At 39.5% G+C, this 71,463-nt stretch overlaps 2 protein-coding genes and 1 long non-coding RNA gene across 3 annotated transcripts in view; 2 read left to right on the forward strand and 1 right to left on the reverse strand.

The window, feature by feature from the left end:
- Nucleotides 1–2,194: 2,194 nt before the first annotated feature.
- Nucleotides 2,195–37,036, forward strand: INTU (inturned planar cell polarity protein). The gene is made up of 16 exons (XM_041482292.1): nt 2,195–2,397; nt 6,293–6,879; nt 15,623–15,708; nt 20,978–21,172; nt 24,807–24,925; nt 25,223–25,312; nt 25,714–25,791; nt 26,610–26,799; nt 28,623–28,676; nt 29,814–29,876; nt 30,854–31,075; nt 31,870–32,301; nt 32,802–32,899; nt 33,516–33,705; nt 35,399–35,553; nt 36,289–37,036. Exons 1-16 carry the CDS (start codon nt 2,195–2,197, stop codon nt 36,398–36,400), a joined length of 2,874 nt encoding a protein of 957 aa, XP_041338226.1. The 3' UTR covers nt 36,401–37,036.
- Nucleotides 37,037–45,882: 8,846 nt separating this feature from the next.
- On the forward strand, nt 45,883–61,902 carry HSPA4L (heat shock protein family A (Hsp70) member 4 like). Its single transcript, XM_041482246.1, is given in 18 exon segments — nt 45,883–46,185; nt 46,784–46,924; nt 47,873–47,995; nt 49,338–49,437; nt 50,321–50,454; nt 51,074–51,318; nt 51,404–51,480; nt 52,627–52,778; nt 53,254–53,360; nt 53,724–53,857; nt 55,078–55,280; nt 57,308–57,409; nt 57,896–58,033; nt 58,382–58,507; nt 59,131–59,238; nt 60,148–60,267; nt 60,611–60,772; nt 61,210–61,902. Coding segments are annotated over 18 exon segments (2,670 nt in total). The 3' UTR covers nt 61,405–61,902.
- Nucleotides 61,903–66,245: 4,343 nt separating this feature from the next.
- Nucleotides 66,246–71,463, reverse strand: part of LOC121361499 — an 8,500-nt gene continuing 3,282 nt past the window's right edge. The window contains exons 2-3 of the long non-coding RNA XR_005956344.1: nt 68,249–68,318; nt 66,246–66,816 (exon numbers count right to left, since the gene is read on the reverse strand). This is a non-coding gene — a long non-coding RNA (uncharacterized LOC121361499). The remainder of the gene's footprint in view (nt 66,817–68,248; nt 68,319–71,463) is intronic.

The raw sequence follows: 71,463 nt of genomic DNA on the forward strand, positions 1-71,463 counted from the left end.
CTTGTAATGTATCATGTTTTATGTGCAGTGCATCATTTGTCTCTGTGCAGCTGTTGGTAAAGCCTTCCTGAAAATATTAAGTGATCTGAAATCAAGAAAGGAAAAAATGAAACATTAACAAGTCACTTATGGCCTTCTTACCTCATTATCACTAATGAAGAGCTGTAATTTGAAGCGTGGAACCAGTGTGTCCTATACCCTGTCGTCTTTTAACTTCAGTCTCCTTCTGAATACAGGCATGGATCAAGGCAGGCAGTTATTTGTAAAGCACAAAAGCTTCTGAAACAGGTTAAGCCAAAAAAAAAAAAAAAAAAAAAAAAAGTAACGAGAAGCCCTTGCTCAGGAAATAAATTTCCACACGTGGATTTAGTTCTTTGCAGGAACAGCTAATCAGAACAACCTTCAGGCTTTAATTATCCTTGAGCACCTAAGTGCTCATTACCCAGTTGTCCAGTGAGGGTGAGCAGTGCTATTGATGCCAGTGATACCCCCTGACCGATTTTTATCATCTGCATGTTAAAAACAGCAACTTGGCATAGAAGGCTCATGGATTCCTTAGTGAGGAGCATCAGCCCCAGCTCCTCGGATTAAGTGTTAAGTGTCTGCCAGAAGACAAATTATTTCAAGTTTCATCCTAATATTTATGCCCAAGAAATGAGAGGCTTTCCTCTCAAGAGGGATTGTGTGGGAAAATCTGTGTCTTCCCTAAAATAAGATCCTGCTGTGTGAGATATATCCTGCAATCTTTAATTGTTCCCACAGCAGCAGAAATTCCACATTCATTTCAGCAAAGTCTTTAGGTGGCTCCCAGCTACTCCTCTCAGAGGACCAAAGCCTTCCATCATCCTTCCATTCACAATATGCTTATTCCTATAAAATAGCAAGTGGTGTAAAACCACTGCCTCCTTGAGAGAGAGTCTGTATTTCTCACTTAGCGAGCAAACAACTGGAACCAATTAATCAGCTCTTGAACTCAGGGAAATTTAACTAACACAGCACCATCTGGCATTGACTATCACTTCTGTACAGAAACACTTCAGTGTGCTGCTCGGAGTATTAAAAGTGCTTGCAAATGTAAGCATAATTAGGGAGGGTGGGACAGTAGATCTCACCTTCTAAATGAAACCATAGTAGCACAAGCTTTTTTCTTTAGGAAATGTTTCTGTCTCCACCTCTGGATAGGTTTGTAGTCTTAATAACCACGCAACTGTAATTTATCTGTGAAATCAGGTCTTGTCCAGGGACTTCAGAATGGCCCTTCAGTACTTAATATAGGTATTTTTACTCCAGTTGAAGCCTTAATCACATGGATGTGAGTCCAAAATATTTCTGTCTGTTAATTCACTTGAAATCACGCTTACTAATATATGATTCCCTAAAGCAATTTCAAGTGCAGCAATTTCATACTAGGATTCTGTCACTCCTCTGTAGTGTTCCAGAGCTATAAAACCTCACTGTTGAAGCTGTGCAAATATCCCGCTGAGCAGAGATTAAATCCAGCACATGAAACATGTTCCAACAATTACTCTCCATCCCTTTCCCTACTCACCATGTGTGTCCTGATGGGTTTACTGACACAGCTACACAGAAAGTTGTCTGCAGGGCTGCCATAGGTCTTGTTTTTCATGGATCTGAATAATTTGAGTCCTGAAAACCGAGTAGGGGGTGGGGGGGGGGGGGGGGGGGTTGTGTGTCTCGACTGTGCATGATTTTACACATGTAGACTGCAGAGGCTATTTTAAGGTTCTTGTTTGGGTCTGTCACATCCTTGCTTCTCCTGAACCGCCCTGCTCTCCTGACAAACCTAAGGAGAGACAACCTTAATTTCTCACAGCTCTTTAAACTGATACAATAGCACATAAAATAAAGTACAGAGGGATCCCCTTGCTTACCAGGTGACTTTTTACCTCGTGTTTCGCCCTCCTGATCGGTGCTTGGTTACAGCGCTCTGAGCCTCACCCCAGGACTCCGGGGTTTCACTACCCCGTCTTTTATGGGACGGGTGCTGGCACCTTGGAATCAGGCAACTAAATAAAGTCTGGTTCTCCACGGTGCGTTCCTGTTGAGCCAGGGAAAGGCGTCCGAGGGCGGGGGGAGGCCGGGCACACGGGAATTCCCGTGGCCATGGAGGATTCGCCCCCGGCGCGGAGGGACGGCCCCTCACGGCGGGGCGCTCGCGCGTCCCTCCGTTTCCATGGCGAGCGGGGCGCCGGCCAATGGGAGGGCGCGGCGCGCGTCACGTGCCCCGCCCCGGCGCGCGGCTGTCATGGCGTCCGCGGCGGCCGTCGGGAGCGGCGCTGCCGAGGGGATGGAGGCGGCCGGCGGAGGAGGCGCCGAGCCCGCGGGCACTGGCAGCGAGAGCGGCTCCGGCGGCTCCTCGCTGGCTGCCAGCTCCGAGTAAGCGCGGGGCCGCGGGGGCTCGACCGGGGTCGTGACGGGAGGGCTCGACCGGGGTGCGCGGCGGGAGCGCCCCGGCGCTGCATGGCTGCGCTGGGCTGAGCTTGGCTTAGGTGAGCTGGGCTTAGCTCGCCTGAGCTGGGCTGGCTCTAGGAGCAGAGAGCCGTGCGAGGTTTCTGACAGTGTCTCCCCGCCGAACCCTGACGGTAGCACGGTGTGGGCTCAGGCGCGGGCGGTCCTTGCGCCGAGCTCTGCATCCCCGCTGGGCAGCGCCGGGCAAGGAGGGACTTGGCACACGCTCTAGAAAAAAAGGTGTAGTCTTTCATTTTAGTGTGCTAAGTCAGAAGGCAGTTCTGTATAATACGTATTTTAAAGTTACCAATGCAACCTCCGGGGTTTTAGTTTATTTATATTTTTTTTATTCGGTTAATAAAAAGTTAAACTTACAACTTTGACTTGGTTCCCTGTGTTAAAACAGCCGTGCTTTACACTTCGAATGTGTAAAGCACATTCTTCACACATCTTCAGGCTAAGTCAGAAGCTAGTTCTGTAATAATACATATTTTAAAGTTATAAATGCGACCTGCGGGGTTTTAGTTTATTTGTATGTTTTTTTAGTTGGGATGAAGTTAAACTTACAACAGCAGCTTGGTTGTTTACAGCTTACAGCATTGACTTGGTTCCCTGTGTTAAGACAGCTGTGCTTGACATTTCAAATGTGTATTTCAGGGTCTAATCAATAGCATTTCATTCAGTGTGTAAGTTTCATCAGGCTGTGCAGTGGAAGGGGAAAAAAAACGTTTAAGTGGGAAAAGTTAGAATTGTGTAGTTGATTTTGTAGTTGCCCTGTACCTCTGGCTCAGAGATAAAGCTGTTGTACATACGCCTACATTACTTTATTCCTATATTTATAATACAGAAGTCAACTGTAACACTTCAGCTTGAAGCCATGTTTTCTTTTAATATTTTGTGTGTTTGGGTTTTTTTCTTTTCTCAATTCTTTCATCTAAAATGCCTTTTTACTGTCATTCTTTATATATGTTTAGGGAATAAAGCTGTTACACAGATTTCAGCACATAACACGTCTACTACTTGCAATGATATGTATAGTACTTTTAATAATTTATCTTCATAACAATTTATCCAGCAGAACTTGGATCCTTTCTAATTTATCTTTCTTTCATAAATGGACAATTTCAATCAGCAGAGTTTTTCAGACATTTATCCCAAAGAGGAAATACCTGTGTGGGATGAGTGAAACTACTCTTAGAGAAATGCAGGCCTTCAGGATTTTTAACTCCCTTGACTGAAGCTTCCAGTCCTAGAGGCAAGTTGAGGTTGTTGTGTAAGCACTTGTTTTGACACAAGAGAAAACAGATCAACATTAGATTTATTATTTTTTCCCTTTTTCTTGCCTTGTTTGGTTTAAATTTATTGTGACACTACAGTATTAGGGGGAAAAACCTCTCATGCTAGGTGTAACTTCTTGTTTCAGATTTGCTTTTCCAGATGTCTCTGAGGATCTCTGTTGGGAAAGTGAGAGTTTTCTTACAGTACAGTTTCTTCTTGACTTCTCTGTGGAGTGGTTCTGTTTGGGTGAGCACAGAGTAAACACCAGACATGCCCACAGTTTTTTTTTTTTTTTTTTTTTTTTTTTTACCAATGGTCCGTATTGTTTTAATCAAAATAGAGAACAAAGCTGGAGAACATGAGTGTATGAACTCATGTCCAGGCTGAATTTTGACATCTACCCCAAAGAAGAAACAGCTTTTCCAAAGATCACAGTCTTTTTTAAAGAGGGAATAAAAATGCTATCATACATGACAGGAGTTCTTGCTAATGCAGATGAAATTTCTTTGTAAATTTCTAGTGTTTCCTTTTTTGTTTGGGTTTTTTTTGGCGGGGGTGGGAGCTCATTGGTTGATTTGGGGATTTGGGTTTTTTGTTTGTTTTGGTTGGGTTTTGTTGGAGGTTTTTTGTTTATTTGTTTTTGCTTAATTTTGCTTACACATGCCAGAAGGTGGGAGTACTCCTTAAAAAGCAAACCAAGGAAAAACTCTTCTCATGTTATTTCCTACCTACCACCTTCTGAGAGAAGTTGAATCACAAAGAGTGTGCCCTTGGCAGCCTTTAGGTTTTGTCAGCATTCTGATACTTTCTTGAATAAGAACTCAGGATTTTGAAAATCACAAACTTGGATTTATCCCTCAGGTATAGCCAAATCATCACAAGTGGTGGCTCTTCTTTTAAACTATCTGTTTGGGTAAAAAAGCTAATAAATCCAGAAGAGATAGGTGATGTTTCTTCTTGTCTGCAGGATCCATAGACTTTTCTCAATAACTGGGGCTCCAGAAAGACAGTAATGCCAATGTTTTCTGTGTTGTTAGTCCAGCCAGATCCTCTTGTTGAGCCCTTAAAGGTACTCTGGTGCAATGTCTGTATAATGTTCTCCATTCAGCTGAACTTTTATCATTTAGCTGTGTTTTCAGATTAATGCTCTATTTGAATATTTGCTACTAGCTTTAAACCAGATTTGCACTCTTTATTCAGTAAAAGTAGTTCTAGTGTGAAATGTGTGAATGTGTGTTGTCTTTAAACTACTATATTAATTATGATGTAAATCTACAGTCTCATTTTTATTTATATGATTTTTATGAAACAGAGAGACCTCTTTCTCATCTGCTTAGGAAGAATTAACTGGTCTTGTCTGTTCCTGAAAATCTTCCATGCAGAAAATTCCAGATAATTAAACCTATGAGTACTCTTCTTACTTTGGCCATCATGGATGCTTATCTATCTGCAGTAACACTCCATGGTTCTCCTCGAGGTTCGTTTGGCCTGTTGCCCCTCAGCAGGCAGTTTTTGGTTGTTTTTTTCTTTGTTTCCTCAGCCAAAAGAATATAATATCCTTCAGTCTCCTTCCCTTTAAATGTGTTTGTAGGCTATATAGCATTTGTCTCTTTGCTCTGGGTGTGTTCCATCTTTCTTAAAACCTAATATCCAAAACTGGACATGGCTGACACATCACCATTGCCAAATTAGGACAAAAATTTTTTTGCACTGTGCTGATGATGTTTCTGTTATATCCTAGAGCTGCTTTGCCTTTGCTTTGCAGAAGTGTCTTGCTCTTGACTTTGGGTGATCCACACCAGCTGCCAGATCTATTTCTGTAGCCGTGCTGCCTCTTTGCATTGTTAGTGTGTATTTTTGCAGATGCTATTTGGAACTTGGGTTTTAAAAACTGTTACCTAGATTTTATCTTAGATTGTTTCGGGGTTTATTTTAATGTTAAATCTAAGTGATTTTTAAAATGTTTATTTTCTCTTTCCAAAGGACTGGCAGTGCAATCTGTGTTCCCATAGCATTACAGAATATCCTGAGATAGAAGGAGCCCACAAGGATAAAAAACTCCATCTTCAGGCTCTGCACAGAAGAGCCTCACCTCAAAAATCATGCCATGATTATATTACAAATGCATAAGGGAAAAATAATGGGAGAGAACAAATAGAATGCAATTTTTTCTCTTAAGAGGAAGTCCCATTGTGCACATGAATGTAATTACTAATTAAGACTTGCATGTCAGAGAAATGTTTGTTTTCTGAAAAGAGAATACTGCTTTTTGCAATGGCTGTTTTCCTCTAAGGCATTTGAAGAAACTGGGGAGAGGGATGTCTTTCCTTGCCATATCCATCATTTATGTAAAACAAGCTCTAACCCTTGTGGCAGACTTAAAGCAGTTGAGCTGTCAATGTTCAGGAGGCAACTTTTTTTTTTTTTTCCCACTATTCGTTCCATCCTTGCACTCTCTCTGTCCCCTCCCTACTTAAAATAATCAGATCTCACTTGCACAGTGATCTTCCTTATGAGAACTCATTGATCATTCTTTTTTTTCCAGTGACCTTGAGCCTGAGTGGTTGGATAGTGTGCAGAAAAATGGAGAATTATTTTATTTAGAATTAAGTGAAAGTGAAGAAGAAGTTCTGCTTCAGAACAGCTGTCCAGAAATGCCAGCAGTGAATCATGTCAGGTTTCGGGAAAATGAAGCTGAAATCATTCAAGAGGGATCACGCAAGGAAAGAAAGTATGAACTGAAGAAATGGACCAAAATGCTAAAAAAGAAGAGTCTTTTACCAAAGAGTTATGGTAAGAAAGGCAGTGGAAGCTGCAATGAGCACCCATCTGGTCCTACTTCCATATTGAAGCACCGGTCTGCTCAGAAAATGGGTGTCACTGTTCAGCAAAAGTACAAAGATGTGTCTGTTTATGTAAATCCCAGAAAACTCTACAGTGCTGGGGAAGAAGAGCAGCAGAGGCTGCTGGAGGCCTTAGTAGGGATTGTCCATCAGTCTTCATGGAGCAGCAGAAGAGTGGAAAAACAAAGCAGGAAGGATAAAGCCACCAGAGGAGTCAGTGAAGAGAAGCTTGTGGTACATGGCTTGGTGCCAGGTAGTTCTGCAATGAAAACAGGTCAAATCCTGATTGGTAAGTAACTGAAGGAATAGCTAACTTCTGCACTCTTCCTTTAATATGAAGATTTATGGTGGTTTTTGCTTTTAGAGACAGCTGACTTGAATATTCTTGAGACATAAGCAATTACATCAGTTCTCGAGGGGTTAGTTTAAGTCAGTGTCATTGCATCTGATGGTTTGGTACCCGGTCAGTTTCACTGTGTTACTGATTTTTACAACATGTGGCATAACCTAAAAGGTGTTAATGCAGTAAGGAGATGACCATCCCTTAGTGTTCAGACACTGAGCAGCCTGGAGCAGGAAATACCCCATCACCTCCTTTGACTTAAGATTTTAGCTGAGGAGTTGCTCAGTAGGTAAGTGGGACTGGAGCAAACCTATAATGTGCCAGATACTGTATTTAGATTTTGTTCTTCTCCACAGCATCCCCCTTAGATAAAAGCTTTGCTTATATATGCTTTAAATGGATTTTGTATCATAAAAATGAGGGGGAAAATACTGAGTAAGTTACATTCTTACATTACAAACTTTCTCCACAGCCTTGTTTGGTTATTTTTCTGTTTAGCAAGTCCAACAGCAGCTTCCTCAGCAGTTGTGACTTTGGGAGGTTCCAAATCCATGGCAGGGCTTCAGTTTGGGGAGGCAGTGAGCCAGTACAGCCTTTATGGTGGTTTGGCAGCTCAGGCACTTCCATGAGCTGATGAAATAAGCTGGCAGGAAAGTAACCCAGAAGAGAAATTGGCTATTTGTATTTTGCTGGTGCAGTAAGTTAAACTTGGGTCACAGAAGATCTGACAGGCACCCAAATGTGAATGATGGAGGAGAATGAACTGCTGTCAGGGGTAATGAGGGAGCAGAAATACTCTCACTCCCAGCACTGAGGCCACTCAAAACTTGGAACTCACAGGACATCAACCTCAGAGACAGTAAATGTGGGACAACCAAGCCATGTCTGTAAAGGGTGAAAGATTATGTAATTACCCTTGAAGCTGGTTGCTCACAGAGTAGGAGAGGAAAGATGTGATGTTGGTTAGAAGATCATTAAAAATCTTAATGCTATAAGTAGCACAAATCCCCCAAAGTCAGCATGAGTGCTTTTGAAATTCCAGTGTTGTGTGTGTAAAAAGGCACATCGTGCTTCAACTGCCTGATTGCTCCAGCACGAGTTTTTGGTAGAGATGCTAAAGAATACTCCAGAGGGAAAATTGGATCACTTTCAAATTTTACCAGCAAGAACTGATTAGTCAAGAAGTGGGGGATGTGGGGGAGGAAAGACTGAGTTTCAACTTGATCTGCTTAAGGGTGTTTAATCTAAGTAGTGTAAGAGTGGGTGTTTGTAACCTGTAAGTTAATTTTGGGACACAGATTTGTATATAACATTTTTGTGAGGGCAGGTGTGAAGTCTCAAGAATGTAGGCAAGTACCAGATCCAGGAGATCAAGCTGACCTAACAAGAGACAGTATTTCATCTGCTGCACTTAATGTTTCCCAGAGCTAGTGGGGATGAAAACTGTGGGGTTTCTTTTGTTTGTTTCAAATAGAAGAACATTTAACTTCATCTAAGAAGAGTCTTGCACTTTATTATGTCCCAGGCTATCATCAACCCTTGCCTTGTGTTTTTTGCACATTGGAAATGAAATAGTTCTAAGCATACTGGGGATATTCAGCTCTTAACTGGGAAAATGAGCTGTGTTCAGTGCCAACAGTGGAAAATGTATAATTTTCATATAAAAATACTTTCAAATTATATATCTATAGTGAAGCTGAGTACTCTGGAATTTTTATGTGGTGTCTAGAAATAGGGATGCTTTGCATAAATTGGATGCTCAGATTTCAGTCTTGTCTGCATAAAGAATATACAGTAAAAAAAATGCTGTTCTTGTCAAAAATCTGTCGGGTTTATTGCCTCTGTACTGCACATCACAGGATGGGATAGCTGTGGTGTACACCTAAAGCTGTGGTGTACACCTAAAGCCTGATTTAGAAGCAACTACAGTTCAATAGATAGCTCCTGAGATCATTAAAGGAGCTGAAGCTGCACAGAAAGTTCAAGAGCAGTAACAGCAGAACTTTGCCTTTCAGTTGTTCTTGATCAAAGTAGGTTTTAGGAGTCACGTGGAGAATTGTGGAAACAGCCAGTAAAGGATGTTTTTGTGCTCAGTCTGAAACTGAAGAATTAGCACAAAAGTGAGCAACTTCTTAGGCCATCACAGAGGAGGCATACCTGATCAGCAGAGCACAATGCCTGCTGGGGCTGCTCTGCTTATAACTTTGTTCATCTCCACTGACCTGTATGTGTATAAACATTAACCTGTTCTTGTTTAGCTTTATAATATTTCAGTGCTCCAGACCAGCTTGGCAGTAGTCTTTGTGAGGCAAATACAAATTATATTTTCCTTTAAAAATACATGCTTTAAAATGACATCTGGTTGTCTTCCTGGTCACCAGTTTGCAGCAATCATTTTGACTCGCAAAGTGGTTTATACTTCAGCATTTTTAGTAGAAGTAACTTCTTTTTCAATCCTTAATAATCACTTTCCTCAGGTGGCTTCCCCTATTTGTTTTGAAATGTGTATCCTTTATAGCTTTGAACACTTCAAACATCTGTTTATTATTTGCACAATACACTTTAATTTTTGGTTTTAAGATTGCATATGGAAGTCGTAAGTCTTGTTGCTGTACTTTTTTAACCAAGTGGAATGCAGGCACTGACCATATGAAAGTAAACACAACAGTTTTGCAAGTTAAAAAACCCTGCTGCTTTGTAACTCTAAGAAGATGGCACTGTATCCATGTGTTGTTTATCAGTTCATTTATCTTTTTTTTTACATTTAGCAGGCCAGCATCCATCTTAAATTTTCAAAACAAAAAAGCCCTCATTGATTTTTAAACTCGCTGCCACTTTCATTTTGGTTAAGATGAAATACTGTTGCTTCTATCTTGTGCTTTTTTAAGTGTCTTTTGTATTTTTGGCAAAACATTTTCCTTGCTTCAGTTAATTTGCAACATTATGCAGAGCTTGGTCTGCTGTGGAAAACTTTGAGCATATCTTCAAAGGGAAAAAACTTCTCAAAATACTCACATTTAGATCCTGACAAAAAAGGGTTGTGGCAGGTAATGCCATTATAATTTGGTTCCCACCCCTCTTCAAATTGAAACATGTTGGCTTCATGCCAGGGAAGAGTTCTTTTAAATGCTGATCATCATCATCTTTACCATAGTAAAAGTAAAAAATTAATTCCAATGACATTGAAAATACAGCAAAGCTCTTTTCATAACAAAGCATATTGTTGTTATCCTCTTTAAAAGTATCTTACTGCTCTCATAACCAAATAGCTCAGCATGAATCTTCCCACTTTATCAGTATGTACAATTGTCAAAAAAATGTGAAAAATCTCCACTGACAAGAAGTAATTGTGTTTGATAGTAAAGGTGGGCTATAATAATCCGGTTTTGAACATGTATGCAAAAGCTATAGTTGCTATTGCAAATTTAAATCGAAAGGTCTATATCCTTAGAGTCCTGTCAGAAAAAAAAGCCCTTTAAAGGACCAAAATACTGGGAGAGTCTGTGATTTTTATGTGGAATTACCATACATGGTGTATTTGTTGAAAAGACTCTCCAGAGTAGAGATGTTGGGCTCACAGGATGGAAACAGAGTTTGTGTCCGCTTTGCTGTGTTCTCACTGTGGCGTTTGCAATGTGGCTTTTATTCTTTTAATCTCCTCTTGAGGCACAGCAGCACTGGTTTGGATGAAAGCAGCCTGCTAACATATAAAACAAGTAATTGATCTGCCTTTCTTCAGTAGGAATGTATTCCATAGTTTGCCTTTTTAGGAAAGGCATATGGGAACTTTTCTAAGTGCTCCCACCAAGTCATTACCGAGAACGGAGAAAACTAAATATCAGGATTCCATGACAAAAGTGTCCTCCATCCTCTCCCATAGGAACAACTTGATTTTCATGATATCAAAAAAAACATGTGCCCTTCCCATCACGGTATGGAAGTGGTGCTCACTTGCCAGGCAGTGTCCCTGGGCTTAATCCAATGGGGATCTACTTTTAGAAATGGTGCTTGCAGGTTTGTCTCTAGGGAAGGGATGGTTAACAGATGTCATAGTCTTGTGCCACAAGTGGCAAAGACTAGGCAGCTCTGAAATAAACATTCTAGGGATATCAGCAGTGCCAAAACTTTCCTAAACTCTGTCCTTAAAGAGGCAGGAATAATTCCAGCAGCTGTGTGCAGACTGGGTGTTTGAGATCAAGACACACTGGTCTTAGGTGCTGCTGACTGGATGGGAGAAGTCTCTTCTGATGAGAACAAATGAAATAGAGAGAATTCAGTTTCATCACTCAAAGTTCAGCCCTGCTTAACATTGTGCAGAGATCATATATGGTTGTCTTACAGTTTCTTTGTGAACTGAGAATCTTTCCACATAAAGTGATAGCACTCAAAAGCTTGATCATTCATTATTAGGAGATTTAAGTAAAGCTTAATTAATTCCTTGAAAAGAGTCATAGACTCATAGAACAGTTTGGGTTGGAAAAGTCCCTAAAGGTCATCTAGTCCTTTCCCCACACCACACCCATCCAGCCTGGCCTTGAACACTTCCAGGGATGGGGCATCCACAGCTCTACTGGGCAACCAGTGCCAGGGCCTCAGCACCCTCACAAGAAAGAATTTCTTTCTACTATGTAGTCTAAACTACTTTCTTTCAGAAGGACTCTTTTTTTTTTTTCTAAAGATAAATTTGTTGACTTAAGGAATGATATCCTGCAGCTGCCTGAAGAAAATTCCTCTGTTGCAGTGGAACTGAGTGATACTTTGTTCTGGTGTTTCTCCCTGCATCTGCAATTCAGTGATGTTTTAGATTGGGACCAACTTAATCAATTTCAAAAGTTATTTATTTTGTATATATTCTATATACACTTTGATTTCATTTAACCTGAATTGTGTAAGTATTAGGTAAGTGAAATTAGATTAATACAATTGCATTAATTTTTTGACATAATGAATGTCTGAAGACCTGAATCAGTCTGTCTTTCTGTAAGTTTTTCACCCTTGCTAAAGGGCAAGAAACAATTTTCAAATAAAATGTAGATGTCAAGCTCTTACAAAGTACAGCTTGCATGTATTAACTCTTTCACTGCAGTTAATTATCACACGGAGTAGATCTTGTGGTCATGTCCTGCTTTAAGACTACTCTGGGTTTGTAATTTTACACAGCTCATACTTTGCCCAGTGATGTTATTTATTGTGTTACTTCATGGTCTTTATTCTTTGACTGCTGGTGTGTGTGGCAAAAAGAAAAGTAGCAAAAAATGCAAACACCCACCCCTCGCTGCCTCCACCCCCAATTCTGGAAAACCCACACTAATCAGTAAAGATTTTCTGTTGTGTATCAAGTTGCCCTTCTTTGATAGTGCTATGGCATTTTCTGGCAAAAGAAAGGCAGCCTTACAGGACTGCTTGGGCTGTGTGCTCTGGAAAGCTGTTCCATGTATGGTCCATGATTACATTTTTACCAATTGGATGGAATAAATATTTACTGCTGCAATTAAAGTTTTACATGTGTACATTAGGCGCTGAATAAATAAAACCCTTGGAGTATGTAACATGTAAATACTGATGGCTCTTCTCCTTTCAAAGTGTCTTTGTCTATTCCACCCTGGTGGTTCCAAAACATTCCCTCAAGTGGTGAGGTGTGGATGTCTTCACAAAGTGTGTGCAGCTCCTCTGAATAGCTCTGCAACAGAATTCCTCAAGTTCCAGTCAAACAAACAGAACACAAACAAACAATTTTTATTTAAGCAGATGAATTTAAGATGAGTACAAGTATGCTTTCTCTTGTAGCTGTGTTATAATGATCTGTAATACAGTGTTCTTAACAGAGAACATAGTAATCCTGTTTATAATTCTTGTTATATTAGAGTAGCCTGAGTGCTCTGCTTTTCATTACTAATTTTCATGTCCTGGGGCTCTGGCATGGACTTACTGAGTTCCTTTTAAATGCTGTTTAACTTTCAGCTTTTCTGACTTTGAATTACTGTTGTGTTGAAGATTTGACGGGCTAAAACTTAACTGTGCTGTGCATCAAGAAACACCGAGGTTAGGGAGAGAGCTATTTCTTGAAAAGAAAAACTTAAAACTGTTTTTTATGTAGAATAAAATGTAGCCTTTTCGTGGCTTTGCATTCAGAAGGAGTAGGAATGAATTTCCCTTTAATGTAAAAGAAGAATGAGCAGCTGATTACCTGGTGTATTAAAGGGGAATATTGCTTGCATTTTGGAGGTAATCAGTGTTTCCTTACTGATGGTTTAGAAGAATATTCTGTCTCTTGTTGGCCTTGATTTTGATCACTGCTGATTTTGAGTTATCAACCTTGTACCTGGGAAGAATCCCAGTTGCAATTTGAAGGTATTTAAAACCAAGGTAGAACACAGAAATCCTGGTAATTGTCAGTCTTCTTCTGAACTTGAGCGTTCCATGTCCTTGAATAGATTCTCAGGGAGTGAAGAGACCTTAGAGACTCAGGCTGTGCTTTTCCATAGTGTGCATGTCATTAGCACTGTGTCAGTTTGAGCTGAGCAAGTCTTCTCCCTGGAAAACTGAAATAGACACCAAATCTTACAGTGCTTCAGTGCTTTATTTCTGCACTTGATGACATCTTTGTTGCCAAGTCAAGGCTTAAAATATAACTATGCACTTTTACTTGCACTTTAGCTGCAAATCCATATCCTTTTTCTAATCCCTTTCCACTGCCTGAGTGATGAACACCATGTTAATAATCTTGGAGAGGATGTGGAGGTACTTTCTAGGGGAGTCTTTGTGCAGTTCAAGCAAAATGAAGCTTGGTTTTCAGTCTGCTTATTCAGAGGAGCTCTTTAGTTCACATTTAAGAATTGGGTCACTTTCAGTGTTAAGTAAGAAGCTAATTTCTTTATTTCCCTATCTACAGAAGATACAAGCTAGAAACTAACAGAGTTTTTCACAAGAGAAAGCAGAGACAACTGAAAGTGCCACCAAAGAAAATCTAGTAGAAAATAAGGCCTATTTTGTTACTCTAAAGTTGAATATTTGCCTCTGTGAAGGAACTAATGAACCATCAAATCCTGGTGCCATTAGCAGTCACTTGTTACAGTTCTTGTCATAAATCTATGTTGCCTCATCTTAGGTAGTTTGCTCTAAGTACCTTTATTGGAAAATTTTGTAGAAAGTCTCTGGTTAGGGTCTACAGAACCTTCTGATTTCCACTCTAGCTGCTTTCTCACTTAGACTCTGCTCACCTTGTCTTTAACTAAGAGATTCTTAATTTCCCATGGTTGCTGCAGTATTACTTCTGTCTATCTGATCTCATTTGATTTCTTTTTTTTTTTGTAGCAGTGGTGAATAGGACTGTCAGGAGTACTTTGTATGGGATCACTCACCTACATCCTAAGGAAAGGCCAAACAATGAATGGTCAAAACCCCCTTTATTTTTACTTTCCAATTTCTATTCTTTTTGACAGGTCTATGTAGTTTTATCTCTTGATGTTATTTTACTTTTATGTTTTCTAGTTTCCCAAGTTGGTTTTCTTTTCCACAGGTCTTATATCTCCCTTGCACACTCCATGCTTTAACATACATCTTTTTGAGGGGGATGAGGCATAGGTTATCAATTAATTACCACTGGCATACTTATTGAGGTTATTTTCCTTCACTTCATATAGAAATCCCAGTTTGATTTTTGTACTTTAGACTGTAATGTGAATTTTAAGCTTGTAAGCTACAATTCAGTTCTGTTTGCTTTTGTAGGTGGTACCTTTAATTTTTCAAACCTTTTTCTCTTGCAGTTAATGACTTTATCTTTGGGATGCTAAGGGGTTTTTTTTCCCCATTTCCAGTGATGGTAAGAGTGTAAGATGTAGAAAATACAAGAAGCCTTTAGGCAGGAAAAACTGACAGATAAAAACATGGAGAGGACCCACAGCAGGGGGCAAGAAACAGAAGAGGAAGGACTAAGTTGAGAAATTTGCTATGTTTTCTGGTCAGGTAACAAGAGTGATACAAGCCTGGATGGAGGGGTGAGGCTTGGAGAGTTGTTACACAGGAGGGCCATCAAGATGATCAGAGGGATGGAGCACTTCTCCTAAGGAAGGACTGAGAGAATTGGGATTGTTCAGCCTGGAGAAAAGAAGCTTCATGATTACCTAATTGTGGCCTTGAAGTACTTGAAGGGAGAGTACAGGAAGGATGGGGAGACACTTCGTAAAAGAACATGTAGTGACAGGACAAGGGGGAGTGTTTTTAAACTAACAGTAAATTCAGATTGAGCATGAGAAAACAAATTCTTGACTGTGAGGATGGTGGGACACTGGAAATGATTGCCCAGAGAAGCTCTGGGTGTCCCATCCTTGGAAGTGTTCTAGGCGAGGCTGGATGGGATTTGGAGCAACCTGGTCTAGTGGAACGTATCCCTGCCTGTGGCAAGTGGTTGGGACTGGATGGTCTCCAAGGTTCCTTCCAACCCAAACCACTCTATATTTCTATGATTTTTGTCAAATTATGTGAGTGTGGCCCTAAGGCCTGAGGACCACTGAGGTAACAGACTAAAAGTGGTAAATGTTGCATGTAACAAACATCTACTTAAATATAACAAATGGACATTTATGACAGCTTGAATGACATGTTAATATTTTTAGTAAGACACTGTTTTGCTCTGTATTGTGACGCAGTTGCAACTGAATTTCTCATTTCTTGTCTGTTCCACCTCCAGGAGATGTTCTTGTTGCTGTAAATGATGTCGATGTGAATTCTGAAAACATAGAGAGGGTTTTGTCTTGCATTCCAGGTCCTATGCAGGTACAGTATCCTCTGTAAAATCCTCTCTAAAAGTTAGTACTGCTTCTAGCCCTTTTTCCTGAGGAAACAAAATTTAGTTGGCCTTTTTCTTAATACTTACTCTGTTATCTTTTGAATGCATTGCTTGACTTCAGTCAGAATAGAATTTTCAGAGTTTAATTCTGATAAAAATCAGAATCAGAAAAATCCTATGAAAATAGGTAGGTGCTGATGTCCTGCTTAAAAATAAACATGTCAGCAGAATAGTAGTGGATTTTTTTTTGCCAATTACTGTATGTAAAATGGTAATACTTGCTCTGGAAAATACTTAAATAGAATAATTATATCTTCATCAATATAAATAAGACTCAGAAACCACAAGAGTAAAACCAAGCCTGAAATAACAAAAGGAGTGCTATTAAAAACATTTAAAAGCATTTAAATGGTGAAATTTGTACGGGTTTGATATTTAAATACAAAAATTAATTCTTGGGGTTCTAAGAGATGTTAGACTGAATACTTTCAAGATCTTTCAAAACTCAACAGTGATGAAACTGATAGAAGTTAGTAATAAAAATTGGTACAAAAAAAGCTCCAAAAAATCTGATGAATGATGTTTCTTTCCCCAAAACCTACTGCATATATCTTTTCTTCCACCTGAATAATTTTGGAGCTCTAATGAAGAATTAAGTAATGAAGACTTAGATAGCTGTTTCAGAGCTACGCCAGGAGAGCGTTACTTATCTAGGATGTTACTAGCATTAAAAGGGAATATTCTGAGTTAATCTGCTTAAATCTACTTCCTGATGGATAGGAAGGCAAGATAAAAGTTGAAACTTTTATGTGTATGAGGTATGAGCAGGAGCAGGTTAAAAATTGAAGTGTCTCTTGGTAGTTTTTCTTCAGGTTCAAGGTAATGATAATAATAGAAATATTTTACAGTCCAGAGATTTTTCCAAGTAGAAATTATATGTTTTCTTGAACACAAAGTTCCATATGCAAGTTCCTGTGGAAATGTATCTGCATGTAGTTGCAGTGAGATTGAGTACTGGGGATGTCAGTTCAGGAAGCTTTCCAAGATATCTGACAGCCTGAAGTTTGCCTGAGCTACTGGAGTTGTGATCTGGTACTGGCAAAGTTCCATGTGAGAAAAACCTTCTCTTGTCTGCCTTTGACCAAATACGGAGCTGCTGTAGCTGTTATTAAATACAGAATGATGAAAAAGACAGAGATGATCCAGTTTGTGTAATTGCACCCTCTCTAGATGAGGGTGTAGGTATTACTTGTTGCCAAAATGCAGTGCAGCCCTTGACAGAGCAGTTCTGGTGATGCAGTGTCAGTGTTTGCTCTGTCAGTAAATCTGTCAAGCAGGCAGCCATTACTTGAAATGTGTAACAGTTTGTCATGGTGGCTTTCCAAATCCTTTCATTAAAGTGCAATTATTCCTTTTCCACTGTGCAGTTTGAGTCAAGCCAGACAAGTGGTGGCTAGAATAGACCAGTGGAGATGTAAATATAGACTTCTGGGTTTTTTGCAAAGCAGTACGCTGCAGTCATGCTGCTGAAGGAACAGAGGGTTGTTGTAGCTGACATTTTGTAATACAAGCAAAACTGTTACTGTGTTCTCATTCATCTTACCTTGCAGAATATAAAAAAAAATATGCAGTTTGAAGCCTTTTTACTTACATACATTATTTCTTTAAGTGAAGCCCCTGTTCTTCTGGATTCATGTTAAAAATTGCTGGAATTAATTTCAAAAACTTCACTTCCTAGATTCAATTGCACAATGCGATATATCTCATTATTGTATTTCCAGAATTTTGTTTTTCTTACCTCAATTTAGGCAGCTAGATCTGGGCTTGTAAGGGCTAGTTTAGTGCATTTACTGAGCAGTAGAAGTCTAAATGCTACATTAGTCCTTTGTTTTACATTTCTGTAATGAAAATAGTTGCTGTTTCCTAGCACCACAAGACAGAGAAGACAGAATAGGAAGGACAAGATATGCTGAAGGAACATACTCTTCTTTACTCTGATACTCAGAAGTCGCAAAACCATTTTACTCAAAACTTTCTAAAAATATCCAGCCTGAGGCAGACATCTAGAATCAGAAATTTTGAGTTCCAGTTGGGCAGACCATAAGCACATGGCAAACAGATACTGAAAACAGGAAGCAGCAGGCAGTCTTTAAAAGGCCAGCAATGCCCCCAGCTCTGTCTGTGATGAAATCCATCTTCCAAGCCATGCAGCTTTCTTGCAGATGAAATCATGCCTTTCTGGGGCAGACCAGTGGTACAACAGCTACATTTTCTCTTTCTACGCTGAGAAATGTATAATGGTATTAAGAAGCAGATTAAATACAGAGTAACCTTCCAATCATTACTTTCCAGCTTCCAGCAGTTAATAATAAAGGACTTGTAAAATCAGTTAAGGATTTCTATGTTCTCCTTTGTTTCTTAAAATTCCTTTGACCTCCAGCATCCTGGAACAGTGATTTATGTGACTGATTTGTGTTATGTTAATTATCTGTGGCTTTCAAATTGCCATCTGACCAAGTGCATGTCATACCACCATGTTCCTGTGTTATGAGAAGAAGTTAATTGCTCATGGCTTACTCTGCCATGGCTGTGGAGAGCCCTGTAATGTTCCACTTTGTCACCTTCCCTAAGCAGAAAATGATGATCCATGTCCCTCACAGTTTGCTGTTCCTGCCACCTTCGGGCCATTTGATTAAATTCTTATTGAGAAATGTTCTAAGTATTGAGAATGTGGGCATGATACATAGAGTGGAATATTAATGCTTTTCTCATTCTTCATGTCATTTTCTGTTTTCTGTTGTGCATTGAACTGATTTTCTTCAGGAGAAATGGAATCAAAGCTGTGGAAGGTTTCACAGTCAGTACTTATAAAGGGGAATTGAGTAGTCATATTTGATCAGATCCTATGCACTGCTCAGGATGAAGATTCATTTCTTCTCCACAAAAAACAAACAAACAAACAAACACCACATATTTTTTAGGATATGTTCAAATGCAGGTTCTTGGTCCATTTCTGTTACAGTGATGTGGCAGGCAGCATGGATGACTCCAGACTGCAAGAAAGTTAAAGTTCTGTTCAGTCCAGTTTGTTTTGAGCTCTTCCCTGGAAGATCATATGGTTGTGTCTCTTAAGACAAGACAGACTAAGTTTGTTTGTTTTTGTTTTTTTTTTTTAATTGAGAGACTAAAAGATAGACTGCAGCAAGAATGACATCTGTGTGTCATTAGTGTAGAGACTGTAGCCTGAGTGACTCATGACTAAATGTCCAGAGACAAGATGCAGTAGAAGTTAAGAGAAATAACTACTGAGCCTTAAGGAAATCTGTAAGAAGTTAGACAGGGTATGAGGAAAATATTCTGAAATACATGCAGATGGCGTGACAGAGAAACAGAACCGAGTCTCAGAATGCTGGAGAAGAAAACAGACACTTCTGAAACTGTCAACTATCAAGTTACTGGCTCTTAGAAAGCAGCTGCTTCTCAGCAGGGTGTTCCTGCTCCTCGAGCCCTGTTCATGTGCAGTGCCAGGAGTCAAAACTGGACTGGTGAGGAGAAGGCGTTACTTAAGGATGAGTTACTGTCAGAAAAGAAAGAGGCAGTACAGGACAGGAGAGCAGGACTGACTGCAGTGCTGTACCAGGGAAGAGGAGGAGAAAAAGGCTGAGAGCAGCCCAAATAGGAGAGGGGAAAATCAGTGGAAAATGTTGGGAGAGGGAGTGAAGTGGAAGATGGCAACCAGTGACAAATGTAGCTCTGAGAGCTGACAATGGCACTTCTCTCTGAGCTAGTTTGACAGGCAGTGGGTGTTTTAAAGCATGATTATTTCTTGCTGGCACTCCTCTCTTGAAGTTTGTGTACACACATACACAATTACAAAAATGATCTGTCTTTAAATGTATAAATTACCTGCTTGGGCTTCTCAAAATTTATTGCAATTGAGAAAAGAAAAATGGGTTTTGTTGTATCAGTCCTCAGGCTAAACTGCCACTGATTTTAACAAAGAAGCAGGATTTGGTGTGATGTGTTATGTTCAGAACTTCCCAGGTTACAGTATTTCAAGGCAGACAAACAGTCTCGAGTAAAAACATGTGAAAGAGGAAACTAGGAGCATGCCTACTTAGTCCAAATATATCTTCAGTCACGTTGATAAACAATAAGGTCTCATCCAAGAACATAAATTATTTCTTCTCCTTGGAAGATTTTTATGCTCAGTCAGATATAGGTGTTTCTCACACCTCCTCCTTTCATACTTTGGATAATGTGTTCATTCATAAAAAACTTTAAAAATCACTTTCATCACTGCTGAGACAACTAACAAACATAATTTTTGTAAGTCAGGGCTTAAAGAAGTAGGTCTATACAGCAAATTTTGAAACATGTTTCCACGTCAAGTTTGGATTATATGTTGTTTATGTGTCCGGAAATACTCATTTATTCTAAAACTCCTGGCTTTAAACTTATTTGGGAAATAAGGGACAGTAACCATCATACAAGTTTTTTGCAAAATCAGCTTGATCATCTAAACTTTAAAGGTTTTGTTTAAGACAGGATGTTGTGTTTGTGTTCTGATCCTTTTTCTTCTGAAGACATAGCACAATAAGGGAGCTAAGAACTTTCTAGACTACTTGGTAGTTGTGTAAATTGTTAAATAAAGCAACAAAACTCTTATTTTCTGATTTTACAGTTAAAAAAAGGAAAGTTAACATACTGAAAATGAAAGAATTGCTACCATTGCAATTTAACAGACTTTTGCAGTCCAGTGTAAATTTAAATGGATTTCCATGTGCAAATATGTCAGTGCACTCAAAATGGCAAAGAAATGCTCAAGAAAGAGCCTTCAGAATATGTACTTAGGAAACTGCTGACATTTTGAAAGAAGTCAAATACTGTGTTTGTTTCAAAGGCACAGTAATGGGTTTTTGTGCTCAGACAAAGCCAGAGCAGTAAGTATATTTTTCCATTCTCAAAACCATAAGAATTAAGTATGAAAACATAGCAAACCACATGCTTACTCACACGGTTCACAGACCATGTAATAGCTGGCTTTGTCCTTTGTAATAGATGGTTATGTAATGCTGAATGTATGATTGGTTTTCTTGAAACAGCAGGAATTTTGTTTGCTTACATCTTCTTCAGTAAAGCTGAGGCTGAGAAAACCTAACCTCTTTAAGGGCTCAAACTCCATCTGTTTCATCTGATACTGGAAAGTAATTGTAAGTACAGCCTCATTCTCACAGTAATTAATTACCTTAATAGGTTAAACTGACATTTGAGACCTCAGTATTTGAGCCTGAAGGGACTTTTGAGCAAAGGAACAAACAGACACAGTCAAGTATGAACAACCTGGTTCGGCTCCTGTGGGGAGAGGACACTTTGGACCTTCAGCAGGATGTGCCTCACATTGTCATGTTCCTCACACTGAAACTGGACTCTGAGACATCCAAGGATGAGGTATGTGCCTGACTCAATCAGCCTGAGCTCAAAGGTAACCACTGACCACAGCAGCTGCTAGGACATTTGATGTAAAATGATAAATTAAAAATCCTCCTAATGGTTTGGAGTTGGGAATCATCCATAAAATACCCATTTTAGTAGAAATAAGGTGAAATTCCAGGAGGGAAGAACCAGCATCACTGCTGACAAACTTCTGACTGGCCTTAAACTCAGTTGAGAGCAGGTGAGGAGCAGCCAGGTGATGACTCCATACCCAAGGTGCATTCCCCAGTGCCAAGCTGTCTCTGGGATGCTGACTGGAGGTTTTTAATGCCAGGATCTGCCTAGTCAAAAAACTGTCCCTCTGCAGGAGCTATTGGCAGTCCACATCCATAATCTGTCTGGCTCCTCATGTTTTGAAATGCTAATGTGCCTTTTCTTAGAGGGCTCTGGCATGTCTGCTGTTAGCAGTCAGCTGCTGATTCTTGCTTGGGCAGCGTTTTTAGAGCACTGAAGTACTTTTCCTTTGTCCTCTAAAGCTTCCTTTCACTCTCTTCCTTATTGTGTTCTTCCGGAAAATGTTGCCAGTGCGCATGTAAGTTTGTGCAGTTGTTCAGGATGTAGCCATAGCTACAAATACTCCTCTCCACGCAGGGACACAGAGCTGAGCTTGGCCTCTTGCCCAGTCTGGAAATGACAAGTGGACAAAGTGGACTTCTTAGGAACAGATATTTGGGAAAAGACTCTTCTGCCTTTGTGTGAATTCTCAAATTGAGCATTCTGTCCCAGTGATCTTATATTATCTGTGCTGAGGAGAATCAAACAAAGCACAGGTTTTTCCAGTCCCCAGGGACTAAGATGGCAGGGCAGTGATGGAGTGGGGAGCAGAAAGAAAACATTTTGCTTTCTCTCCCTTGGAATTTATCCTTAGATTGAGATGCCTTTACTTTTTTTTTATGCTATTTTTCAGCTTCAAGTCTACATTCTGTTGGTGATGGGTAATAGAGAAGAAGTGTTACAGCTACACAAAATAGGGTTTAATTTTATTTTCTAGAGACAGGGCTGGGAAGGAGAGCCCTAGAAAATTATATGATACCATAATATGTACTAGTCCAAGACCAGTGTTTTCTTGACCACATACACCTTATGAAATATTAAAAAAAATCATTTCAGGACCTCTGGCTCCTCTCTTACACATGTAAATGCCTGATTGCAATTCTGCACTTCACAGTAAATTGAGTACTGGCTTCTTGCTCCATTGTTCCTTTACATTCTCCCAAGAAACTGATTAATCCTGAACACTGAGCAGAGGTAAAAGAGGGATTGTAACGCCCTTGTTGTCCCTTCACAACATGGAATAATTGTTTCCTGAGAAGTCTTGGCAATTATGTAGCCCCAAATATGCTGAGAGATGCTTTGCTAATATAATGAAGCTCTTTATAATGTTTCCTTGCAAAAGAATGCCTCCTTCTTTGAGGCATTTGTCTTTAATTTCATTTTTTGTACTTCAGCCAAGTTCTCTCCTGTAGATGTCCTGTCCCAGATTTAGTTTAAACAGTATTTTAAATGAAGCTATGGTACACTAAAGCCATCCTGCCCAACAGAAATATAGTGATCCTTTAAGAAGCTGCTTTGCCCATATCCAGGGGAGGCACAATATGCAGATCACATCCGTGTAAACTGTGGCAACTGGAACTTGTAAATAAGTATTCCACTTGTGAGCTTTTGGCACCTAAAATAGAATTAATGAGCTTTAAGACTTGTAAGCTCTGTCTGCTCAGCTATACAGGGAAGTAGTATTGGGAATCATTTGGGATGTGTGTATGCCTGTGGGGGGTGTCCCTATGGTAACAGTTTCTCAGTGAGTAAGGTCAATTCTGCCTTTTTTATATTTTAGTTTAAGGTGGGTATTACAATTATAGATTATTTGTAGCAGTGTGCAACACTCACATCTTCATCTTTGACCTGATTTTGGCAATAGCATGTCTTAAAAGGAACAATATTCCTGTTCCTTCTGCTGTTACTGGAAGACTCTGTCCAGGTTTGGGGGTTGGGTTGAGGGAGGATTTACACTTGAAGTAATGAGCTGATTGTGTTTATTAATTCCATTGTCATTGGCCTGTGACCTTTGGGCTTGCTTTGCAGACAGCTGATCTGGTGGCATGTGCTGGCCCTTGCTAAATCACTATATCCATACATGATAACAGTTCTGCCTGTTTGTTACAGTTGGCTTTTCTTTCCCTGGGAGTGTGTTCAGATCATTCTCAAACAAATTTTGTGTAAAGGCCCCAGTTCATAGTGAGGAGGGAGGAAAAAGGCTCTTTCTAGCCCTTTGCAGTGCTGCAATTAGAAAACAGCAGGGTTTCTCCAGTTGAGAGATTGATTGCAGAAAAAAAAAATATCCTTGTCACTAATGAGTATTTATAAATAGAGTTAATTAAATTGGATATAAATGAAGAGTTTGTCTGGTCCTTCTGTAATGAAATTTTGGATTCTTTTAGTCTTGATGAAGGAAAATTTTCTAATGGGTGTTGGCACTGGCTAAATGTGATTAGTGACATAAATTGGGAAGTTAATCATGCCTGTGTTTCATTTGTTTGTGTAGAAAGATAATTTACTATAATCTTTGCAGTGGAGAAGATGCAAAAAAAAAATAATGGCCCATCATGATTTGGCAGAAAGCAATAAATGAGAGGGAATCATGTTTGCTTATTACTATATTTTTATAGTTGCTGAAATAATACAAAATTTTTGAAAATGCTTGAATAAAATAATGATTTTTTTAATGGTTAGAAAAAGAAAGCTATCTCACAAATATTTATCTCTATAGAGCTTTAGTTTTAAATTATTTGTGTATCTGGTCAGATGTTTAATGAAATCTTAATGGTGTATTTTAAAATTTGAGCATATTCATCAGTTATGTTTTATGCTATCCATGTAAAGCAGCCAGGTAGGGTTATACAGAGACACTTGAGTTTTCATATTCTATGTTAGTTTTCAAGAGCTGTATGTCTGATGATGGTTTAAGTCAGAATTTAACATTGAAAGAACTGTATCAATACTTGCATCAGAGAATGACAGAATTGTTTGGTTGGAAGGGATGTTAAAGATCATCCAGTTCCAGCCCTACAGCCATGGGCAGGGACACCTTCCACTGGACCAGACTGTTCCCAGCCCCATCCAACCTGGCCTTGGACACTTCTAGGGATGAGGCATCCCCAGCTTCTCTGGGCAAGCTGTGTCAGGGCCTCAGCACCCTCACAGTAAAGAATTTCTTCCTCTCTCTTGGCATCAGGTGTGTTAAAAGTGTACTTAAAGCTGTAAGATGCAGTGGCCACACTGTTTTTCATTTTACGTTTCTCCATATAGTAATTAACCTAAATAAGTCATGCTCTTCTATAAAATACAGAATTTAAAACTGTACAAAAACTGTAGAAATATTCATATGCCTTTTAGAACTTTCCAGTATGCCCATGCAGCACACTACTTGTTTCAATGTCATATGAAAGGATATGATAAAAAATTTCATGTTTAAAAATAACCCCAACTGTTAGCACAAAAAAAAAAAAAAATCATTATCTTGTTTTCGTGGGGATTTTTTGGAGGGGTTTTGGTTTTGGTTTACTTAACTAACAGCTGACTTTCTTCACAGCAAGAAATTATTTATCAGTACCCCATATCTGAAGCATCCCAAAAACTGAAAAGTGTGAGAGGGATATTTCTCACACTGTCTGACATACTGGAAAGTGTTACTGGTACCGAGATTATCAGGTAAAAGTGTTTGAAATGTAATTACTGCTTTTATTGTTTTATATATACATGTACAGCAAACATGGCTCATGCATCAAGTTCTAGACAAACCAGAGCAACTCAACCTGTTTAGGCAGTAACTCTCTAACTACAACAGCATGCCTGAAGCTGGAGTGCTCAGCCTGGATGTAAATTGATTTGGGGGAGTTTTGTTGTAGTGGGTAGCAGTGACTAGGATTTTTAGTTCAGTGAAATGATTTTCAACTCCTTTATAACTTCATAGTGTTAACAGAAATACTTCTGGTTTTATTTTTCTAGTTCTTCCCTTTTCTTATGTGAAAAACTGGTCCAAGTTGTTTACTGGAAAGAATCTGACAAGTTGCTCGTAATTGGCCTTCCTGAAGAAAAGTGAGTTTCAAGGAAAAGTTTTGTTTTCCTTTAAATTTTGTGTCCTCAAATTTATTTTGTGCACTCTTCTAACAAAAAAAGGCAAGAAATGGCTAAAAATGTACTCTTTTTACTGTAACTAGTTTTTATGTCTGAGATTTCACTATTTTGATTGACTTTATTCACATCTTTTGTATATCCATTGTTGTAATTTCTTTTTAATTTCCTCTGAAGAGAATAAGATCCCAGAAATACCTGTAAGTTAGAAAAGAGTAATATCCTAAGATTTGGTAAACTCAAGTTTTTGCAGAGACTGCTGAATAACATCAGTAATATTACATATTTACACATTCTAGGAGGGCTGCTTAATCATCATAAAAATGTTATAACCATAGCTGTACATTTTAATTTTTATTTGTTAGTGTGCCACTTTCTCAGCTGAGGAACATGATTCAAAATGTTGTCAGGACCTTGACATTCATGTACAGTTCCTTGGACAGGTGAGTTCTTTCAGAAGTATTTTCTTTTCAGTCACTGATTTTTCATTGGTGCTCACTGAAAAAGACAAGTATTAGGATTAATTTTAATGTTTCCAGGGAATTTCTTGGTATGTTCCTTTACACTTGTGTAAAAACAGGAATTCTGTTGGTCTTGCCTTTTGGTTTCAGTCTTAACAGTGGTAAGACACTGCTTAAGCAGGCTTTGTCACTTCAGAAAGTTTTGTCCTTGATCAGGTTAAATCATTCCCATAATCCAGGTCACTGTGGATGTCAGCAGCACTCTGCAAATGTTACCCTCTGTGTCTGTGAAACATACACGTGTAGCAGTGTTACATTTTTAACGGAGTAAACACTCGGGACTTCTCCAGAGTGAGTGACTGGAGTGCTGAACTCCATTTGGCAGAGTGAGTGTCTTCCTCTGCATTTGGAAATCACCCAGGAGACTTTCAGTCTGACTGTTACCTAAATAAAATTGCCCAGGTGATTACTCATATTCTTGCATTTAATTCAGGCTTAATGTGTGTATGCCATAGGGAACAAAAAAGAACAAATCTCAGTTTCCAAAAGGATGAGACTGATGTTTCACTCACCTTAAGCTGCTCTATGGTAACATCATACTGGTTTAATTTGTTCTTTGTAGGTACTGCCTGGATATCAGCCTAGTGGTTTTCTTCATGTTAAAAAACCATTTTTTTCATGTTAAAAAAACACCCAAATGTAGCATCATGCTGTAAAGAGGCTTGTGTATCACTGAGGGTTATATAAACAAGCTGCACATTTCTCAGTGTTATTCTAACTTGGAGTTCATGTTTGTCCAGTGCTTTTTGCCAGGTGGAAAATGTTTCTCGCCTGGATCATTTTTTCAACCTGTTCTTCCAACGTGCCCTTCATCCTGCAAGGCTCCAGCCTGGCACCAGCCCCAGTGCCCAGCACCAGGATCCCTGCAGTGCCCTGTTCCCAGGCAGCCTCCCCGGCCTGCGCTGGCTGACGCTGCCCCACGAAGTCAAGGTCAGGTCCTTTTCACATCTCTCCAGGAAAAGCTGGCCATGACAGGCAAAAAAGTCCGTGCAGGTGTCTTCTGCTCTTCCTGTCTGATTTACCTAAGTGCTCTGCCCATCCCAGATGGTCCATTTTCCTATAAAATTCAAGTTTGGAGCTTGAATTTTACCACCATCAACAACACCACCATTCCCACAGGACTGCTATCATGAGTGTAGCTTGGTGACTTTAGAGTTAGCTAGGAAGAATAGAGAAAGCAGCCCCTGGTATGTAGCTATATGTTTGATTTTAACCATTGAAGTATTTTGGCAGGCAAGAAATATTACTCTAGAAGCCCAGTTAGTTCTCATAACTTAGGAGAGTTATAAATGGCTGTTGCAGAATCAAAATAAATACCCACATGTCATTTGTTGATGCCAGACAGGTACAGTTTTTCTGCACCATTTCACTGTGCCACATTACCTCCATGTTAGAAACTGTTATGCTTTACGCAGTAGTAAGACAAAAGGTGGATCACAGCAAATAACATTTAATTATAACATTAGTAATGTTTTAGCTGCCAGTTGTAAACATCACTTTCATTACTTTAGTATCTGTGACTCCAGTTTAAAATATGTTAGTCTGTGCCATTGTTTCCAAATAGATTTCTCTTTGCAAGTGTGGCTTTCTCCATTTTCTCCTTTAAAGGAGAAATTTCTTCTCCTTTATCTTTAGTCACAGAGTAATCATTATTTAGTTCTTTCCACCTTGCACTGTAGGTTTTTACTGCTTTTTTTACGATTTGTTCATCAGGGGTCTTTCCATGCTTTTTTCTTATTTCTCAAGCTTCTGTAGAGAGGCTCTGTTTTGCCTTGGTCTCCAGTTTAGCTTGCAGGCTGTTTTTGTCTTATAAAATAATAAGTTTAAAAAGGACTTAGGAAACATTATCATTGATACTTATAATACAGACACTACTTTCCAGAGTTCTTTGAGATCATTCCCATTTGCCAAAAAAGTGTTGTGGTTGAAGAAGATGACATTTCCAGTCACTGTTTTGGTGAAGAGCTGTTTTATTTTATAAGGAATATAAAACGAAAAATGTCAGTTCTTCAGGAAGAAAGCCATTTAAATTTTGACTGGGAAAAGCTGAGAGGATGATTAGTTGTTGAGTGCCAACAGGCTTGCTGACATTTCTCTGTTTGAAAACTGGCTGTATTTCAATTGGAGGCAGCCTGTTAACACAGCTCAAGAAGTTTGCAACCATGTGATTTAGATTCTTTTCATTAAGTAGCACATTTATGTCATGAGTTTCAGTGCTAGGACCAAGAAAAGTACTCATAGTTAAACTCGATTTAACCAACAGCTCTTGCAGTTACAGAAATAAGGAAGCTTAAAGTAGTTCCAATAGAACAAAAATGCATGAGAGAGTTTTGGTGACTTCATAGAGACAAAAATCTTCAATCCATTGGATAAAAGATTTTCCTGAAAACTCAGTTGGATGCAGTAGTGTGCCAGGTTTGTCTCTAGACCTCATGTTTTAAAGCACACTGAAAGTAAGAGTGACATTTCCTTTGTACCAACACTGGGCTCAGCAGACACACAAGCAGAGAAAATTGTACAGTTCAAAGAGCAGGGAAATAGCCAGCAATTAGAAAGGATTTTTCTTAATTCTGGTATCTCCAGGTGTTCTTGATATTTGATGTTACTAATAAAAAATAGGTGTAGATTTTTATCCAGTCACTTTGTACCTGTGAATGCCCATCTGAAACAAGCAAGACAGTGCAAGATGTGCTATAACTGAAAATTAATATGTTGGAAATCTTTATTTAAAAAGTATTTTTTAACTATTTCAGATGGAAATTGACACAGCACTGAGTGATCTGGAAGCAGCTGACTTTGCAGAGCTGGTAAACATTTTGGTTTTTTTTGCTTTGCACAGTATCTTCTTGCCTTGGTGTCACATTCTGTGGTTGAAACAAAGACTATTTTCAAAATCCATCAACTTCTTTTAATGAAGTGGGAGTCAAAGCAGTTTATCCTGAATTTCTCTCCATGCTTAATATTATAACATATTAGAATCCTATATGATTGGTCACTGAAAATCCATGATTTAATATAATTTAAATCCGTGGGATGTCTACAAAAACACTGACTTCAACAGAGGTGATTGTTGTTGTTACATTTCTTCTTTTGTGTAAGTATCTGTCTCCTTCCTAAGCAATTGTGAACAGAATTGGAAACATCTATGCATCAGAATTTAATTTTCCAGTTTACAGAAGGCAATTACAAATTCTGCTTAGTTTTAATACTGTTACAGAAGGTAATAGTAATATAATTTACTTAAGTAACTCTCAGCTGTGCAAGGTTTAAACACACTGACATTTCAGCTTTACTTTGTAATGAAGGAGCTGTCTTGAGCTCATGTTCCAGAACAGTTACTCTAAAATGCTATTCAAAAGAATCCTTGCGCTGAACAAGCTGGGTGATTACAGAAATCAGTATTTATAAGTCACAGTTTATTGCACAGAAATTGATTCCACCTACTTAACTTAAAATACAGTATATATCTATCTAAAAACAGGGCTGCTAATGGGAGAGCACTGGGCATTAAAAGATGAATTAATGGGAATATTTTGAGTAAAATGTCAAAGACTGGAAAAAAATGGTTTGACTTGTAAGTTTTACTCTAGGAGGGCCCCTGGTGTCAGTAGTTATGCTAAAGCTACTTTGCTGTTAACTGTGAGAATGAACATATCCTAATAAAAATAGTTTATGAGCACATAACAGTTAAATAGAAACTGGTTATTTTGAGCTGAAAGTTTTAGAGAAAATTTTAATGACATGAAATTCAATTATGGAGGCTAAAAATTTGGTATTTCCCTTAACTGCTCAGTATTAACTGCTGTACTGGTAATAAGAGATGGTCAGATATGAAAGTATTGAAGTATTGATTGCAGTTGATCAGAATCAGTTCACTTGCATTTGGTAAATAAAATAAAAATGCAGAATTAAAAATTACACAATGCTTTTTTCCCCCCCAACAGTCTGAAGATTATTATGACATGAGAAGATTATATGTGATCCTGGGCTCTTGTCTCTTTTACAAGGTAGTATTAATGATGAAGACCTAAAGATTAGGAAAATGCATCTAGAAATCTGATTTAGGGTTTTAGAATCTCACAAATCTGAAGTGAATATATGACTGATTTAAGTATGTATTTCTAGTGACAGACCTAAAGCTCAAACACCATAACAGAAAAACTCAGTGTTAGGAAATGCTATGTACTGTATGAACAGCAAGAACAAAAATATTTCTTTAAAACTGGAATTTCTTGGTGTACAGCCCAAGGATTGGAAAGAGTCAGTTCAAATGAAACTACAGGATATTTTAATAAGAACTCTTGTTCATTCCCATGTTTTGATAGCAGGTGCTCTATCTTGAATCTGTCTTTAAATCCAAGACTTGAGAAATTGTATTGACAGCTTTTTTCACTTTGGCCTCATTGATAGCTTTATTTCTCTTTGGTAAATGTACACAATGTAATCAACAGTACAAAGAGGAAGGTAACAGCCTTTGCTTTAAGAAAACTTGCATTTTAAGGACTTTATCAGGCAATTGTTTTTTGTGCTGGGAGTGTCACGAGAGAAGTGGAACTGCACAGTATCTACCATGACAGCACTTCAGCTGTAAAGCCCTTAGTGCTGGGACCACTGTACTGTGGATCTTCTTTGGAAATTTTATTAATTCCAGTGAAAGCTCACTATTTTTGAAGAGAGAATTAAATGAGAATTCGACACCTTAACACTGTAGCTGTTTTGCAAGCTGGGAAAGCCCAGCTCACCTTTGATAACTTGAATATATGCTGATGGTCGATTTGCTTATATTTAGTGTTTTGATTATTTAGAAGTGGCCCAAAAGCTCAGTGTTGTACAACTGTACACCAAAAATACAGTCTGTGGCCAGAAACCTTAAGATCTCAGTGCATATGGAGCAGGGATATCTCTGTATCAAAAGTACTCTGAAGTGCTGCGTGGTGGTGATGTATCCTCACTGAACACACTTCTTTTTCTGTGTTTAATTTAGGGTTACTTGATTGGGAATCACTTGCCCAAGGAAGACCTCGTTGATGTGGGTTTCTATTGCCAGCACTACTGTCTGTTAGCCCTGGCAGCAGAGCAGAGGATTGGGCAGTTAGTGATTTGGCGGGAAGTGTTCCCACAGCATCACCTCCAGCCCAGTGAGGAGTTGAGTTGCACAGGATACAGGGAACCCGAAGCAAGATACTTCTTACTTATAGTTGGCTTGGTGAGTTGATGCTGCAGCATGCCCATTCTCTGAACCTCTCTTTTGCTGTTGTGAGTTGTCTGTTCACTAGATCAACACTTTCCATGCATTTCGTTGGGTAATTTTTCAAAATGCTCAAATTGTAGCTGTTTCATGGGATAGCATTTCCCAGGGAGCAGAATTATTTATACATCCACAAAGCTTGCAAAATTTATATAAATTCTTATTATTTTTATGCCTTTTCACTTCAGTTGAAAATGTTTCTGTCTTCATAATCTTGTCTTTTCCAACAGCTCACATCAGAAATGTCTGAGTTTGGTTTTCTAAATGTGGACTTTTGTCACATTCATATTTTCTGGAAAATGCCTTTGCTCAGGATTTTTCTCCTGGGAAGCTGAGAAGCCTCAGAGAAAAAGGAAAACAATATTATCTCATTTGCTTCTCCTGTGTTTTGCTCCTTTGGAATGTGGTTGGAGATTGTTTATCCAACATGTGGTTGTTTCATTGGTTTCTGCTGTGAATTATTTTGAGTCATTGGCCAATTGGGGCCAAGCTGTGTCAGGCTGGAGAGAGAGTCATGAGTTTTCATTATTATCTTTTTAGCCTTCTGTAAGTATCCTTTCTGTATTGTTTAGTAGAGTTTAGTATTCTTTAATATAATACAGCATCATAAAATAATCAATTAGCCTTCTGAGAACATGGAGTCAGATTCATCATTCCTTCCTGCCACAAGGGCACCCCGCAAATACAATAGGCTTTCTTTCAAGCAAACAGCTGATGAGTTTGTAAGCAGTCTTTTCTGTTTGTATTTACAGAGACACTTTGTCCTGTGTGTCCTGCTGGAGGCAGGGGGCTGTGCATCCAGAGCTATTGGGAACCCAGGACCAGACTGTATCTATGTGGACCAGGTCAAAGCAACCATACTCCAGCTGGAAGGAATAGACGCCAGCATCGAGGAAAGGCTGGATGCTCCCTCCATCCCACCTTTAGCCTGTGCTGACTGGTTCCTTCCTGCAGCGCGGGACAGACTGGAGAGCTTGAGCACCTCACCAATGCTGAGCAAGCTCCAGAACTTCCAGAGTTCCTGCAAAGCTGTGAGTACTGCAGGGAGCAAGAGGAGCCTCTTTGGGGACACTTCTCACACCCCACGGAGGCAGAGCCCCCTGAGGAGCAGCGGGGCGGCCGAGCAGGGCAGCGAGGGGCCCGCGGAGGAGGAGAGCACCAACGCACAGCCTGTGCTGGAGCAGGTCAGAGAACAAGGCAGAGTTCTGGGGGCTTGGGGAGAGGGCAGCTCACTCCAACTCAAGGTGACTTTTATAAAAAGCACATTATAAAAGAGTAAGCCCCTTGAATTCAGTATAAAATAGTTCTGTTGCCTTGGGAAGCTCTGAGTCAGCCTCAGAGCCATCACACTTTTTTATTTTATCATTCACACTTTTTTATTTTATCATTGCTTGTAAATATTTGGGGATTTCACATGACTGAAGTGGGCACAGCTGTGTCGAAAAAAGCAGATTTAATTGGAGAATATCCCTAAAAACATATCACAACTAATTGCTGTACAGTTGTACAACTACTTCTAACCAAGTTTAGTCTAAAATAGGCTATAAAATACATTGATATAAATTGATACGTGTGCCTTATTAAAAATGCTACATTGTCGTCTTCTTTCTATTGGTTTGGCTGGATTCTGTTCTTCCTTTAGCTGTGTGTTCTCTGTTACTTCATCTATCCACTTGTTCTTCAGGCCACTAGGAAAAAACACACCCTGCCAAACCCATTTCATTCAGGAAACCTGAAAAAGAACTCTTCAGAGAAAGATACAGAACTTCCTTATGCTATGAAGTAAGAAATTTTTATTTTTTTTGTGTATTTCATTCTTTAGACCGTCTTTGGATTGTTTTTTAAATATACACAAAAGTCCCCTCATGATTTTATCCCAACCAAAGCTTTGCTATGCAAAGATTATCAGAAGAGAATGTGTTAAACTGAGAGCTTAATTAAACATAAAAATTTGAAATAATACAATAGAAGACATTTGATTCTGAATAATATATTAGTATTGTGCACACCTGTCCCACGTCTGTGTGACCTTAGAATTTCAAGTAGAAGTTTCTGGACCACACATGTAGTTACCTTGCACCTCCATCTCCAGGTAGGTGTACAATGAACAAAGCTTTTATTTCACTTTCCTTTTTTGTGAACAATTTTTGAGAACACAAGTGCAATGCCTAACTAGCAGCACAGTTTCTTAATTTTCTTGTTTTTTTTTTTTAAATTGAGTATTGCAGTCTAAATCAGCAGGATTTCCTTTGTGTGGAGATAGGAAGCTTTAGAATGCCTGCATCCATTTTGTACCCTACTGTAATTAGAAAAACAATTCTACCTTGAGAAAGAAAAGCTGCAAATTATTTAAATTATTTTAATTCAATGATATTAAATTAAATTATTTTAATTTAAGGTTGACATCTGGTCCTGAGAACACTCTCTTCCACTATCTGTTTTTGGAGACAATGCAAGGAATCTTTATTACTCCAACTCACAAAGAAGTAGCCCAGCTCGGTGGCTCCATCCACCCTCACTTAATTGAGAATTTCTACCAGTGCTGCCTTTCAATCCATTCCATTTTCCAGCAGTCCATGAGGAAAGAGGTATGGAAATTTGGCTTTCTCTTTATCCAATCACATTCTCAATTCAGTATTTCAAGGTTCTTTTCACTTCATTATTTCACTGGTTCAAGAGCAGCTGTATTTGCATGTCTGCACACTCCAAACAAAAGTGGAACATTGTCAATTGTGTTTTTTAGATCCTACAGTGACAATTCAAGTGAGTTAAGTGAGAAAAGGAGAAATAACAGTACAGATTGAATGAAGGCAAGTTTGCAAATAACAGTATAGTTTTTCTTAATATTTCTTTCATGTTACTGAAGAAGTCATTTCTGGCTAGACCCATGTGCCTTGTAAATCTAGGAATTTTTAAGTGTTAAAAATAGTGATAATTTGGTGGATTGGTCACATGACATAGGTTTGGCTGAGTAAGACTTTGGCAATGAGCAATGTATTTTGGCCATTTCTGTTGAGAAATGTAGAAACCCAAAAGCAAGCAGAGAGAATAAATTAGTATTTCTTAGCATCAAATTGCCTTTGGCTACAGCCATTAAACAGACATTTTATAGTTCAAGCCATAAAAACTGAGAATAAAAAATAACTGATGGAGACATCTCTTAGAGCAAAATTTGCTGTAGTCTTTTGCAGATTGGCTCCAGCAATTAATGCTGAAATTGGCAGGCTGTATTACGGCACAAGGAGAATGTTAAAGAAGAAATAGAAATTTGCCTTGTTCATAGTGCATGATAAAAAATCAAATACAGAAATGTACTATTATACTGTGTATTCTTTGTCATCTGATAAATGTTGTTACGGTTTAGGATCCAGAGAGCTGCACCAGTAATGCAAAGTTACTGTAGACTGATCAATGATTAATTTTTCCTCAGTTTTTGAGACTGAAAATTCACAATTTAACTTCTAAAATGTGTACAGGAGTCTTGAATAAATCTTAAATTTAGCAAAACTAAGATGAGTGGTCTTAAACCCAAAAATAGGATGTTTTGATCATGTTTTCTAGATCTTCAGTCCCTACATCTTCAATATTGTAGGCAGATTGAACAATGTGGTTTCTGCATCTGCATATGGCAGACAGAAGTTCCTTGACTTGTTTTCTACAAATCCCTTTTCTTTCACCTTTGAAGCAACTGTTTCACTGGCAGATCCAGAGATGAACTTTTGCAGGGTTTATTCAAAAGCTCTGCTCAAAACACAGCTCTAATAGCTCAAGAAAACAAAAAAATGTGTTCCATGCTTTTATGCCCTCATACTGAGTAAGAGTCAGAAAATGCTCTGGGCAAAGTGCTTCAGCTGTTTATTTACAAAAAGAAATTCCTGCCTGGCCAAGTTTATTTAATAGACTTTTACTATCATGGTTCTTAATTAGGGAGGCACACAGAAAAGAAAGATGAGAGCTTTAGCTGTTGTAATGCACTTTTTTAAAGTGCTGTAGTAACTCAGATGTCTTTTTAGAAAAACAGTGTTTAGCTAGAAAGAAAAAGTCAAAAAAGGGAACATGTGTCTAATTCCAACTTGTGTAACAATGGAAAAGCCTTTTGATGCCAAAGTAACAAAACTGTGGAGAAAAGAATCATGTAAGCAAGTCAGCTATATCTTCTAAGCCTGGCTTGACAGCAGAGTCATCCATCAGAGAGTCCTGAACAAATCACATGGTTGTATTTGCTCGTGTTTATGTCAGAATGTCTCATTCTCTACTAACATTTCACCAGCTGTTTTACAGAAAAAGAAGAAGGCAGGCAGTGGGATTTCAGAATTCAGCAAGGCAGCTGAGGACCCAGGTCTGGTAAGAGAACATGGACTTCTGTTTGAGTGCTCTCCTGAAAACTGGACTGACCAGAAGAAACCACCACCAACAATGAACTACTGGGTTGTGGGGTAGGTTTAAAGACAAAATTCACCTCCAGTTTTTCATTTTGACTGTGCCATTGTGTTCTTTAAAAATAAATGTAACTGTAGCACATCAGAGAAATACTTGAGCTGACTGACTGAGGTAGCTCTAATTTAAGGGGACTGGGAAGTTGCATTGATGTGAATTTCCATCTTTAATAGCTGCTGAGTCAATGACATAAACAAGGTGACAGCTATAATTACTGTTACATTATAAAAGAGGCTGTTTCATTGGGAAGAAAAATGTTTACAGAGAAGGAAGAAAAATAATTATTTCCCAGCATGAATGTACATAACTGCTGTTTGTGTGGAAAAATTAAAATATTTTAATTATAACATTGAAAAAATGTTTATACTACTGTTTAAACCTTTAAAAAATAATTATGATGCACAGGTATTAACAGCTTCTCTATTTTAGCTCTTTCCTTAGAAGAGCTCATTGGATTAATATGTGGAAATGTAACTACCCAGATGTTATTACCTTCAAAAATTAGTAAATATGTGAATCCTGGGGCTTGCTCCCAAGGATCTTGATTGGAGCTTATGGCCCACAGGCTTGGATTGCTGCAAACAGACCAGTAACAGAGAAGATCCTGAAAACCTGAAGATTTTTTTTCCCTACACAGCCTTAAAAAAACTGAGTAGAGAATCTACCATTTGAGGAGAAAAAAAATAATACCTGTGATGATTTTCTTCTTTTTCTTCTTTCTTTTTTTTCCCCAGGAGACTCATTCTCCACCCCAAACCTCAGGAGTGTTATGTGTGTTTCCATGACTCGGTGACAGAAGCTGCTGTGGAGCTGGCCTTTAAACTGTCCTTTGGCTTAGCTGCATAGATGAGCTTCCTGCACACTCAAGCATCCTGCAAGGTGTTAATTCTTTAAAATATCCCATATAAAGGGAAACTAACTCAATTTGGGTGCCACCCATGGGGCATCTTTGAAATGCTTAAAAAAAATCAAATACCTTGTGATATGATGCAGTTAAAATTTCAGTGGTGCTTCTGATGAGTTCATCAATTGTATACTTAATTTCAGAGAACCGAAGTTCTTATTTTTATATACTGTCACTTTTTTTTTTTTTTAATCCTGGTCATAACTTTATTATATGAAAACACCACATCATTTGTATGTTCACTGCTGTTCAGTGTACAATATGCAACATAAAATGGTAAGCTGATCCTCAAAGAACTCTATGAACATGGAAATTGATGATGGAGGGAAAAAAATGTTCTCCAGTTACTTAAAATTTTGCACCTCTGAGAGCCTGAAAAATACTGAATGTTTTCAGTAGCATTGTGTTAATCAAAACAGAGAGAAATCTTTCAGACAATTCCTGGCACTTAGCCTCACAAAACTAATGGTTTACCATTTTTGCTCTCCTGCACACTCAAGGACTATAGTGTGGTTGATGTTTTACTTGACTCCGTGAGTTTTAACTATAAATAATACTTATATTTGTTAAAATGCAATTTTGAAGACACAAAGAAAGAAGGGGGGTGGGCAGGGTGGTTTTAAGATGTGCATGGACTTGGCTTATTTTATATTCATAGTTTCATAATAAAAAATTATATTTGTTAAAGAACAGTAAAGCATTAATTTTTTATCCTTTTTTCACTTCATGTATTTTCTCTTTTGTTTTATTATTTCCTTCTACTTGTTTTTCATGAGTGCTTTTTATAAAATGCATAATTAGAATTCCATTTTAAACAATGGGAACAAAAACTTTAAGTGTTCAGGAAAGCAAATTCAATTTCATGGGTTCTCATGGCCAAATCTTTAGATCTTGTTTTCACTAGTAAATTACACAGTTTGGGGTAGTCCTAAAACAGTCAATCAAATGCTTGCAGGGCTCACAGGGTCATTCACGGCTTGTCTTCATCACTCAACAGTTGTTTTAATTCAGGCAGCAGAAGTCTTGGGCCTGAAGTGCAAGCTGTGATGGAAGACTTCGCTAATCAGCTTTCTCCAAGATTTATGGTTCCCAGCAGATGAGCAGCAGTATTTCAGTCTGAGGCCTACAAATCAAAGCAGCAGTGTGTTAGCTCTGCTCCCCATGTATAAATCAGGTGATGGGAGAGTTACTCTGCTACACCTCTCAAAGTCTAAACTACCTGACGTTTGGGTATTAGATTTCCTGGTGGATGGAAGAAGGAACGTGGAGGAAAGCAAGCAGTCCTTGCTGCAGTGCTTTTAGCTGTTTGGCTTCCTGTCCAGGAGAACCCTTTCTTTAATTCAGAAGTGTAATGTAATTCTGAAAGTGCCACCGAGTTTCTGATACCTGTATCAGCTGTCAGGCGTTGCTTTAAGATGGAGTGTGAGCACCCTCTCTGTCAGCCAAAATGCACAAGGAGGCTGCTTCAGGAGAGCAAGGACTGCACAGCCCTGTCAGTGCTCTGCTCTCCTGCACTTTCCGTTGCTGTCAGTAGTCCTAGAAATGGGTGGAGTAAGGAAGCTGAAAATCCTAGGCTATTTCTGATATTATTGATGTTTCACTGCTAGTTTGAGATTCTCTAGTGCTAACACCAAATTAATACGCTGTTGGTAAGTTTAAAAAAAATCCGGTTCTCCAAAAAGAAGCTCTTGAAAAGGAAAGGATCTGAAAAGATTTTTGGCCTTTGTTGCAGCTCATACCAAATAGAAGAGATATTGTATAATATCCTTGGTGTAGTATAAACTTTGGATACTTTAAAATCTCCAGTTATTTTTAAAAATCCATTTCTTTCTCTGTAGAACCTCTGGCACTGGTGATTTGGTAAATGTTACACAGTATTTCCCAACACAGGCTCTAAAGGTTGCTTTTAAGGACAAATGCAAACATATTTTTATGTCCAAAGGGGATAAAGGAAAACAGGTAAAAATAATCTTGTGCATATTAATTTTAATAAACAAAATAGATCTGGTCAAGAGCTGTGCACTCCTTTCCCTCAGCATGGCTGGTAATCAGTGGTGGTAGAAAGAGGCAGGTTTCCTGTGCAGCCTCTTGTTACAGCAATAAAATCTGGGGTTTGATCTTAAATGATTAATGACTTTGTGAGGTGTCTGCAAAGGTCCCTCCATTCAGATGGATTCTTGAAAGGCACACAGGCCAACACCCGTGGAATTAATGACAAGAAATCTTGGTCTTGGAATATGAAATGTTGATACTGGCATTTGGCGAATTGCATAAAATTCATTCGTATCAGCAGAATGGAAAATAAATAATTCATATCTGGTTTGTTTAATGTGAAAATAGATGGAAAATCTGCTTCATTTGTCTCTGTCTTAAGTTATCTCTTTCAGGATTTCTTTGATTAGGTTTTGATAATGTAAACAAAAATCCAGTATTCTGTGTTTTCTCTTGTTGACAGTTCTTTACTACAGTGCCAGAAAATTTCCTTGCCACAGGCTTTTCTGGTAGTGCTGACCAGGAGGAATTCTGTCAGTCACTAAAGTTTGATTAATCTCCTGATATCACATGCAAATTCTTAAGCAGTCCTTTTTCAATTACAGTCATTTTGTATAAAAAGAGTTTAAGGTTGTTTTCTTTCCTTACTTACAGTGGAAAAAAGTGAAACAGGCATTGTGTAAATAACACTGTTTATGGTTCTTAAAATCTGCCTTCCATCTCCTGGAAGTGCTTCCAGATGGCTCACATGTGTATGAGCTCGTGACTCAAATTTTAGAAACATTCCATGAATAACACTCAAGATTAATTTCCTTAGAAGTACAATATTTAGCCAAGTGGCATATCCACTGTTGAAGCTAAGGGTCTTTGGATGCTGTCTTACATGTTCTGTTCAGGACAGGAAATGGGACACTACAGCTGCAGAGTTGTTCCCAAACTGGCAAATAAAAAGTCTGCACATGGTTTGTGCATTTACTGCACAAGATGTACCCCTGATGCAGTTAAAGGCAGCACAGCTACGTCAGAGCTGTAAAAGGTTATGTAAAATGTTTCTCCTACTGTGATCAGCTTATACCAGTGAAAAGATAAAAAAAAACCTCAGTGTAGGAATTGCTCTGAGACTGTCACGTTTCCTGATTATTTTGTAAATACAGTGTTTTGGACAGATCTTGTTCTTGGTGCTCTGAAGTTTCATTTAGTACAAAGGTCAGCAGTAATATTGTAATGCTGTGTTTTCATAGCCGTATGCAGCAATCTTTGTGTTTCAGTTTTGGAAGAGCATTTTGGCAAACCTGGCTGCTGGCAGAGCAGCAGGAGCCAGATCCACTGAGATCAGCTCAGTTGTGTGCTGCTCCTGCTGGGGAAGGCAGTGAAACCTCTGCAGTGGCAGTGCCAGCTTTACGTGATGTGCCTCAGGTCTTACATTCACTTCATCCTAGAGGCAGACCAATGCACAATAATAATAGAATCCTTCCTGTTACTTAAAAATTTAACAATGAGCAATTACAAGCATAAAAGTAATAAAAGAAATGCACAATCTTTAAAGAAGAGGATGAAGTAGAGTGAAATAAAATTCTCTGGAAATAGTGCTGTAGCTCTCTTTTGCATTTGTTTAGATTCTGTAGGGAAAAGTTTTAACTGAATTTTGCCAACTTTGGATGCAGAAACCAGAGGAGTTTGGTTTTTCCTGACTTAAGTTATTATGGGGTGTCATTTAAAGAATGAATGACCATCCTTGTTCCGTATCAAGAATATCAACTGAAGATTTTCTCAAACTGCAGATAATTTCTGGGTACTTTATGTCTCTAGATACATTTTATTCATTCAAATAGGTACAATTATTTTCTGGAAAGCGTGTCTGGAAGGTTTTGCATTACAGAGAGAAATCTCTGCTGTCTCTGGGGCTGTTGGCTTTCCTGATCTGCCTGCAGTGGACAACTTAACTCTGGTTGTTTGTCTGTGCAGCTGCTTTGCTTCACCTGTTGCTCCCTATGCCTTGTACTTGGGCTGAATTAATCATTTTGTGATGCCTTTGGTATAAGAAGGTGCACAGTTTGGAGTTCTTCCTTCAAAGATTGGTTTATTTCCTCCCATCTTTTCACCTCTAGAGAATTCCAAGAGCTGGAAAACAGATTTAAAATCTACACATACAATTTTAACTTTTTTAACTTCGTCACACAGATTTTTTAACTTTTGCTCCACTATAGGGAAAAGCTGAAACAAGTAACGCTTCTCATACATCTGAGCAAGAATGTGTGGGGAGGAACTGAAAGCTTGGTATTCCATAGAAAAAAAAAATATTTCTAGAGAAAGAGGATTTGATCCTTAAGGATTCTGCTGGAGGACAGCAGCATTGGAATGGCAGTTATTTGAGCTGGGAATTGTTTCAGCAAATGGAAGTCACTACCTGTTTGAATATTCTGTCTTCACCTTTCCAGGTCTCTATGCTTTGTTAGAGACAAAGCAGTGATCTCCTCTGTTTAAAGGTCTCAGCTCTGCAGGCAGTCTGTGCTGAAAACAGTGTCTGCATGCATAACTATGTGCATACATTTGTCTTCTAGTAGGTGCTGCTGAGCAGCAGTTCCAGGAACTGGGGACTGGATTATTACAGTTACAAATACAGATGGGCTTCCTGGCCTGTGCAGGGATTGGGTAGTTCAGCACAGGGAATTATTGTGCACCAGGCCCTCAGTTTTGGATGTTATGGACACCACTAAGGTAGCTTTTACAAACAGAAATGAACACCTTTTAAATCTTTGTCATCACATTTATTATGAACTCATGAGGGTGTTAGCAACAGCTTTTCCATTTACAGTTATTTGTGCCTGACAGACTATTACTGAAGAGCCAGGCCATTCTACAGTAGGAGAAATTGATCAAAATTACATTTCTTATCTGCTGGATTTGATGTGCATTTTACAGAACTTGTACAGGCTTCTACTTTTGTTTTGTAGTATTATATTCAGTTCACAGCTTGGTGAAAGCTTTTAATAGAAAACTAGGATTGATTTTCCTTTTCCTACTCAGAGACAGGTATTTGGAGTAGGACAGGTTTGTGGGTAGGATAATTTTACTAGGCTGTTCAGTAGCATTTGAAGTACACTTAATAATACTAATTCTTGCTGTGAAGATTATATTCAAAGAAATAATTATTTTTTTAAAAAGTGAAAATGCTCTTGAGAAAGCAGGATTTTGTTTCCTGCATCCCTGAGGAAGTTTTGCCACCCGGCAACAGAAGGGGTTGTTAGTTCCAAAGTGTTTTGTTTCAAGGATCTCCTCTCTTGGTATTCCAGGAAGTCAAAATAAAATCTGAATAAATGCTGGCATAGAAATTGCTTAGGTCATTTCAGAAAATACCAGAGATACTTAAATTCTTACATAATGCCCTGCATACCTCTGGTAATCTGTCCTAAATATCACAAACCTTGAAGCTTACCCCATTAGCACTACTGATGTCTTCCTTTCAGACTAAAGGTGATTTCACTGGTTTATGCTTTATCTGAGCAGCAAGCCTGCAGTTCATGCTGGTTTTATTTCTAAGTGCTGTGCCTCTTGAGGCTTTGCCAAAGAATTGCCTCTGCTTCTGGTCATTAACTTGCCACTAGGATAGGGAAGAGTATAAAGATTACTAAAACCACAAATTACAATAATTTAGAGTAATGGGTTTACTAGCACAAAATGTGAGAATGAGAGGATTTATATGTGTTGTGGGTGTACAAATTCTTGTATTTTGTGAGTGATCCTTGTTTCATTCATGTTGTTCTGAAGGTGCAAATGAAGCTGATTGGTGTGATTTTAACAACTTCTTATCATGCTGCTTATTCTGATCCAAGTGGAGGCCTTGAATTAAATATATCACCTCTTATTTCTCCAGTTAAGACTGTGTTTTCCAGATGGGACAACTTTCTGAAACAACAAGCCTACTAGAGTTGCTGCTTTCAGCAAAACTGGTTTCTGTCAGCTAAGCAGCAACAACCATTATCAAATAGCCTCTCATTTGCATATATTCATGTTGATCCAAAACAAAATATGCTGAATGCTTTTTAGCTACGTTATGACAGTTATTTATATTGATGAACATAAATATTATATTTGTTGTGAACATGTATTTCATATGTGTTTATCAGTGGCCTGAATTAGACAAGATTGTCTTTCTGCCATTATGGAGGCCCTAGAACCTTACCCTGACATTGCAAGTGGATTTGATTTCGGATGTAGCTGGTTAAATCTTCAGTATTAATTAAAAAAAAAAAAGTGTATTCTCTCCAATATAATTTGACATAATGAGAGGGATTTGGATTTGTCTCTCGCAAAAAAAAAAAAAAAAAAAAAAAACGGCGCGCCCGGCCCCGCCTGCCGCGGGCTGCCCGCGCGACCCCCCGCGGGATCCCCCGCCCGGGCCGGCCCCTGCGCGGCTGTGCCCGCCGAGCCGGGAGGCGGCCGGGAGCCCCTTGCCGGGAATGCGTGTGCTGGGAAGCCCCGGGGTGTGCGGTGTGCGTGCCGGCTCCTGGCGGTGCCGGCGTGCCCTTGAAATCCCGCGCTGTGCTGCCGGAGGAGCCGCGCGGCTCCACGGGCTCGGCGTGGGGCGCTCCTCGGCAGGCTCCGCTGCCGGGCAGCCAGGGATGCCCCTGGAGCGCTGTGTTTGCCCGGGTCCGGAACGGCTGCCAGGGCTGGGAGCGCTCCCATTAACAATCGCACGAGTGGTGGCGAGACTGGCGAGGAGGAGGAGGAGGTTGACTGAGCAGGGAAGCGGCGCGATGAGTTTCCTTTCTTTAAACCTGTTCGTGCTCGCACCGCGTCTGCTGGCCCTGGAATACCGAGGTCTGGCGGGGAAGGGGGGGCACTGGGCAACGTCCGTGATGATGGGAGACGCAAGAGTAGGTGGAGATATTGCTCCTCTGTTTCTATGGGATACGTCCAGGATTTTTAGAGCTCCATCTGTGCATAATTTTGAAGGAGGATTCAGGAATTCGTGTAATACTCATAAAAGCGGGGGTTGGATGGTGCTTCTCTTTTTACAAAGGGACTCGTAGCCAACAGAGAAAGCTGTTTCTGCTGTGTGAGACTGTAGTAACTTCAGCACTCCTGCCCTGGTCTCGGAGAGATGTAGGTTTGCTTTCTAAAAAGTTGATTTTTAAAAGTACAAAGAAGTTGATGGCCGAAGATTGCCGTCTGTTTTAATGGGAATACTCTTGAAAATTCTTTTTACTATCTAGAAAAATATGCTTCTCGTATTAACTCTCAGGAAGTAATTATCCTTGTGAGAACTGAAATTCTCTGGCCTTTCAAATGCAACGGATCCCATGAAATTGTTGCCCAGCGAATCCTCAGGCAGCTAGAGTTCCCTTCTCCCTTGTGATGAAGAGCACTTCCAATTTTTAGCTATTTTTGGAGTGTGTTCTTTGTAGGTAGGCTTACCTGCATATGATCTATTTCACACTAATGTCTGATTAACTGTACTTTCAAAATACTTGCAAAGTGATTATGAAAGAGGTTCAAGTTACCAATTACAGCATCTGGAGTGCACATGCACTTAAAGACAGTACCTATCACACTTGAAGTGACATTTTCATTTACCTTTTCTGTCTCAAAATGTAGTAATAGAGGAGACCTTGAGAAACATCTTTTCTAGTGTTATTTATTGTTTTGAGAGAAATCTAACAAAGGTAAATAGAAATGTAACAGGTTATTACTGTTATGTAAGTTTCTCATAGTAGCTAAATCTTTACTTCAAGTGGGATTTGGGTGATACAGATCTAATTCTCAGTCATCAGAACTTTCCTTATTGCACATAGTAACACAGTAAATGAACTTATTGGAATGTGGACTTATTTAAATGAACTTATTCCTATGGAGGTGCTCACATCACACGGGTAATTGAGTTAGCTGTTAGTTAATTACATTCTGTAATCCAGTGTCAGTACAACCATGTATCATCCTGGAAGCTTTAGCACAAGCATTTTACAAAGAAGGGAAAAGATCCTGCCAATAAGCCATGCATTTCAGTAGAACTTGAATATTTCCTGGCTTTTGACCCTCTATCTCTTTGAAGACTTGACACTTGACTTCTCCTGAGCTGGGAACTTCAGCAGGGCTGTTGAACACGTTTCCAGTGCTTCTGGCACGTTAAACTCATGGCAAATGGTCCTTTCAGGTGCTCTGCCTCACCACTGTGGTTTTGTGGGAAAACAAGACGGTTGCTGATAGCTCATAACTTACTTCACACCAGGTGTGATTAATGTGATCACATGCTGTAATTAAGATGATGTAATAAGGAATCTTGGAAACGACGGAATTTTTTGAAGCCAAGGAGGGCACATTGATTTTTTTGGCATCTCTGCTTCCCAACTGCAGGAGGGAAAAACCATCCATCCCCCTGTGCTGGAAGTAATTGAAATAACCCATGGCAGGAGCTGTGCTGGCTCTGAGCTGCTTTTGCATGGGGTAGTGTGCAGTTTGTGCTGGCTGTGAGCAGAGGCAGATTCCTGCACTGAAAAGGTGTGATGCAATAGCATTCGTTTGTAAATCATTTGCTTGCCGTGGAAATTGCTGGTTTATCTGACTTCCACTAATTGTCACAAGGCATAACTGGGGAACTGTAGCTTTGTGACGTCAAAAATTGTAAAAGTTGTTTGTGCAAGCTGAACTGCCTATTTGGAAATGTAGGGAAATGCCTCGTGTGTTTGCAGCAGTTAAATCTGGAGAAGGTTTTGGATGTCACAGAGAAGATAGCTAGAAAATACTGCCACATTGCAGTGATGGAGGGGAAGCTGGAAGCAGTCTGCTGGAGTGACCTTTATGCATGCATTAAACGATTACATTCGAGCTGTGTGAAACCTGGGCTTCTCTGGTACTCCTGAATGGTTGTGGCCAGATCGGTTGCCTTTTGGGGCAGAGTTGTATTTCAGGTCTGTGATGTGAAGATGCGGTGTTGGTAACTTCCAGAATAGAAAAGAACACTTCCAAAGGCAGTGCTGAGAGGCCAGATGGTGGCTGGGGCCTGAGGCAGCCGTTGCTGATCCAGGGGGGTGTTCTTGGTGGCCAAGAAGCTGCAGGGAGCTGTGGATTACAGCAGAGCTTCCTGAGCCCTGCGTGCCTGGGAGCTGTCGCCAGGTCCCTCCCTTTGTGCATGTTCGCAGCAGGGACCTGGTAGTGCTCAGCTGTGAAGCACTTCACTCACTTTCTCAGCTCCCTTGATTTGTGGGTTTTTAATTGTTGTTTTAGGATTGTTGGTAAGGGCTCTTGAGTGTGAATATGGCCTTGTGAGACTCAAGGGTTGTTGAGTCAAGAGAACCTGGCCGGTAAGTTTCAGGGGTTTGAATGAAATCTCACAGGCTTCTTAGGTTTTAACCTGTGATCCAGAAGTAACTATCAATACCTTTCCTTCGTGATGCGATATGTGGAACATTTCAGCTTTCACAGAATCCCTTAAATGCAATTAAAATGGCAACAGTTGCAGTTGCTTGGTGTTTCTAAATTAATTTACAAAGAACAAAATAACAAGAATTCCATTTCAGGTTCTGGTTTACTTCATGCAGTAATGCTGTTATTTAACACATCCATGTCCTGCTGTTTGAATTTTTGTGGGTGTTCTAAACTACCATAGAAATATTTTACGATGTTTTCTTTTAAAGCTGATTTTTTTTTTTTTTTTTTTTTTTTTTTTTTTTTACTTAGAGCATGTATATCTTTAGGATCCAAGACCCGAGCCATTGGGAATGCAGCAAAGAGCCAGGTAAATGGATCAAAAACTTTTTGACTGGTAAACAACTTCATCTTGGAGAAGATGCTTCTGTAGTAGTTTCTTTTGATAGTTTTAAATACTGTGTTCACTGGGGTTTGTTTGTTTTGGATCTTTCTTTGGTTAAAAGCCTGTCCTGATGAGAGAATAGGTGTGGGGAGGCTTTACATCCAGATGGGATATGAATTAGAGGAAAACTTTAAAGGAAGGGAAATGTGTTAATTTGTTCAAGGTTCATTTAAGGTTAATGTAGGTAATAACTTCATTAGTTCCTGCAGGCAGCCACTGCAGCAATATAGGATCTTAAATCACTCATGCTGTATCAGAAAGCTCCTCTAAAATAAAAGGTACAGTGAAAATTGATGGCAGCAAGTTAAATGGATATTACAGAGAGAAGTACATACCAATTTTTCTAATAGGGGCCATAGATTAAAAAGTAGGTGATTCTTTCACTCTCCTCACACATTGCATTTAGGAAATGTGTGGGGCTTCACACAGGTCAGTGTGTGCATTAAGCCCAACATGAAAAATGCCTTTCTGCGCAGCCCTCTGTATCAGGATGTCATGGGTAATGAAAATATCTTTGCCACAGATCGTCACAAATGTAAAAAATGCAGTCCATGGCTTCAAAAAACTGCATGGAAGAGCATTTGAAGATCCTTACATCCAAGCTGAGAGGGCCAAACTTCCCTATGAACTTCAGAAGATGCCAAATGGCTCTGTAGGAGTAAAGGTGAGTGAGAGCTTTGGGTGGAGTCTCCCTGGTGGTAGAGATGAGCACTTTGGGCCCTTGTCACTTAACTTCCTCTGTGGTCCTTTAGAAAACTAAATACATTCTGGTGTCTCTGAACAAGTCTGTACTTTCTCCAGCATGTCCACTGAGGTTTCTCATCAATCATTTTAGTTTTCCTAAGTCACATTAGCTTTTCACTTGGCCTTACTAGATTTATCTTCAAATCTGTGTAATTACAGTGTGAGATTATTAGTTCCCATCAGACATGCAGAGACCAAGTGTCAGGAAAACAACATAATGCTCTGAATATGAAATTTGAACAAGTTATCTTTCATTTGCTTCCAAACTAAATGGCAGGAATGCTTGGGATTGCAGGAGAGATGATAGCTTGTTAGGAATTCAGGACACAGAACCTCCCATGGAGGCTGAGGATTCAACCACGTTTCCTAAGCAGGGCAGGACTGTTGGAATTGCCTGGTTTACCCCTTCCCTGCCTCCTGTGCTTGAGTGACTGTTGCAGGAAGCAAATGTTCCTTGGGCTTGCTCCAAAACTTTTATTTTTAGCCTGTGTTATAGCACAATGTGATCCTACGTATATTGTGCTCTTTTTTGGCTGCTTTTTTTTTAAATTCAAAATACACGAGCAGCAGAAATACTGTATCATTGTGAATAGTCCCTTGAGGTAAATGAGGTGTTAAGCTTCCTACAAAAAAAAAAGGACCATAAAAACCCAACAAACTGAACTGTTGTGGATTTGTTGTAGGGAGCACAGATCAATAGGCAGGGAGTTACTTGTGTCTAGAGCCTGGCGTTCAGTGGGTCTCAATGCTCAACATTAGGAATAATAATTAATTGGTATGAATTAATAATTCATTGTAATTATGAAGTTGCACATCTTGAGAGCAAGGTTGCGGTGATTGATTACAGAATCCCAATTCTCTGTTCCAGGTGAGGTACATGGATGAAGAGAGACTGTTTGCAGTGGAACAGATCACAGGAATGCTGCTGGCCAAGCTGAAGGAGACTTCAGAAAGTGCTTTGAAGAAACCAGTGGCCGACTGTGTGATTTCAGTAAGTTGTGTATATTTATTGCAATCCATAGGCAGCTTTATGCAAACTAGGACCATTTATACCATGGTAAGAGGTTCAAGTAGCAGGTAGAAATCATATTCCCAAAAGTGGGCCTTTGTTGCAGGTTTTCCAAGTGAGAATACTTCTTGAAGCATTTGTGAGGAGATGGAAAGGTTGTTAAATCAAGAGTGTATTTTCAGAAAGGACACAGTGCTTAAGCTGATGCAGTCTGTCTGTCTCCAAGGGCTACAGACAGTATTTTTGATTACTGTAGTTCTTGTTACAAGTGGGAGCTGTCCTAGGTGTAAACATATCCTTCTTGCTTCCAAAGAACCTTCCAAAATTCTTGTTAAATTTCTTTCTTGTTGCATGGGCGAACACTGTTGTAGTGCAGTTGAGAGTCACCTGAACTTAGGGCTCTGAGCATCATGCTGATTAATGTGACACACCCAACCACTTGGCTTTGTTTGAAAAAGTCATTTCATTTTATTGGCTATGAAGTCCTGTGTCTGCTTTTCACATGGTCTTTGTTTACTGGCCCTGGTGGGAAGTTTGGGCATGAAGGATTGCAGTTATCCCTTCTCTGTCAGGCAGAGCCATGGGAACTGGAAAGCTGTGTACTTGAGCTGTTAGAAATCTGCTTTGATCTTTTTCTTTGCTTCCTTAAGCTGGGAGAATACCTCCCACACACCCAGGCATCCTTGGCAATGCCCCACAGTGGTAGCCAACAAAACACACAACGAAATGGAGCTCTAGTCTGCTGAAGAGATGCCAGCTGATTGCAGCCAGATCCTAAATGGGCTCTGATGGTGCTGTGGCTATTTTTGGTGGCACTGAACCTTGTAGCACACTGTAAGCTGGCACTGTGGTGGCAGTGATAGCTGAAAAAGGGATACAGGTTCAAGCTGGATTCCAGCATCACTGCAGTGCTTCTGCCATTGGCTTACTGTGGGGCTGTGTGTGAATGTTTGTTGGGTTGACTTTGTCCTGCACAAGTGTTTCCAGAAACTGGTGATGATTTTAAGATGAAAGACTCATTAAAACAATCTAAGAAAACATTTTCAGGAATTATTTTTTGCGTATTGAAATCTGCTTTATTTAAAACAATCCTGGATGCAACTTCATTTCTTCATTTTTGTCATATTTTGAATTTTTAATTAAAATATGCACTAAAATGAATTAGATAGTTGTTTTATTCAGACAGCCTTATTAATTTGAGGTTAGCTTGTAACAGTTTCTTGTGGTACTGACATTTATAGGATAGCTTGATGGGCAAGTCTGACTACTCTAAATTAAAAAATCCATATCCTATAATATCTAATGTCATTATTTTTGGAAACAGGTCCCCAGTTTCTTCACTGATGCTGAAAGAAGGTCTGTAATGGCAGCTGCACAGATTGCAGGATTAAATTGTCTGAAGCTGATGAATGAAACTACAGCAGGTAAAGGACTTTTTTTTGTCCTTTGAGGTCGTCCAGGCTGTTGAGTGTGAGGGTGATGACACCCTGCTCTTACACAATTGGGAGCTTGGGAGAGAGCTGTCCAGGCTAGTACTGCCCATTCCAGTTTGGGAACTGGAAACACAGCAGTGGGGTGGTGTGCAGCACTTGGGAAGGACCATGAGAGCTGGGGTTTGCTAACCTGAGCACTGTCACACTTGGGAATAGCTTTGGAAATAAACCTGGGATCTGTGCTTAAAGTTGTGGCAGTCCTGTGTGCTGTAGCAGTGGCACAAGTGTTTCTATCAAGTAATTTACTCCCCTCTTCGGGTTTTGGTGAATTCTAAGGTAGGGCATAGAAATACATAATGCTTCATGGGTACTAAAGTTGAAGCTGCTTGAGTCAGTAATTTTTATTTTTCTTGATTTATTTTATTTGCTTTTAAAAAGTCTGAAAAAGCCTTCCAAATGAGTGCTGGTTGTGAAAGCACAGATTTGTGTAAATGAATCTTCCAAAACATTTCCTTTATCTCTTGGGCATGCTTGAATTTTTCAAAGCTAAGGTAAAAAAATTCTGTAAGGAAAGCATTTCAAAGGAGGGAGGTGTAGGCATGAGTCTTAATCTGTGTACTTTCATAAATTACAGTGTTAATTTGGCTACAAGCAGGGTGAGACTTTATTAGTGCTAAACCTTCACTTCACATTTCTTTCTCTCTTGTCAATAAAAAAATGTGTTTTCAACATGATTTTGACTTTTTAATAAGAGTTATGAAGGCCTTTAGAAAGGATGAACATGGGCAGTATGTGTCTCTTGGTGGTGCTTTTAATGCATGGTCTGCAGCTGTGCGTGCCTTCCCCTTACCTTCCATGGGTTGGTGTTTTCCAGTTGCATTAGCCTATGGAATATACAAGCAAGATCTGCCAGCCTTGGAAGAGAAGCCAAGAAATGTGGTCTTTGTAGATATGGGGCATTCTGCATATCAGGTTTCCATCTGTGCTTTTAACAAGGGAAAACTGAAGGTAATCTTTTAAGTCATACATTAAAAGCCTGAAGTATTTAAAACTCAAAATGGTGCTCTGTGGAAAGATTAGTTTTTTAAAAAATAAATGTCTGTAGGAACTATTTTTTAAATGTGGCCTACAAAACCTTTCTGTTACATTTTGACTATTTCATCAAGTCCGTTTTTGTACGATGCAGAAGTGTAGCATCCTAAAGTGTGTTTTGGAAATGCTTGATAATTAAGGACACTGCATGGTTTTTGTGTCATATCCCTGAAATATTTGCATATCCAGGGAGCCTCTTAAGTGTTGTAATTGTGCAACTGATTCACTTATGGGAGGCTCTTGAACTGTCTTGAGTTGCTCTGAGGTGTTAGGTTTTTTTTTGGTGCCATCCCAGACAATTCAAAGTCTAAATCTAGTGGGATGTGAAGCAAAGCTGAACAGTCTTTGCCTCCTGGTTTGGAGACTTTGTCTGTGACCTACTAAAGGCTGAATGCTTTTGTGGGCCTGTCTCTGGTAGCCAAATGCTATCTGAAGCCATGTGGAAGGCGATGATGGCACTTCCCACTGTGCGAGTAAATGATGCAGCAGAAAACTTGTCTAATAACTTCTGATCTTGTTCTTTGACTTCTGCCAGGTCTTGGCCACTACCTTTGACCCTTTCGTAGGTGGCAGGAATTTTGATGAGGCTTTGGTAGATTACTTCTCTGAAGAATTTAGGACAAAATACAAACTGAATGTAAAAGAGAATCCCCGAGCTCTGCTGCGATTGTATCAGGAATGTGAAAAGCTCAAGAAGCTGATGAGTGCGAATGCGTCTGACCTTCCCCTCAATATCGAGTGCTTCATGAACGACCTGGATGTCTCCAGTAAGATGAACAGGTACTGGGTGGTGTTCCCACTCTGGGGCAGGGGTTTGTGGTCTCTGAGCAGCCTGCTAACACCAAGCACTCTCCCTGCCCTGCAGAGCTCAGTTCGAGCAGCTGTGTGCTGCCCTTCTGGCCAGAGTGGAACCTCCTCTAAGAGCAGCCATGGATCAAGCCAGTAAGTAGAAGTTACTTGAAGTGCTGCTAGTAATCCAGTCATTCCTGATCTCTTTAATGATTATCTTTTCAATGTATTTTTGTATTTATTAGAATTGCAAAGCTAAATACTGAAAAGTTAAATGTAAGTTCCATTCATATGCTTGCCATGAATGCATGATCCCATTCCTGCCTCATTTAGTGCACATGCTACTCTGCAGCCTTGGTTATTGACCCTCATTCACCCTGTGTCATGGAAAAGGTTGGCACTCTGAATTGATGAAAAAAAACCACCAAACAACTAATCCAAAATGATGATGGTAAAAGATACTGTTCTTAACTGCAACCTTCTGGCCAGCCTATTCCATGTGGTACTTACATGTCCTCACTGACCTGATAGTTTGGCAGTTTATTCTTAAATTGAATTACCTAAAGCATGTGCAAATAACAAAGTAATTTTTTTTTTTTTTTTTTTTTTTTTTGCCGAATGTGGTGTAAAGGAGAGAAGTAGACTTTAACAGGAAAGCTTTTACCCCCAATTCCAGCACCTTCAACTAAAAGGGAAGAATTCTGCTGGTCTTGTGACTTGGCTCGATAGCAAATACAGGAATTAAAAACCTGAGTAACTGCTGAGTAGAGCTGTTCAAGGACTATTGTTTGAGATGACTTCATACATATATCCTGGTTCCAGAATTAACAAGTTAACATTCAAGCACAATGTGCTGGTTTTTAGATATATAGGCTTAAAAGGTTTTCTTTTCTCTTTTGGCAAGCAAAATTCAGCCAAACATAAAATGACATCTGTTTGGGCTTCATTTTTTTGGGTTGTTTTGGGAGAGGTGAGATACTGTCCAGTAGTGCAGAAGACCCAGTTTCACCTTTCTGAGTTCATGCAGAGCAGAAAGGGGATAGACAACACACTTTATAGAACAGCTGTTCTCATTGATGCTTGGCTTCTGCATTTCCCAGGTTTGTGCAACTAGAAAACTTTGTAGCCTACAGGAGGGACAAAGAGTTTTAAAGATCTTTTCAGCCATGAAATATATTCAGGGCTTGTCACAATGCCTAGATAATAAGAACTTTTATCTTTTTTTCTCTTCTTTTTTTGTCCAAAGATAGCTTTCTGATACCTTGATGATAACTTAAGGGCATGCACTCTCTTTTCTAGAACTTCAGCGTGAAGATATCTACAGTATAGAAATAGTAGGTGGGGCTACTAGAATTCCAGCAGTGAAGGAACAGATCTCTAACTTTTTCTGTAAAGAGATAAGCACCACGCTAAATGCTGATGAAGCTGTTGCAAGAGGCTGTGCCTTGCAGGTATAGTTCCTGAAATAAAGCTTTAGTATTGCTTCTTTAACATAATGTACTAATGAAATACAGCTAACCACAAGCGAAAGGTACTGTAGCTGAGACAAGATGCAGAGTCTTACTTGTTACTGCACTAATTGGAAATTATTCTGTTACATTCATTAGTTTGCTGTGTCATGTTCGAAGGATGGGCTTGTTAAAAAGACCTGTTGAATTTGAGAACCTAAATTCTGCTGTTCCACTTCTGTTTCTCTGGAACCTTTGCTTGGTTATCTTTACTGAAAATCACTAGGGAAATAACATCTGTTACTTTTGTTAAGTCTTTCAGTTCAATTAACTCTTGGAAGTTTCTGTTTAAAAAAAAAAAGTCTATGATAAGCAGGACCTCCATATGACCTATATGATAAGTATTAATTATTGTACTTGCTATTTATTTGACTACATGGATATAATCAATTTTTGGTCTCTTTTTTTTTTTCCCTAGTGTGCAATTCTTTCTCCAGCTTTTAAAGTACGTGAGTTTTCCATCACAGATGTTGTTCCTTATTCCATAACATTGAGATGGAAATCATCGTATGAAGAAGGAACAGGGTAAGTTGTACAGTGCCTACAAAACAGTGTGTGTTTGGATATAAAGAAAAAGGTTGAAATTCTAATTTTCTTTTTTAGCATTTTACCTTTTGGATTCCAGTTACTGCTTAACAATTGGAAAGACGATTATTAAAATGTTGGGGTGAAGTTGCCTAATCTTTGATAAGTGTGACATAAAATGCAGAGTCCAGCTTTGAGACATAGAGGCCTTCCTTCAACCTCCAACTCTTGTTAAAAACTGACTTAAACTAAATCACTCAGTTGCTTGGTCAGCAGGGCTGCTGATTGCTAACATACCTTGACTTTGATTATCCATTGAGTTATGCTCAGAGGTTTAATGTTACCTAATGTTTATTGTTTTAGGGAGTGTGAAGTCTTCAGTAAGAACCACGCTGCTCCTTTCTCAAAAGTAATTACCTTCCACAAGAAAGAGCCTTTTGACTTGGAAGCTTATTATACCCATCCACATGAAGTGCCTTATCCTGATTCCAGAATAGGTAAGGACATGGGAATAAAACACCCATCCCTAACTCCTGTTGATACTGGAAAAGTGTTTCTCCTTTCTTGTAAGATATGTTACTTCCATATTTTCTAGCTTACAGAAAAGCTTAGGTTCTTTAGAACGGCTCAGCACAGGCTTCTTGATTTAAGTGTAGTGAGCAAACCATATTGACATCTCTGTTTGACATGCCTAAAAAAAATTTCTGCATTCTACCTTCTGTCTATCTTTACAGTTACTGAAGGCTTCAAAAGAAGTAGGCACAAAGTTTAGTGCTCTATTGTCTGGTTCTTTTAGTCTCTATAAAATTGATTAGGAACTTACGTTCCTGCCAGCCTGTGTTTTTCAAAGAAATTGGATCAAAGGAGCTGTTGCCTGTCTGGACAGATAACTTGTCTCATGCTATCTGTCGTGTCTCTTTCTGTTAATCTGAGAATATAAAATATAGATGTTTCCTCCATTTAAGCATCTGTAGTAGAGTCTAAAGAATTGGATGGCATAAATAAGTTTCTTGTTAGCTAATGCTACTTTTTTGCAGTTATTAGTACACTCCTCAAGGTCTTTAATTCATTGTTGTATTCACTGGTTCATTAATTAGGTACAAATTTGCTGCTATCTGTTTGGCTATCTATGCAAGAAGTCTGTGGTCCTGAGGAAGAAACATTCTCCTTTACATATGCACATCATCTAGACTTAAATTTTCAGCAAGTTGCAAAATGAAGTATCAATCTCACTGCTTTCAGAAACCTTGCACTATTAATTTTCCAGAAAGTGTAGTGCAGCCATGTTATCAAATTTAAGCAGAATATTTTATCTCTGTTAACATTTTATTTTTCAGTGTGAAGTGTGAGTTATGTGGACAAAAGAAACCATTTGAGATGAATCAGAGTAGTTTCTCTAGTGTGGTGGTTACAGAAGGCAACAGAGAAAAGTAGAACACCTAGTAAAGTACTGTCTTTTTTTTTATGAAATACAGATAAAGCAAAACTATCTTAGCAATTACCAGTGAACTGATAATAATCGAGGAACCAGCTTTTTGTTTATCTACCTGCAGCTTACTTTGTAGGATTGTCAGCGGAATAGACAGTTTCCAAATAGTTTCAGCTACATGAAGTTGCCGTTTAAATTAACTCCCTTAAAGGAATGTGTTCGGGGATTTTTCCCCCTCTTTCTGTGCATTTTGGGACAACAATTAAAGCCACCTCTGTTGTTTCCAAGGGCGTTTCACTATTCAGAATGTGGGTCCCCAGCACGACGGCGACAACTCCAAGGTGAAGGTGAAAGTGCGCGTCAACATCCACGGGCTCTTCAGCGTAGCCAGTGCGTCCATCATCGAGAAGCAGAGCGTCGAGGGGGACCACAACGACACCCCCATGGACACCGAGTCAGCAAGTAAGAACCAAGGCAGAGATGAGGAGCTGGTATGTAAAGCTTGTCAACGTCTTCACTGTCATTGTGGCAACAGAGCCCATAATTGCAGGGTAAATGGCCGATAATTGCAGGGTAAATGGCTGTGTTTGGCTTCTGACTGTTACTGCTTCTCCACCCTTAAATTACTTCTTTGGTTATTTAGCACCTTTCATGTTTATTGCTTAAGTGTGGTATTAAGAACAAAGAATAGAAAAACGGATTCTAAAAAATAATAAAGTAGTTTTTTCGTTGTTTTTATCATCTCTCTACTAGTCTTAGTGTTATCTAGTATCACTAGCAAAAGGCAGAGTAATTAATGAGATCTGTTGCCAAATTAATTTTAAACGTTTTTCCTCACAAAGTATGTTTTCAATGGGTAAAAAATATATGGTATTTCTTTATACATGGAAAACTGCACTGCCTCCTGAAAGTAGCTCCCAGTGAAGTGCCCCTTTGCAGTGCAGAGTTGAGGACTGGGTGCCAGGGAACACTTTGGAGCTGGAAACAGCGACACCAGCACTGGCTCTGACAGCCTTTCTCCTAGGAGTTGGCTTTAGCTTCTCCCACCTTAGTTGGATATTCTACAGGAATTAGAGCAAATGGTTACACAACTAGCATTACATAATTGGTATAAGCACTATGCTGCTTTCCAGGAATGTGGGCATATTTGAAATGCTGAGCATGGTGCAGCTCCATACATGATGTTGGTAATCTTGTGAGCAAAGGCTGGAAGTGCTAGAGCTGGCACCTAGTGTAAAAGGCATGTGGAACTTACTGGGAGTGTGCTGAATTCAGTGTGAGAGTAGCTGCTTCCATGCTCAGGCTTTCCATTTGTAGCACTTCATTCATCTAACACATCTTCTGTTTTACAATGGTGCTTGTCAGCAATTACCTTTCAGTATTGAGGATGATCCCCTCGACTCTGAGGAGGAGGTTTGTCTTGTCTGTGTGTCCTGTTATTCCCTCTCTAGCTATTTCCTGTAGGCCAAGCAGTTCCTTCCAGTTGTTGGCTTTTCTGTGTGAACAGTAAGAACAGCAAGTGAGGATTTAGATATTACTTTCTTCCTACACTCAAGTGACAAAACTTTAAATTTGGTCAAAGTAGTCTTGTTTTCCACTTTAAACTGCAACATAGGCACCTGTGCTAGAGTTTGAAATCCTTAAACAATTGTTTTTATTATTTTGTAGAACTAGTAGTAAATTACTCTACATGCATATGTAGTTTGTGAATCCAGAAATACAAATTCCTTGTGATGTAGGCCATCTTGGACCTTTCAGACCTTAGCTACAGATTGTTAAGTTATTAATGCTCTGGATCTCTGAGAATTAGAATCATCCTGAAAACACCAGGCTTACCCATTACTATGCCATTAAAAGTGTCCTTCAGTGATGACATGGAACTGTATTACTTAAACCAGGTGATCTGCACTAGTAATTTACCAATCAGATTGTTACATTTAGAATAAGGCATAAGTGATAAACCTACTGAAAAATTTAAGTGAGGCTCTATTTATTTTGGGTGGCAAGGAGGGAAGACAGTTGCTCATGTACTCCCAAGAGGCTGCCACTAAAGTATTGATTTCACTGCCTTGTGAGGCGGATGCAGGTAGTCATTGCAGTGATTAAATTACTTCTGCTTTGGGTTGCAAACTTTAAGGTTTAAGTCAAAAATGACAGCAAATGATAGTTCTGGCTGTTCCATAGAGAATCCATTGTTGTTTCCTGTGTTGGTGGTGTGTTGCTAGAATGTTCTTTGATTTCATTTTATATGTGTTTCCAATTCAAAGTGAGTATTCACAAGGCTTAGTGTAATTATGTGATGGGGTCAGACAGCAACATCAAGAAGCAGAGTAGAATTTTCATTTAATTTGAGAGAGATAAATACAAATACTACATCAAAATGCCTGTTTAAACATAGTGAAGGATAAATTTTTAAGATTGATTGTGAAGTTCATATGTTGTCTGCAATTTACTGTAATTGATAGCAGTCCTCAATCTTACAGCAAACCTTTGCATTCAGTTATGTAATTCTCTGCAGGATAAAATGCAGGTTGATCAAGAAGACGGTGTGCAGAAAAGTCAAGCTGAACAACAGAACCAGGCAGATGAGGAAACTGAAAATGCTGGAACTGAAACAAAGGTTTGTATTCAGTATTGATAGGATATTTTTTGCCTAGTATTCTCACACTTAACTGATTTTGCTAGTTGGAAATCATGAGATTGTGTTTAGAGGACAGCTATATTGAAATGGATATAAGGAATCCTACCATAGCACTTCAGTTCTCAACATAGCATGATTAAGACTTGGAAGTAGGCTTCTGCTGTTTAACCTGGTTTTATAATGAAGATGGAATTTAGGGAGATTAGGAAACATTGTGAAGAATAATATGCTTTTAAGCTTTTGAACAAGTTTACTTAACAGTTCTTTAAAGAAATTAATTTCATGTGTTTGGTTCCAAACTAAGGTAATAGTGATTTTGAATACAGAGAAATAATTAGGCGCTTAATTTACAGAAGCTGAATTTGTAGCTGTCTTAACTGGTTTAATTTGTCTCTCTTTTTTGAGCTTAAAGGTAGTAATATTTCAATTCCTGGAAGTTTCTGACTAGTGTCACTCTTTTCATAGGCTACTTCTGGAGAAAAGCAAGATCATCCCTCCCAGCCCAAGGCTAAAACAAAAGTTAAGAGTATTGATCTCCCTATACAGGCAAGCCTCTGTAGGCAACTGGGACAAGATCTGATCAATTCCTATATAGAAAATGAGGTAAGCAGCATAAAGAAGTGACTCCTGAAATTAATGTCTCCATAAATAAGTATCTAAAAAATATTTGCAGTCATTGACTTACCTAAGTTACAATTCTTTAGGAAGTTGCCATAATTGTAACAGATTTTGGTTGTGGTTTGGGTTTTTGGTGAAATTACTCAATTTCTCTGGACTAACTTAACCCATTCTATTGTGCTTGTAGTGATGACTTTCACAGAGGTGAACATTTTTATCAGTAATTGTGAATTATCAGGCCTCTGCCAGCTTCTCTGCTACAGTTTGAAGAGTAGTCACTAAGCTTAACACTTAAAATGCTTTCAGTTTTCAGTGTGCCTTTCTCCACCCTAGGGGAAGATGATGATGCAAGACAAGCTTGAGAAGGAACGAAATGATGCTAAGAATGCTGTTGAAGAGTATGTGTATGAATTCAGAGACAAGCTGTGTGGAGCCTTTGAGAAATTTATCACTGAAGAAGTAAGACTTGCTTATACATTTCAGCTGTTGGGAAAAGTTCTTTTGTGTTTATAAATTTTGAGTATGTGTTCTGTGGAGGCTGCAGGGGTCTCTTGGACTAGTTTTGGAATAGGAGATGGCTTGACTTCCCAGCAGTGAAGCTCAAGTTATGCCTCACGTTTGACTTGCAGAGTTATTTACTGCCTGAGAAGCTCCTCAGTGGCAAGGAAGGGTCAGGGATGCAGGCAGAAAGTGAAAACCCTGTGGTCAGCATAGGAAAGCAGGACAGATCACCATGAGCCTCTGAATGGCATGAGTGGGTAGGAATAAAAAGGAAATGAACAGGTAATATGGAACACTCTTCAGAGGTGCATGGACTGCCTTAAATAGCCTCAGGACTGATTTTATAACTCTGGTAAACTTCACCTGCAAATCACATGAGTAGGGTTGTCCTGCCTCTCTCATCTCTGTAAAACCTTGGCTTTGAAGTCTGTTAATTACTGTTTTCCTTCACTCTCACTTGGAATATTTTAAGCTGATGAAGCAGTCCTTTTTTGAGTAGGGTGGGTTTGTGCCAGGGAGAGAGAGAAGTCTTACTTGATGTGTTCCTTTCTGACTTGGAGGGTCCATAATTTGCTTTGTAGGACTCCAACAAGCTGACCTTGATGTTGGAGGACACAGAAAACTGGCTTTATGAGGATGGAGAGGACCAGCCAAAACAAGTATACATGGATAAGCTTCAGGAATTAAAGGTAAGGTTTTAAGTTGTTTTGTAGAAAACTCACTCATATTTAGAACTAGAAGTACAGTTTAGTGTGAGTTGTGTTCCTAATTGGAAGATGGTTGAAATGAAGCAGACTGTCACTGATGACAATAAATTTAATTGCTCTGGGAATTTTCTGTCAGACTACTTGCAGTCTGAAAGAGGCTTTTGAGTAGTTTGACTGCACTCCTGGGTAATGAGAATTACATTCCAGAATAGATATTCTTTTTTTCCTGTTGAAAAAAGTGATCTTCTTTAGATGTATAGTAAGATCAATTTTTGGGTCTAATATCCAGCAAGAAAGGCTCTGGAGTGCTTTAACAGTAGCTTCCATTGTATCATTTGATTATTGATGACAAACACACCCTAAACGCTTCAGATTTTAAGGATCTGATGGGGAAAATAGAAGTTCTGATGAATAACTACCCACTTCATTGGAAGTAGATGTACATGTCTAGCCCTTGGCTTCCAGCTATTTACTCTCCAGTCACATTTCCTCAAGGGGAGGAATAACTAATGGAAACAGCAGTGTAGATCCTGGCAACTGCCTGGATACCAGTATTCAAGAGAAGGAAAAAGCAAACAGTGGATAAAATTAGATGTTTTCAGATTAACTTCTTAAAAATTAAAGCATCCATTAAAGCCTAACTGGTTTCTGTTGCAAATGCTCTTTCTGCGAAAAACAGCCAAATACCAACCCTAGAAAGGAGTCACTACTCCTTGTGTTTAAATTTCTGCTTTTTTTTGTTGTTGGGGTAAAGCAATATGCAAAGACTTGACTCTTTGAAAGGGTGAGAAAAGGAGTTAAAGGCGGCCTTCCTTCCCATGCTGCATTGTATTCTTAGAGCAGACTAAAGGAAATACGTGTTTGTAAAGATCTTTGTGCTTATTATTCCAGAAATTTGGACAACCTATCCAGGAAAGATGCATGGAACATGAAGAGAGACCGAAAGTGCTAAATGAACTGGGGAAGAAGATTCAGCTCCTTATGAAAGCAGTAGAAGCATACAAGAATAAGGTAAAGCCAAATGCTTTAGCCATTCAGTGATTGCAGGTGTTTTGAGTTTGGCTGTAGAGTCTTTTGTGTTTACACAAATCCTGTAAAGTTACCTCTTACACTGCTTTAGAAGGGCTGTTGTACTTCTGCTCCTGAGAGCTTTAAACTTGTTCAGCATTGCTAGCAGAAAGAGCTGCTTCATGAGAACATAAATCAGAGATTTATGTGTTTTTATACTGGTACCACTTGAGATGGATCTCTGAACTTACAGCTGGTACTGGTGTTTCTGAAACTTTGAAAATTAACTTAATTGGGTGAGCAGCATATTTTAATTGGTGATACAAATACCTCTCTCTCCCCTTAGGATGAAAAATACGACCACCTAGATCCTGCTGAGATGGAGAAAGTTGAAAAATACATTAATGAGGCTATGAATTGGTTGAACAGCAAAATGAATGCCCAGAACAAACTCAGTCTAACTCAGGATCCAGTTGTCAAAGTGGCAGAAATACTAGCAAAATCTAAGGTAAAAAAAAATAATTGTACTTGTTGCATTCTAATCAGTTTTTCCTGAACCAGATTTTAGCCTAGATCTGAGCTAGAATTATACATCTGCAGAGATTTTAAAGCTATTAAAAGATCTATATAGGGGGGCAGCAGTTACAGCACTCTTCAGTGCTGGCTCCTGATTTACAGTACAAGCCTTTTTAAAATGTCCTGAGTTACAGCACCAGGTTTCTACAGAATTGGCTGTCACATACAGGTTTGTAGCAAATCAGAAAAGCTCCTCGGCCTCCGGAGAGGCTGTTTTGGAAGCTTCTAGACTTGACAGAATAGAGAAGTGTGGTCCTTGACAATGACATTCCAGGCCATTAGGGACCAGAAGCAAATTAGAGGCATTGTAGTTGAGTGCAGTTGCTGTGCCACCAAATGACCTTGCTGTCTCGCTTGTGTCACAACTAGGAATTGGATAGCTTCTGTAATCCCATTCTGTCCAAGCCCAAGCCGAAGATAGAACCTCCCAGTGACGGGCAGGCCAAAGCTAACGGGGAGCACAACGGGCCGGTGAACGGACAGAGCGCTGCTGACACCAAACCCGAACCAGCCAAGGACAACCCTCAGCAGACCAAACCCCCTGGAGAAATGGAAGTGGACTAAACCTTGCATTTCTTTTACTTCATTAAAATAGTGCAAGTAACCACAGGGTCCATTCTTTTTGTCTGGTACACACCTCAGATGTTCAGTTACTCTTAGCCAAACTTCTGTCATTTGTTGCTGAGTAGTTTTGAAAGTGTTTTATATTAAGTACACCTCTGATGTTAATTTCCACTGATGCTGCTTATGTGGAGCTTTAGCCAAATGTAGATTGTATAAGTCAGTTGAAGCTTTCCCAATATATTTTATATCAAACATACAGAATTGATATATAAATGGCAACAATCTACCTTATTTAAAGCTTTTATTGTGGATAAACCTCAGCTCCTTTATTCAGGAAAGGATACTGTATTGCACTACTGATGCTCAAGTGTAGATCTAATCGCATCTTTATTTTGGAAAAATATTGGAATTGAAGTGGCAAAACCTGTCACTTGAAGCACTGACCTTTTCTAGTTATTGTATTGTTATAATTTAAATATTAAAATTAGAGGTTAGTTGGCATACCAGTCCATCTTGTTGATGTACCATGAGAATTGTACGGTCTTTTTCATAGGAACTGAATAATCCGAGCTTAAGCATTTTTTGGGCTCCCATACCACTACCAGTCTTCACTGCAAATTGTGCAAACTGCTCCAGCACCATGGCTCTGCTGTGTGCTGGAATCCCTGGTCTCTGCACATTGCTGTACATACCCTGCTGTGCTTGGGACAGGGTGATGCTGGTGAGAACAGGATGAGAGGGGAGAACATTCAAGGCCTGCTGCGTAGCTTTCCCTTGAAAATGTCTTATTGCACATGGAACTATTAACACTTTGTTTTGATTTCAGTTTACATCTGATCGTATCTCATCCTGGGGAGGAGGAACAACAGAAACAGTGCTGTGCAAACTGCGTATCACCACCCTGATTTTGAGGTGGCTTAAATGCTGTTTGGTCCAAACTTGAAAGAAATGCTGAGAGCTTATTTAAGCCTTGATGCTCAGCATGTAAATTTTTTGGTCAAGGACCAAAACAAAAGAGCTTAAAAACTGGACATTATTACCCCAAAGGTGGAATCTACCTGATGAACTTGCATAGCTTACCACTTAGCTGTGGTCATTTAGCTCTCTAATGAAAGTGTCTACAATGTGTTACACAGTAGAATCACTGTTTCCTTTGATATGTCTTAAACGTTGTCAAGGTCCAGTCTATGTCCCAGATATATTCCAAATGCTTCTGTCAGTCACTGAGGTGCTGCAGCACTTGCTAAAGCCAGTCACTATTGACTTCAAAACTCTATTGTTACCAGAGTGGGAATGGGCTAGTCTTAACTATCAAAAGTGGTTTCTTTACCTAGCATAAGAAAATAAGTTGCAGTGTAATGCTTCAGTAACTTGAACTCTGTCCCAGAAACAAATTCATATGTTAACCAGGCCCTCCTACAGCAGTTCTCCTATAGGATGTATTGCTGTTGTAAACAAGTGAAGAACCACAATCTTGTTTCTGGCTTTGGCATCCATTTTATCTGCAGCTGTGCCCTTCATCTTCTACCACTGTTCATGCTATGAAAAGTAACTCATGACCTCTGGGAGAGGTGAATTCAACTCTCCCGTACCTTCACAGAAAAAGGAAGCAACATTCATGATTGTACATAAATCTATCTGCCAGTCTAGTTCAAGTGCTGGAATTCTATCTTCATGACTGCCATCAGGTGACTGACATGCATGTACTTTGTTCTTGTTCCTCTTCATGCAGTCAGTGTGGATGGTCCTGTAAGTTCACATGTTTAATAACCTTGAACAAAAACTGAGTGACTTTGAGGAGAGCTGTTCAGCAGCTCCCCTGCAACCTCAGTCTCTAGTTCTGCCACAGTAGTCACACCTCTGGTGCTGAGGGGGACTGTACTGCAGCATCAGCTGTCCTTTCAGTCAGGCTGGGCTAGCTTGGGTCTTGTAGGCTTCAACACCATTTATATCCTAATGGCTTTTACCACAGCAGTGCAATGAGCAGCATTCTCAAGTACTGGCTTCCTGAAATCCAGCTACACAATAATTTCTCTAGGTAAACTTCTTGGTACCTGTGGCAGAAGAGCACAAAACTGCAGAAATCTCCAGTGTCAGCTCTCCAGTAGCTAAAGAGTCATGTGCAAGAACAGTGTCCTCTGCTTATGGACATCAGATGATTAATACCACATCACAAATGTTTGAGGCAGTGCTTAGGATAAAGGCTAGAATAATTTTGCATGCTTAAAAGCAGATACAGTTCCGACAAACAGTTGTAGTCAAGTTTTCTTACTAGAGTAGGGAGTTTTCTGCAGTGCATCTGGTCTGTCTCTAGATCCCTGCTGAAGAGGAATGCTGCCCACAGAAGCTAGCTCTGAGGTCCATGTTAGGCATGCCATTTGGAATGGCAGAGTTAATTTTTCCACAGAGGTTCACATTAATATATGATTTGCTCATATGTAATCTGTTTCCTGTTACAAAGAGGAGATTTTACCAGGACAGATTTAAGTACTTACACACTATGCTCAGCTTGAGGTTTTGTGTGTCAGACTCAATGAGCAAGTTCCCTCTGCCTATCCTGACAGCACCAGAGTGAGTGTCTTTGCAACATAAAGTTTTGGTAGGGAACCAGCAGCAGTCTGCTGCTCTGCCTCTTGTATATTATAACAGCAGGTTGATAATGTCTTACTTGAAACTTTCTGCTTAGGGCAAGTTACATTTCTGATATTTGAAAATATACCCTCTGCCCCACAAAAAGAAAAAAAGGAAGCAACACTGTATTTGTCAAGGCAGTAGAGATCGTTTAAAAAAGTTCTGTAAATCAGGTTCTGAAGTTTGGTGTAAAGATCTAGTTAGAAACCAGGAAGATCTTCCTTCTTCCCTTTAAAGAAGACTCATTCTCTTCTGTCTGGAGCATTAATGGACTTGTTCAAGAAAGGACTTCAAAATTAATTTGTTTTAATTTTCTTTACTAAACTGAGTTTAGTTTAGAACTGATTCATAAGTTCCTTTCCACTTTTTTTATTACGGTACTTTAGACTCCAAGAAGTTTCTTTGAACTTCAAATGTAACATAAACAGATTTGTAACACTCAAGTTAGGATTTTATGCTCTTCTTTCTTGAAGCTGCTGCTTCATGACAAAATACCCTTTGATTTTGAATGAAAGATTTGATTTTGAATGTCTCAGTTTGAACGAAGACTCCTCTCCCTTGCTGGCTTCTGGCAGTGTCCTTGCACTGTTTCAGTGCTGCCTTTGGGGCATGCTTGCAGAACAGTGAGCAGCTGATCCTGAATGCACAGAGGCAGTTGGGAAACACCCAACCTGTATTCCACAACCTGTATTCCCTGCCAAGGCCCCGGGGCAGAGTGAGGGGGAAGGTGCCCTGTCTCTGGCACGGCAGCACAGGAGGGGCAGTGCAGTATCTGCGATGTAGCTCCAGCGTTCTGGACGCCTTGTGGTGTGAGGGATTGAGGTTTTGCTTCTTCCACCTACAAGTGGAAGCTGTTAAGGTAAAGCATCCAATCTGTGTGTTGATGAGATTTCTTTGTATCTTCAACATTTAAAATTCCTTAATATTTTGCAACATCTCTGTGTGCTGAACTCCAATCTCTCCTGCAGATTGCTAATAACAGTTCTCAAATACTCCATATTTAAGTGGGGGTTTTCCTGTAAGGATTGTTTAAATGTAATTTCAGGAAACAAGCAAGGAGCTGGCAGAAGGGTTTTCTTCCCAATTATTTTTTGACACCAGTGTGAAAAATTAACAGCCTTAACAAAACTTGGAATCTACACTTGTCAGAGCTCTGGTTTTCCATGCCTGTCAGTTAACCAGTGCTAGCATCCAAAACACGAAGCTGTGTTGCAAACACGCTGCATTTGCTGGTTCAAAGCACCTGCCCAGCTGCTGTAGGAAAAGAAGCTAAATTCAATTCCCACAGATCAGTGCCATCATGAACCCCATTCCTCAAAATAGGACTTCACGCTGCTGTGTAATCACACTGTAATACTTCCACACTTCTGGGAGCCCTTCTCAAGTGATGCTCAGATGCCCAAACTTGAGTTGTGGGCTGGTAGAAGGTCTGCCTGCTCTAAGGATTATTATATTAATTGCCACTAGCTGTGAGTTTATTAACTGGATGGAGGAATATTCTTTTGCCTCTTACACTTCTGCTACTTTTAGGTTTTCTCATCTTTCAGGCACCAGGAGACAGAAACTCTCAAAAGAGATGGTAAAAAACATGTTGCTTAACAAAAGGCGTTAATGCCTCATAAATTTTAATTTCAGCTCCCAAGATAGCAGTTGGAGTATGAACACAAGCTCCTAGTAGCTACAGAAAGTGTGTGGTGGCTGACTCCTAGCTGAATTCTTAATTTTCTGCAGTTGAAATTTGAAGACTTCAACCACTTACTACACATGTAAATAATAGTGAAAACAACTAAATGTGACTGTTGGCACTGCAAAATACTAAACCAGGAATGTGCTTGATGTGACTTACTTAATACAGCTGCTAAACTTTGGTTTCCTTCTTTCCTGGTCAGAAGGAAATGCGTCATGCAATGAAAACCAGGAATCATTGCAATGAAATCCATCAAGAATAATTTTAAAAATGCAATTAAGAGCTATACCCACCAGCCACCTCTACCAAGTGTTGAAATAGTTTAATTAAGTTGATCAAAAAAGATGGTAGTCCCTGAATGTTGCAGTGGTTGGAAAAGTTTCTTTCCATAGTCGATAACCATAACTCCAGGGGATGAGGGGGGAGGAGATGGGAGCGTCAGAATTTAAAGTGGTGTTTAAGTATGGAAAATGTTTACCATGTATGTAAATGGGATCCTTAGTAGTGACAGATCATGTGCAAATTGACAAGACTTGGATTTATTTTTGAATGGCAATACAGATTGTCAAGGTTGTGTATAATTATAATAAATATATAAACCGCTACTTGAACCAGAAATGATCACCCAAGATCTCATTTTTGCATCAGTGTTCTTAAAAGCAGCTTTGTCTGATGCTGTGGGTTGATACAACTGGAGTTTGTCCAAAAGGCCACAGGTAAGATAAAGGCATTTTTGGTGCCTCACCTGTCCCACTGTGGTTTCTCTCACCTTCCTCTGGCCCAGGCTGCTGCAGCACAAACATAGCACTGCTTTGCCTCCGGGGAACTGCACTTATTTTCACAGCTGCCATCACATGTCTGTGTTAGGATGAACACAAACCCCCAAGTTCTCAATGACTTACTGCAACATACAAGTTCCAGGTAGTTTTCCTGTGCATTGAACTGCTGGGGGAAATTGATGGCTTTGGGCACAGTTGATTCTCTGAGCAGATGCAGAGCAGCAACCTGTGGCATTCCTCCAGGAATTTTTCTATGTGCTAGCAGTGTAACAGGAATCCCTGCGTTCTCCACCAGGATGCAATGACTGTAGAATTCTGCATAATCGACACAAAAGCACCAAAACAACATGATTCAATATTTTTATATCCATCTTCCTTGGTACACTTTAAAAGCTCCTCAAAGTCTGCATTTCATCCAGGCTTGGCGTTCTTAGATCTCAATAAAGTATTTCAGCTATATTAATTTCACAGGCCAGGTTTGGAATTTTGGGGTGGGGAATGATCCTTCCTATTTAAAGAACTGTATATATTTACATGTATATACATACACATATATAGTACAAATGTAAAAACGTACACTAGAAATCAACATCCCCTTATCAGTACAGGGGAAAATACTGCCCTTAACCTACTCTGCTGTCTCAGCATCTCAAACCACTCAATCAGCTCCTTCACACTCCAATATTTACCAGCTCTGCAAGGATGCTGTATCCCATTGTCACACAGAGAAGGACTGTTATAGCAAAATAAGGTGAATGTTGAAAGAATCACAGAATATCCTGAGTTCAAAGGGACCCACAAGGATCATCCAAGTCCAACTCCTCGCCCTGAACAGGACACCCCAGCATTCCCACCTAGATCATTGTCCAAATGCCTCTTGAACTCTGTCAGGCTTGGCGCTGTGACCACTTCCATAGGGAGCTTGTTCAGTGCCCAGACACCCTCTGGGTGAAGAACTTTTTCCTATTATCCAACCTAACCCTCTCCTGACACAGCTTCAAGCCATTCCCTTGGGTCATCTGTCAGCTGAAGGTAGCCAGCTAAAACTCTGAAGGAATTAAAAACACAGCCACAATGTAAGGCCAATAGTGTTTCCATCAAAATGCTGAAGTACATTGTGAGGCCCTAGATTTCAAATTTTGCCTGAAAACCAGCTTCTCTGAAATGCAATATCCTAACGCTGCCTCAAGGGGCTGGCTCGGTGCAGTTTCAGGGAGAAATGAGCTGCATGTAGAATAAAAGCAATTTATTCACAGGGACTGTGTGTGTCACAGAGCTTCTGAAACAAGAGTGTCCCCGTGATCATTACCATGGCTGCAACTAAATATTATCCTTTACTTTCTCAGCTTATCTCTGTCCTACATTCTTCATTCTCCCTGCAAATATCAGTGTGCTCTTCCTTTTATAAGGTTAATTAGATTTTCAGTGGTGCTGAAGCATTTACAATTACAAAGAAGAAAATTACACCTTCCACAGCAAACACAACGTTTAAAGACTACTGGTCAAGAGCATTTTAGTTGCAAATTTCTTCAGAAAAGAGCCTTATCCTCACATGAGAGAACATTCCAGGAATAAAACTGAGCATTTTATAAGCATTGAACAGGCAAAAGTAAATGTGAGTTACTAATTATGCCTCTGAAGGACAGTGAAATTAAATTATTAATTCAAGTCACAAAATATCTACTGCAGGGGAAAAACATGCTACATTCCCAGGAAAGGAGCCAACACCACCAGGAAGGCAACACACCTGCAAAAAAATCCTAGCCAGAGCTTTGAGTTCCTCCTGTGGAGCATGGCAGCAACCAGCAGAACTACTCCTGGAAAATAAAATGACAAAACAAAACATGAAGCATTTGTCTTGACAATACTACAGGAAGATGTGGCTCAAGAAGTTTCCTTTCTCAGCCAAAAATAACCTTTCCCATTTTACTTACCCTTTTCACATCTTTCAAATGCTCCTGTTGCAATAAATATTCCCCACCTACTCCATCACCGGCCTGCACTGCCTTGTCTACACTATCAAGGCAGGACAAAATACCCTTCTATGGTGATTTTAGCATAGAGAATGGAGATGGGAAATGTGCAGACTGTGTGATGGATTTAATGATAATTCCAGACCAAGCTAGGTCTTCTTAATAAACAGGTCAAATACTGAGCCCTTTCTCATGGAATTTATTTTGACTTGGAAAAGTTTTCTCTATTAGAAATATCAATTAGTGCTCACAAGTGCAGTACAATCACAAGAATCACAGAAAAGGCATCTGGAAAAACCTGCAGAGTGGTTCATGTCCTGGCTCAGGAACAGGGCACAATCTGGGGCTGTGTTCCATACAGCAACAAATACAGACACCTACAACAGAGGCATCAGCCAAATTAGCAAATCATTCCAACGACCTCATTGTTTCCATAACACAGGCATGATGTCAGCCTGGCTCTGGTGCTAAATCACTGACTAAGCTCACCCTTGGTATCCACAGAGACAGGCTCGACTGTACCACACAGTTACAAATTCTCTAACTTCACTAGGACGGACCAAAGATCTCAGGGGGGAAAACCTTATCCTGGCATAAATGGTAAAGTCCCACTGGGCTACCAAATGCTGCCATTATAGTCCAACACAATCAGTAAAAACAAAATCACCACCTGTCTTTGACAGCACTAACACAAGCAACACAATATTCCTGTAGCACAGGCTTAAGGCCAGTAACTTCATAGGAGGCTTCAAAGTTGGAACGTCCATAAAAATGTGTTAGTCAGTGCAACAAAGCCTTCTGCCACACCAAGGATTTTACTTAAAACAGATTATATTTAATAACCAGCTTCTCAGAAACAATCGTTCTTTCAACAAACTTTTTTTTCTTCACTTATATTATAAATTACTTCCCTTCAGCCAAGGATGAAACATGTTGTCAGTTTTACAGATGAGTAAACTAAATCACATAGCTAACAAGTCTGACTTGTTTCTTAAAGATACAGATTTAAATAAAAAATTCCTTCTCTGAAAGAAATGGAATTTCACTACCAAAGAAGTAGGGGAGGTGAGGAAAGAATTTTTTTCCACATCTTTTTTCTTGATCAGCACAGCAGTGGCATAGTCAGTTCCAGGATGAAGAAGTTTTCAGTTATTTTTTTCTGTCTGGAACATGTTTCCTCTGGAGAACTCGCCATCATACTGACAGATGAGAGCTGCAGCCCTTTCCTGCATGAGGCAAAGCATCAAAAGTGATCCAGGTCTCAAGATATTTGTTCAGCTCCCAGCCTGTCTCAACACAAAGATTCTGCCATCTGAATTCATGTTTCCTCTGAGCATGCTGAAGAGAGAAATGTCATTCTCTTGAGCAGCCACATGAGGAATCTGGAGAAAGTTAAAAACAAACAAACAAACAAACAAACAAACAAACAAACAAACAAACAAACAAACAAACAAACAAACAAACAAACAAACAAACAAAAAAAAAAAAAAAACCAAAACCTGGGCTACTGAAAGTGAAAACAGAAACTGTACTGCACTGTAGCTATGCTACTGTTAGTCAGACTCAAGCAAAAAACATGCCATAGAAAGTTCTCTAGGAAACCAGTCTGGTCTCCCTGGTAGGAGAGAATATCAGGGAGGAGCTAAGAGCTCAACAATTAAAGCTGAGCATATGCTTTTGGTTAAGAAAGGAGTTTCAAAGCTAAGCTTTGAACACACTGCTTCACGTACCTCCAAACTTCAGGCACATTGCAAATATACCCCTGGCAGTTTGAAACCGCCTTGTTTGGGCGCTGCTGCAGTCACAGCAGCACAGAGCTCAGCACAGGCTACTTAATCCTCAAACACAGGCCCAGCCCCTGGCTCCAGTAAAACCAGGCACACATGGTTGTAATGGAAGTGATATAGATGTGAAGCAATTAACTCAAAGTACTTCTGAGAATGGAGCATGAAGGAAAAAACAAACAAACAAACCAACCAAATGTGAATTTCACTGGGGGAAAAAACCCCATTATTCTGATTTTCCCTCCTATTCAATATGAGCAAGGCTGTTCTATTGAGCTGCAAATGTCACAGAAGAAATATAACATCCCCGCTTTGGAAAAATTTAAATCCCCACCTAGGAATCAAATTGCACCTTTGTACAACTATACAACTTCTCCAATTTCAATGGAACTACAGCTGCTTATGTTTAGAGCTGAAAGTAGTCCACAACAGTCTCTGTCCTTGGAAAATGCTGTGCTATGACTGCTTCAGAGGAGTTACATGGTCTAAGCAGGCACTTCAAATTTATTTTCAGCCAAGATGATGGGAAATAACCACATTCATTTAGTTAGTGATTGGTTCTATTGCTAAAACTGACTGAAATGTTATCCTCTTTTCCTAAACTCCTCTTGTTTTAGAGGAAGAGGAAGCTGAGGTTGTTATGGCCCAGGAGCTACATGAATGTCACAGGTCGTTTGGGATCCCAGGAATGCAGCAATGGTCACTTCAGCTTGTTCACTGCCACAACAAAGCTTCTATGCTTCATGTGACACAAGGCAATGCCTGATGGCTGAGGGAATAATCCTATATTTTCACAGTACAAATAAATACACCTCATACTGTGCTGCATGTGACTCCTCCTTTGCTGCTTGTGTGAAGCAGAAACAGAGAGTAAATCCAGTCATTCTCTTCTGACAGCAGAAGGAATAAACAGTTCTACCAAGGCAGATTAACTCAATCTTTTTACCCAGGATGTCTTAAAAGAAGATCTGTACTCAATAAGATGTGGTGCTTTTTAACTCTAAAAGACTGTTGAGATATGAATGCTCCATTTATTTAATATAAAAACTGTTTCTCACTGTGTCTTCCTGTATGGAGGCAATACAGTTCAAACTCCAGTTGTTTTTCATTCAGAGGTCTTTTTGCATTCTGTGGAATACAGACAAAATTCATGTGCTCGCAGTGAGCTCAGTGTACAGGTAAGTGCTAATCCCTTAGCACTGTTC

This window comes from Pyrgilauda ruficollis, unplaced genomic scaffold (genome assembly GCF_017590135.1).
Source record: "Pyrgilauda ruficollis isolate IOZ18807 unplaced genomic scaffold, ASM1759013v1 scaffold58, whole genome shotgun sequence".
In the NCBI taxonomy this organism is placed as follows: domain Eukaryota; kingdom Metazoa; phylum Chordata; class Aves; order Passeriformes; family Passeridae; genus Pyrgilauda; species Pyrgilauda ruficollis.

What these genes read in the sequence shown, in the direction of transcription:
- INTU (XM_041482292.1), top strand. Translation starts at nt 2,195, where the DNA reads ATGGCGAGCGGGGCGCCGGCCAATGGGAGGGCGCGGCGCGCGTCACGT. An exon ending in GCATTCCAGGTCCTATGCAG is followed by an intron (nt 15,709 to 20,977) that starts GTACAGTATCCT and finishes TTACCTTAATAG; the next exon opens with GTTAAACTGACATTTGAGAC. An exon ending in GAACTTCCTTATGCTATGAA is followed by an intron (nt 32,900 to 33,515) that starts GTAAGAAATTTT and finishes TTTTAATTTAAG; the next exon opens with GTTGACATCTGGTCCTGAGA.